The sequence below is a fragment of the Rattus rattus genome, chromosome 6 (assembly GCF_011064425.1).
Source record: "Rattus rattus isolate New Zealand chromosome 6, Rrattus_CSIRO_v1, whole genome shotgun sequence".
NCBI lineage: Eukaryota > Metazoa > Chordata > Mammalia > Rodentia > Muridae > Rattus > Rattus rattus.
Window position 1 is genome coordinate 47,209,810 of NC_046159.1, and position 72,089 is coordinate 47,281,898.

Genomic DNA, 72,089 nt, shown 5'->3' on the forward strand with positions numbered 1-72,089 from the left:
CACAACATGGGGAACTGTATTAAAGGGCTGCAGCACTGGGAAGGTTGAGAATCACTGCTTTAAATATATCTGTTGCAAATAGATGGCACTGTGATGGTTTGTATATGCTTGGCCCAGGGAGTGGCACTATTTGGAAGTGTGGCCTTGTTGGAATAGGTGTGTCACTGTGGGTATGGGCTATAAGACCCTCATCCTAGCTGCCTGGAAATGAGTCGCCTCATAGAAGCCTTCAGATAAAGATGTAGAACTCTCAGCTCCTCCTGCACCATGCCTGCCTGGACACTGCCATTCTCCTACCTTGATGATACTGGCCTAAATCTCTGACCCTGTAAGCCAGCCCCGATTAGACGTTTGGGTTTTTTGTTTGCTTGTGTTTTGTTCTGTAAGAGTTGCTTTGGTCATGGTGTCTGTTCACAGCAGTAAAGCTCTGAGACAGGCACTGTCCATTTTTTTTTTCTCACAAGGCCACTCCAGCTTGGCAGCTATGGCTGAATGACCTGCTCAGCTAAGGATTCTGAGGCTATTTCCAGGCTCCACTGGAACGTTAGTATCAGCCCTGAGTGCCAGATGACTGACTGCACAGGGGACGAGTGGCTGAGCAGGCCACCCACTTGCAAAGACAGATTTTTCTTGTCTCTTATTCATCAATAAAATAAAAACAATTGTGTTTGCACCTCTGTGTGTTTGTGTGTGTGAATGTGCACATAGGTAGATGCATCCCAGGATCCTGGGTGTCGGATGCCACAGGATGCTATGCCATCAGAGTGTCTTTCCTCAGGAAACTCTGAAGTTTCCTTTCCACTCCAGGAGCAGGTGGGAAGCATTTTGTAATATGTCAGACTCGCCTGTGACCCACAGGTAAGGTGGTAGGTAGGGAGGCACAGGCAGGAACTGTGTTTCCTGCAGAGCTCGGGGTTTAAAAGGGAATGGCTTGCTATGAGGCAGGTGGTGGGATATAAGGGACCTTGGGCTATACCAGGCTATAACCACACAGCCACTAACTGGGGTGACATAGGAGGAGGGGCTCCTCTTACGTAGGCTTCAGATTCTTCAGTTCGGAAAAGACAAAGAAGAAACTATAGCAAGCTCGGACACAGAGACACTGATGAAAAGGACAGTTACCTTGGGTTGGGTGCTTTGTTTGACAGACATTGCTTCATATGCCCCAACTTGCTCCATCTTCAAAGGACCCACCCAGGTGGCATGGGCAAGTCCCACACCTAGCAGACACCGATGGCTTGGAGGAATGAAGCAGTAGCGTTGTGCTCCCCCAGCTCTGGGACTGTCCAATTGTCACAAGTCACTGCCTTGGGATGGTGTCTGACCTTCTGATACAGGTTTCACTTCTATCTCTCGGGGATTTCCCACAAGTCACTGAACTTCTCTGGGGACTGGGTTTCCTTTGTAAGAAGAAAGGCTTTCATTATGGGAATGATCAAACACCTGGAGAATCTTTAAAAATCAATAGGTGGGCTCTGTTCCCAGAGGATTCTGAGTTGGTAAGTCTGAAGCTAGACCTGACAATCTGTATTGCCTTAAACTTGATCATGAAAATGTCCCCCCCAAAGCAGACTCAAAAACAGGGAGGACGACGCCCATCAACAGCTCCTGTCCTGATGTCAATAGCTGTGGTCTTCCATCCCCGGGCACACACAGCCCACGGCAGCCCCGGGCTTCTCTGCCTTTTTTCTGTGGTTGTTGGGGGATTTATTTATTTATTTATTTATTTATTTATTTATTTATTTATTTTTGAGTCAGCATCTCACTATATAGCTCCAGCTGACCTTAAATCAAGGTTCTCCTGCTGCCGTCTCCCAGGCCTGGGATTTCAGGTGTGTCCCTCCACGCCCAGCTTCCCGACAGTTCCCATCCATTTCCTCTCCCAGCCCTTCACGGTCAGCCGTCCATTCATTTGTTTTCCGCACAACCCTTTATGCGTTCTCTACACAGTTCCTGCATCTTTATTAACAACAGTTGCTCCCTCCTTCCCATGTGCTCCTATCTCCTGTGGGAACCAACTCATCTTTTTATTTTTATCTGAATAATTCTAAAGCAAGCCACTCTTGTGTCACAAATGCCACTATCCCATTCAGCAAGACAAACAATAATTCCTTAATCTCAAACACAAGCAGGCAGCTGTGTGTCTGAGATGCCCCTTGGGTCTGTGATCACTCAAGTTTGACAATCGCTGGAGTAGCCCACCTCCTGAGGGGCTTTCCAAATCAAACAAGCTGCCTCTTGAATCTGCAAAGAATCTCCCAGCTAATAGACTTGAGCCAGTCTCCACCTGCTGGTAGGAAAACTCACCTGGACTAGAAACTGGTAAATTAGAACCTGGTCCTATGGCGAGGTGGTGTTGCCATGGAAACTCTCCTGGAACATCTAGGAAGTGGTTAGGCTATTTAGGCCTGGTTCTTCCTCAATGAGAAGCACAGTCAGGAGGATATTGAAGCAAGCAAGCCCCACCCCACTGTCATCTTCCAGCCTCCAAGGAGGGGCGCTGCCAAGCATAGGGCCAAACCAGTCAATCAGGATGTAAGACAGGTTCAGACTGTTATCACAAACGCTTTCATCTCTGAACGTTTCCAGACCTCAGATCAAATCATCCATGAACAACCGCTTAAGATTTGCCAGGCCAGCTGTGGAGTCTGTCCAGTTGGAGAGGCCACAGGTTGACAAGATGAGACCAGTTCCGCACACCTGTGGCTGGGGCCCTGAGCCGCTCACTGCCTGTCTAGGATGAAGGCTGCAACCCTTCATTTATGATGGGGACTTTGCCATCTCTCCGAGTGTTTCAAAACCCATTTCAAGCTGGGTTGGTGCTTCAAAGCTTATAATCCTAGCTGCTCAGTAGGCTGAGGTAGGCAGATCTAAGTGTAAGGCCTGTCTGGGCTGGTGAGTGAGTTCAAGTTCAAGCCTGTGAATTTCTTTAAACTCCGTGGACTATCTAATCCAGGCTGTGAGGCCTGGAATTCGAAACAACACATTTTAAACATGTGAGTGTCAACCCCTTTTGAGAAGAGGTATGGTTCTTTTTTTTTTAATTGGATTTTTTTATTTACATTTCAAATGTTATCCCCTTTCTCAGTTTCCCATCCATAAACCTCCTACCCCTTCCCCCTCCCCCTACTTCTATGAGGGTGTTCCCCTACCCACCCACCCATCCCTTCCCACCTTCCCACCCGGACATTCCCCTACACTGGGCATCGAGCCTTGGCAGGACCTTGGCAAGGTTTCTTCCTTTAAGTATTTTTGTTCCCCTTCTAAGAAGGACTGAAGCATCTGCACTTTGGTTGTCCTTCTTGAGCTTCATGTGATCTGTGGATTGTATCTTGGGTAATTTGAGCTTTTGGGCTAATACCCACTTATCAGTGAGTGCATTTTTAATAGCTGAGTAGTACTCCATTATGTAAAAGTACCACATTTTCTGTATCCATTCCTCTGTGAGGGACATCTGTGTTCTTTCCAGCTTCTGGCTATTATAAATAAGGCTGCTATGAACACAGTGGAGCACGTGTCCTTGTTATATGTTGGGGCATCTTTTGCCCCGGAGTGGTATATCTGGGTCATTGGCACCTCTGTTTATTTCTGTGTGGGTGCATGCCTATTGTGTTTGTGAGTGTGAAAGTATGCACATTCATGTAGAAGTCAAAGGTTAACCCACAGGTGTTGTTCCTTAGGCCCCTTTCAGCTTTTGTTCTGCAACATCTTACTGGCCTGGGACTCAACAATTAGGCTAGCCAGCGAGGCCCAGGATCTGTCTGTCTCTGCCTCGCATCACTAGAATTAAAAGTGCTGCTTCCCTTACCCAGCCTTTTTATTTTTTTTTTTTAATTGTGGTTCCAAAGATCATATTCAAGTCTTCATTAGTGTGCACAGCAGGCCCTTTGAGCTGTCCCCCTAGCACCGCGACACTTACAAAGGGGAAATTTCACTTCTTAAAGGTAACTGTGAAGCCAGGGCTAGTCAAGGACTGCAGTCCTGGCTACTTGGGAGACTTAGGTAGGAGGATGGTGAGTTCAAAGCCAGCCTGGACAGCTTAGTGTTTGAAAAATAAAGAGTATAAAAGTAAAAAGGAGTTCCGGGGATATAGTTCGGTGGTACATCTCTTGCCTAGCGTATGATAGCTTCTGATTTTAATGTCCAGTACAGAAAGAAGGAGAAAGAATAAACTGTTTCATCCCTACTGAGCTAAATTACAGCCCTGAACCCCGAATAAAGAGTTCGCCCAGGAAAACTCTATCCATGCTTAGAGGAGCAGAAGTTGGCAAGGGATCAAAGCATCTCGTTACTTAAAGACGAGCCACCAGGGGCATATGCATATGGCCGGGTATTTGGTGGGCTGGTTCCAGGCAACTGTTTCCTCATTAGCTTCTACATGAAAGCATTTTCTGCTGAGGCCTGCAATTTATATTATTCCAGTTTTCAAAGAACATCCTTCAGTGGCCAGGCCACTGACACCTGACTGGTCCTCCAGCCGTCCCCAGCCATCCCCCATGCTGTTCCCACCAAGGAACAAGCTCACATGCCACAGAGCCAGATGTTTGCACCCGAGTGAGGAAACTGAGCCAGACTTAGCAGTGAAGTTCATCTTGGGGAGGGAGATCGTGTCACTTACTGGTCACAACAGAAACAACAATCTTTTGGATTAGCTCGCTCTTCTGAAGTCCTCTGTGGCTTCCACCTCGGTGACCACTTAATCCGGTGAATAACAGTAGCTCTGGGAGACAGACAGGCTGTGTAGCCAGCCCTGCAGGCAGGTAAGAGAGATCTGGACTTTGGACATGCAGGATCCAAGACTAGCTGTGAAGGCAGCCCACATATTTATATTTGTAGGTGACAATGTCATGCCTGTGTCAAAAGGTTGGCTAGACTTGCTGGGATTAAGGTGATCTTTGGAAGGAAGGTGATGACTCAGGAGATCCCCTCCTAAAGAGGTGGGCACTCAGGCTTTCCCTTGCAGTGGCTCACTGGGCAGGAAAAAAATGCAGAGCGTGGCTTCCCAGTAGTGACATGCGAAGGTCCCAGTCCAGTGACTTTCAGGGGACAGGGGATATCTGGGGATCTCCCTAATGATCCCCCTCTTTCCTGGGATTTGGGGCCTGGAGTAGCAGGAAATGGCTCAAGACCTTCAAAGTTGCCCTAATAACCTCACTGAGTTGGCAAGTGATAGCTTGATGGGACTAAAGCCTGTGGTACTTGCTTGGGCAAGTCTAAGGACCACAGGGACAGGTCGCTTCTCTACACTTGGCTTGTGCCCGTGCCGCAGAGCATCAGATAGCTGAATGAACTAGAAGTGTTTGCCTTCTCCAGCTGGGGTACAGCTCAGGTGGTAGGGTGCTTGCATGGAGCCCTGCATTCAGTCTCCAGCACTGCATAAGACAAGGGTGACGGCACAAATATGTAACCCCAGTATTTAGGCGGTGGAGACAGGAAACTCAGAAGTTTAAGTTAGGCCATGGAAGGGAATTCCTGGTCACTCTGAGCTACCTGAGGTCTTACCTTAAAAGAGAGAGAGAGAGAGAGAGAGAGAGAGAGAGAGAGAGAGAGAGAGAGAGAGAGAGAGAGAGATTTCCTTGTAAGTAGCAGAAGGCTCCCACTCTTGAGAATGCAGGTGGTTAATGACGCTTGTGGGCCCGTGCTGATTAGAAATGTGACACAAGCCAGAGTCCCTGGAGAAGAGAGGATTTCAGTTGGGAAAATCCCTGCATTAGATAGGTAAGACTCAGGGGCATTTTCATGACTAGTGATTGACATGGAAGGGCTTAGCCCATTGTGTATAGTTCCGTCCTGAGAAGGTGGTCCTGTGATGTAGAGTAAAATGAGGAGTGATCCACTAGGCAGTGTTTCTCCGTGGCTTCTGCTCCAGATCATGCTCCAGGTTCCTGCCTTGAATTCCTCAGTGATGGAGTATGACTTGACACTTATAAGCTAAAATAAACCCCTTTTCTCCCAAAGTCGCATTGGGTCATGTTGTTTCATCTCATCAATAGAAACCCTAAGCATGATAGGGATTTAGGAAATCATGAAGTCAAGAGCAGTAAGGACCACAAATCTAAGAGTTAAAGAGCACACACCCCTTGCCCAATGGGGTTTTGGGCTCTGTTCCTTACTTAGCTATGTGACCTCCACATAAGTTATTTAGCCTGAGTTACTCATTCATAACAGAGATAATATCAACAGCTTTATAAGGGGATAGCATGAGAACTAAATAAAAGATGATAGCTGCAAAGTACTTACCTTACAAGTATGTCCCAAGCTGTATCAAGGGTAAGATGGTGTCTATTCTTATCATGGAATATTGCCAAAGGAGGTCGAAGTGCTAGTCTGTTAGAAAATACTCCAGGTTACTCATTGACACCTCCATTTCTACAGAAACCCAGTCAACACGCCTTTCACACAAATGCATGCCAAAATTAATATCTCATCTCATTGCAGCATATGTTATAGTTCCTCAGTAGCCCTTACTACTCCCCTATCAAAATTCTATATGGTGTGTATGACTTAAGTAGCCTGGGGGTCCAACCTCAAGGCTTTATGTGCAGAAACTTAGCTCTCATTGTGAGGCACTGTGATGGTTTGTATATGCTTGGGCCAGGGAGTGGCACTATCAGGATGTGTAGCCTTGTTGAAGTAGGTGTGTCACTGTGGGTATGGGCTTTAATACCCTAGTCCTAACTGCCTGGAAGTGAGTCTTCCACTAGCAGCCTTCAGATGTAGATGTAGAACTCTCAGCTTCCCTTGCACCATGCCTGCCTGGATGCTGCCATGTTCCCACCTTGATGATAATGGACTGAACCTCTGAACCTGTAAGCCAGCCCCAATTAAATGGTGTCCTTTATAAGACTTGCCTTTGGTCATGGTGTCTGCTCACAGCAGTAAAACTCTAAGATAGACACTAAAAGAACAAGAGCTTAACTGTTAGCCCTTCGCAATAGTCATTAGTTGAATTTAGTGGATAAGGTCATTCGGTTAGAGACCTGATGATTAGATCCTGGGGAAGTGTTACAGGATGAGAGGCAGAAATCAGTCTCTCCTCTCCTCTCCCTCCCTCCCTCTCCCTCTCCCTCTCCCTCCTCCCTCTCCCTCTCCCTCTCCCCTCTCCTTCTCCCTCTCCCTCCCTCCCTTCTCTTTTCTCTTTCTTCCCCCTTTCTCCCTCCCTCCCTCCTCCCCCCACGTGTGTGTGTGTGTGTGTGTACACCTGGGTGTGCATGTTCCTGCTTTTTGTTCCGTGCCGTATGATGCTTGAAGCTGCCTTGAGACTGCCAGCAAGAGGGCATCATCACACAAGACCCCCACACACTCTAGAAATGGGGACCAGAGCAGACTCCTATCCTGATCAGAGTAGCCTGCCTCAAGCAACAAGGAGTAGGACATGATAATGTATGCCTGCTCTGGGGCCTCCTCACCTCTCCTATTAAAACCTCAGAAATAGTAATCTTCTGCTGTAGAGCTGTAGCCCACCTCTGTCCCATCACTTTCCTTCCTTCTTTGTCTTCTGTTCTTCCCTCCCTCCATCCATCCCTCTTCCCTCCAGGGTTACTTTATCCAACTCTTCTCCTTTGAGATAGTCAGTCCCCTCCTGCTGGAAGCTCCCTGGACCCCCGTCCTCCCCAGGCCTCTGTAGTCTCTCCTGGAGCACTCCCATGCTGTATTCTAACCACGTTAGCTTCACCGCGGCATCCAGGTTCTCAATTTTCCTGCTCGTTAGAATCAGCTGGAAGCTCCATCAAAGCCCCGATGCCCGGGCCTCACCTCAGACCAATTAAACCGTTTTGTAGGGATGAGACTCAGACATCAGGAATTCTCAACCCCCTGTAGGTGGCTCCAATGTACAGCAAAGGCTGAAGACCACTATTCCCAGACGAGAGAGAGATACTGAGGTGTACTGTGCGTGTGTGCAGTGATGTTTCTCTACTAGTGTTTAGTCTCATACATGTAGGAAGGCCGAGCAGTGAGTTTGGGAAATTCTCGAACTACATCATCATCTAGGAGGACAGAGGGTCATGTGTGCACGCAGGATAAAAGAAACTGCTGGGGATCTGCGCAGGAAGCTCGGGCAGGAGGGCTGAGACCTATCACTGAGGGTCCTCCTGGGGGTCATATAGGAGTGCACAGCACAAGGGAACTGATAAACTTGATTGTGAACTTGTGTAACCCATCCAGGCACACTTAGGCCTCACCAACCACCCAGGAGGACTTGAAGGTCCTATACGGTACTCAGGTTGCAGGCTGGCTGGCTTGTGGATGTGTCCCTGGGCCACGGAGAGGATTAAGGCTTCTTCCACATCCTGGCAGTACCCTGAGTCCCTTCCATGTCTCTCTGGACACTGAAAGAGAACACTGAGACCTTGACCCATCCAAAGCCTCCAGGAGTCCTGCCAGTCCCAAACTTGCCTTCTTCCGAGATCTCTAACTGGTGGGATCTTCCTGTCAAGCCCATATCAAAATAAGCTAAGAAATTTGGCACCTTCCTTTCATGGGTCCTCACTCCAGAAAAATAAGTGCTTCCTCTTACCCCACCCTTCCTGAAGAGGACAACTAGGTTTTTGAATATTGAAACCTCAAGACTCCTTTGTCTTGGGCCTTGTTTAGTAAACCTCAGAGCCCTGCATAGCTGGTAAGACAGGCTCTGGTTGTCAAAGACCTGGACCATTGAAATTAAAGAGAACCTAAGAGGTAAGGAAGTAGCTTGGAACATGGGGACCAGGGGCAGGAAAGTAAGCATCTATGTCTATCCACCTACAGCCTGGGAAGGACAAGGCCCTGGTCCTGTGGGGGAGGGGCAAATGTTTTCACTCACCAGCATGTGTTGCACAAGAGATGAATTTGAACCATTTTCATCCTGCTAGAAGTCATTCAGTAGTTGGTAAAGGACACTAATTGCGAGACCCCGCACAGTGAAGTGCAGGATAAGGCAAGAAAACCTAAAATGCTATTTGGGCTGAATTCATTAGCTACTTTAGAAGAGGTAGGGGGTCACCAACCCTGACTTTGTGCCTCTTGGTTGGTGCTTTACAGACAAGAAATCATTTCACCTACCCTAATCCTATGAGGCTGGTGCTTACCAACCTCATTTTAAGCACTCCAAATCACAGCACGATAGTCATTTAAGAGAACAAAGCTAACACATAACAAGCCACCATTGGGCTATCAGATGGAGGGTTCTTTTCTTCTTTTTAGAAGACTGATGATTGTGGTGTGGTGTGGAGGTGGTGGTGGTGGTGGTGGTGGTGGCAGTGATAGTTGGTAGGTGTGTGTGTGTGTTTGTGTGTATGTGTATTTGTGTGTATATGTATATGGTGTATGTATATGTGTATATATGTATATGTATATGTTGTGTGTGTATGGTGTGTATATATGTGTGGTATATGTGGTTATATTCTCTGTGTATATTATGTACATGTTGTGTTTTATGGTTTGTGTATATGTATGTGGTTTATGTATGAGTATGTGTGCACTATGTGTATGTGTGTATATGTATGTTTAGTGTGTGTTGTGTATATGTGGGGTGTGTATACATATATATGTATGTGCCTGTGCATGTCCTGTATATGTGTGTATATAAAGTGTGTGTAACGTCTTTATATGTATATGTGTGTGTTTATTAGTGTATAATTTTTTTATGCATGTGGGGCAGTATAATGTGTTCCATGTGTATATTGTGTGTGTCTTGTGTGTGTGTGATGAGTATGGGTGGTTTGTGTATGTGTATATTTTGTATGTATGACTATATGTTGTATGTGGGTTGTATCTATGTGTATATATGTACATCATATAAGTATGTGTCTGTGTGTTATGTGTGTGTGTGCATGTGCTATGTGTGTATGAATGTGTTGTGTATATCTTCGTATGTTGTATGTATACATGAATGGTATATATGTATGTGTATGTTGTATACATATGTATACATGTCTAGTGTGTATATATGTGTGTGGTATATAGTATGTGTGTATTTTGTGTACATGTTCATGTGTGTGTTGTGTATGTATTGTATATGTGTGTATATGTATTATGTATGGTGTGTTTATATGGGTGTGGTGTGTGTGTATGTGTGTGTTATATGTCTGTAATGTGTATATATGCATGTATTTTATATGTATGTATATGATATGTATACATGTGTATAGTATGTGTATATGATATGTGTATGGTATGTGTATACTATGTGTGTATGATGTGTTGTATATGATGTGTGTATATATGCATAGTATGTGTATGTGTTTATGATGTGTATATGTGTGAGGTGTGTGCAAGCACATATGTATATGTGTGTTTGTGTATGTGTATGTGTGTGTGTGTGTGTGTGTGTGTGTGTGTGTAAGTCAAAGGACAACTGTTGACAAGTTGACATCAGGTATGTTTCTCCTCATTAGGTCTCAAGGATCCAGCCTAAGTTTTCAAGCTTGTAGACAAGTTTTACAGTTGAGCCCTCTTCCAGACTCTTTCTTTTTGTTTGTTTTACTTCAGTTTGTGGTAGAAGACACAAAACAGAATATACAACTGGGGAATCAGCAACAGATAAAATTCATTTAACACTGTTATTTCCCCCAATATCTGTTCTTTTGTGGAGTCAAACTACCAGAAATAAGGTGAGGGTCTGGTCTAGGCCCCTTAGGCTCCCGGGTTCAGAGATTTGAAGATTCAGGCAGAGGTGCCCTTATGGGAACCTGAGAGAGGCCCACGAGGTAGCCTGAGGTTGGGGAACATCCTAGACACTGTACTTCATGGTAACTGAGAAATGCATGTGTCTCAAGAACATACAGTTGTACCTGAAGCTGCTGGCTGCCACATCAGGGACATTGCAGGAGTGTTTTGGTCTCCAGATGGGTACGGTGCCTCTGACAACACCTCTATAGAAAGAGAGTGACATACCAGCTGGGGTGAAAAAGAATCCTGTGGGAAGGTGATGGCCTTTTAGTGCAGACCCAATGACTGAGTGTGAATGCCCGCGTCACCTGGCATTCTCTCTACCCCTTACACAACAGCTCCCCTTTGTTTCCCTAGATGCTGAAGAGCATTTTCTTTGGTTCATAAAGAAGGTCAAATCCCATCTGGTCAATAAGTGTGACACAGCTGGAAGGAAGTACCGAGAGCAGTCTAACATAAAAAATAAGTAAAATGACAAAGAGTGGGGTCAGCGAGCAGCCTGGATCAATGAAGCCCAAACTCTGGGAAAATGTATCTGTGGGTGAACCCCAGGCTTCCAGGATCAATCAACAGCCCTTGAAAAATTGTGTCTTCCATAAAAATGTCACCTGAGCCTTCAGTGTCACAATGAAGGTGCCGATAGCCAGGCCGAAAATAAATGGCCCATTAATACTCATTGATGGCTTTATTGATTGGTATGTCCAGTATAATTAGCCCCGATGATCTTCAATCAATACAGAATGTGGAGGATCTGGAGCTAAGGAATCCTGAATAGGAATAGAAAGATGTGCTGTCCTGAGGGCCATGGGCTTGCTATGTAGGCTGGAAGCATCCTGAACTCATCCAGGCCTGGATTTCCTCACCTGTAAAATGAAAGCCTAGCAGGGCAGTGCTTCCCATGGTGATTTCAACAGACCTTAGAGCATTCTTTGAAATGTTAGCGTCTCACACAGCACACACACAAATGTGTTAAGTGGTCGGATTTGAGAAACACTGGTTTTAGACAAATTATTTAGACAGGACTTCCCAGAGGTGTCCTGGGGATTATGACAGTCCCTGACAGTTATTGTGACACTTGTCTATTCATTCCTTCTGTATTAAAGAGTGCCGGGCAGAAGCCAGGTACTATGCAAGGTGCTGAGGGGATAGAGCAGTGAAAACCTAAGTCTCTTCATCAAAATATTCAAATTCTAGTGCAGGATTACAAGCAAAGCTTCTGTCAGTCAACAAAGATAACCAGAAAAATGACAATTAGTCATATATATATATATAAAAACCCTCTCTAAACACATAAGACCACCACCAACACAGCCCGTGAAGCGGAAGGTGGTACTGTTTTGTTTGTAGGAAAGGTGAGACACTTCCTCTCTGATTAGGGGATGTTGGCCACCAAGGAGCTCCATGTCTAAAGGGTCATGGCCAGTGAAAGGGCCCTGGTGTAGGCACATTGGTCTTGATCATGAGACATCGAGAAGGAGACTTTGGTGATAAATGACTTTCCTCACAACCATGACAAAATCTCTGACATGAGCAACTTAAAGGGAGATGTGTGTCAGCTCACGGTTTCAGAGGGCTCCAGTCCATGGCCACTTAGCCCCATACTTTTGAGCTGAACATCACAGTAGCATGAGTAGCCCTTAACTCATGAGGATAGGAAATAGAGAGGGGAGGTTACTGGAGACCCCATGTAACCTTCAAAGACACATCTTGCCCCAGTGATCTATTTCCTTCAACTAGGCCCCACCTCCCAAAGTTTCTAGAACTTCCCAAAATAGTGCCCCCCATCCCCAGCACATAATTGTAGAGCTGGAGCATTTACATCAAGCCATACAAAGGGACAAGGTGTAGGGGACTTGGTCTTGATAGAAGGGGACTTTTCCTCTTGTATCTCTGAGCTCCAGAGCTAGAAGAGGACTGCCAGCTTCCACCATTCTTAGAATCTAACATCCCAGTGGAATAGGGGGTGGGGTTTCAGTGCAGACGTAATGATGTCACATGAGGTGGCAGCTTAACGTTCTAGGCTGGCCAGTGGGGGGAATGGATATCTGCATTACAACATGCTTTTGGAGAAATGACATCCTACAGCTTTTTCAAAAGTACAGAACAGTGGCTGGTTAATAGGCTCAGTGGTTAAGATTAGTTGTTAGTCTGGCAGAGGCCCTAGACTTGATTCCCAGCCCCACACGCAGCTCGCAACTGTGTGTCACCAATTCCAGGGGTTCGAGCACCATCTTCCTACCTCTGCGTTGTATTCAGACATCAGGTGCACAGGATACATTCTGACTGACATATAAATCTTCTGAATCAGAAAGAGCGCTGTGCTAGTACCAACCGCTCATTTGACTGTGTGTGTAATGTTGGGCCATTAGTTTGTCTTTCTCAGCCTCTGTTTACTTATCTGTAAAATGACAATTCCTATACCTTTACTGTGCAGGAAGGTATGAGAGTTCCTGGAATAATGCAAAGATTTTAGACCTGCCCCAGCTCTACCATAAGTGCCAGGAAATTTACCTGCTATGATAACCACTTTTGAGAAGCCAGAGAAATGGGCCCGGATGATGGCTTATTAGATCAGAGTGCCTGCTACCATCCCAGAGGACCTGAGTTCAATTCCCAGCACCCATGCCAGGCAGCTCACAACCAGCTTCAGTGGATCTACAGCTTCAGTGGATCATTTGCTCTCTCCTGATCTCTGTGGGGACCTATATGCATAGCATATGCTCACACACACGCATACACATGAATAAAAAGAAATAGTTTAAAACTACATAAATAAAAACCAGAGGGAGGGGCCTTTTTCTGGTTTTAACCCAAACCCCTCTTTAAGCTCAGATGACATGAAGATATAGTCACAGCTCTGTGACTGTACCGTAAGGATCTGTCATTGTCATCTATCCCTCTACTGTCACATAGAGCAGCAGGCTCCCCAGTCTCACTCACTTACTGGGGAGGGGCTGTGAATCCAGTAGAGGGCAGTTGAGGACTGGACTAGGTGGCTGGAGAAAGGAAGCTACTGAGAGGGAGCCGCCATGTGGTCTGGAAGTGTGGATCATCTCACTGCAGGAAGGCAGCCTGGCCACAGAAGAATCCAGAGACTCCCTGAGAACTGAAGCCCTGGCCAACCACTCACTGCTCCACCCAAATCTCGAAAATCCACCCCCTTTGCAGAGTTACCGAGACCTAGAGTCAATAAAATGCATTGTTTCTAAACCAGGGGAAGTCGAATTTTCCTTTCACATTATAGCCCGAGGCATCTTAACTGATAACCATCAGCTCAGTTATCCCTTCGCTATCAAATCTCCATGACAACCCTCCTTTAAGACGCATCTATCCCCACAGTTAGGAAAAGAGAAACAGGTGGGGAGGATTTACCGTTGGCCTCTGCAAGAACTAAATTTTGGGAGAGCGGAATTGGGAGTGGGGGCGGGTGGCTGGGGGGTGGGTAATCAAAGCCTCGGTTTGTTATGTACTAGATTCTTTTTTAGTTTTATGTTTCCATTTCCTTTCACTGTTAACACGGGAAACCAGATCACCTAGATTCCTTAGGTTCCTCATTCCTAAAGTGGGGCTTCTCCTTCCAAGTTCAGCCTTGCACATTCTGCATGCTGCTGGCTTGACAGGCCCACACTGTCCTTAGATATGGGTACATTTTTTCTGGCTTCTTGTTTATGCTGAGAATTCATTTAACAAACCCTTTCCAGCTAATAAGAATATAAAACAGTCCCTGCCCTCCCCACACTCCAACCTCAACTCCATAGCTGAATTACAAGTTGTAGGGCTTAACTCCTCTCAGCTACCCTGCTCCTGGCTCTGCATCTTGCATGTTTGAAGTTCCACTAGCTTCTTGGACCCCCAGGGCACACATCTTTGTGTGTGTGTGTGTGTGTGTGTGTGTGTGTGTGTGTGTTCATGGGCATATATATATATATATATATATATATATGCATGCTTGTGTTTTGTAAATATGCATCCTCAGGATGTTGTCTACCTTTCTGTTGTTAATTTTTTAAAATTACTTATGGAATTGGGGGAATGGTTCAGTGGTTCAGAACACTGGCTACTCTAACACAGGATCTGGATTCAGTTCCCAGCATCCACATGGCAACTCCCAACCATCTGCAACTCCGGATCTAGGGGCCCTGACAGAAAACCGACTTCTACAGGCACTGCATACATGTGGTTCTCTCTCTCTCTCTCTCTCTCTCTCTCTCTCTCTCTCTCTCTCATACACACACAATATAAACAAAACACTCTTATACGTAAAATAAAGGTAAATAATCTAAACCTTATTTATAGACTCAAGTTCACCAGTTTTGAATTAGGTGGAGTTTTAGCTATGCCGGTCTTTGTAGACAGGCTGGCCTTGAACTCCTGATCTTCCCACTTCAGTGTCCTAGGGTTCCCACCATTGGTTTTATGCAGTGCCTGAGGATCAAACTCAGAGCTTTGTGCTTGCTAGGCAAGCACTCTGAAGGCTGAATTACGTGCACAGTCGCCATCTTGGTTTTTGAGACAGGGTCTCTAGCTTGGCTCACCAGGTCCTCATAACTTGCAAAGTAACCATTACCAACAGAGCTGTCTCCCCACCCCAGCCTATGCCATTTTCCTTGGTTGGTTCATAAATTTTCCATGTTCTGCCAGCATCTCAACTGTATATTTTATATTTTCTGTCCTTGGGGATTAGAGACACAAACGTGTGTCACCATGCAATTTTCCCTTATTAAGAACAACCTCTAGGTAGAAGTCCCAGTGGTTATTTAGGGTAATGGAAGTGAAAGGCTGTTTGTCACTGAGATAAGAAGCGGAAAATCTGCCCTCACCATGAATATAGAAGGATGATTTGCCTAAATGATTCAGAGAAGATTTGTCTAATATATTAATCATGAGTAAGAAGAATTGTGTTCATCTTAGCACTGTTTATATTAGAACGCTGCGTTGTCATGCTGGCCTGAATTTTATAAGCACACTATACAAGGAGGAAACATGAAGTAGATTTATTCTTGTGTTAGAGGAGTTCGTGCTTTATCATACGCACTTGGCTTCTGGCTATGGACAAAGTCATTTATCTGCAAGTCTTCTCTTCCACTCATTTGCTACGGCTGTAAGATTAACCAATGGTGTAGCATCCTTGTTCAGTCCGTATTTATGAAGGGCGGCTGTTCTCACCCAAATAACTTCCAATATTTTTTTTTTTTAAATTGTAGCATCTTTCATGAAGATGTGGAAGTAAGCCCTTCAGGCATGAAAGCTGAGGTTCCCATCTCATGTTTACAACTTGGAAGGAATTTTTATTAATTTGCTTGAAAGGGGGAAAGCAACAGCAGCTGAGAGCTGGGAAAAATAAATAAAATGTTGTAATCGCGGTGACTCAACTTGAACCCTCGGGTGTTAGGCCGCGCATGCGCGCTGAGGGTGAGAGAATGATGTTGGACTAAAGCTCACCTCTAGTTTAGTGCAAGCGGTGCATTGAATATTAGTTGCCTGCTTGGATTTTCCCCTCTGATCAAGGGCCCTGATGACTACGACAGTGTTTAAAGGCTGGTAGTTATGTCCTCGGGGCAGAGTGCAGCCTATTTGAATTGTCCTCATTGGTTCGGGCTGTGGGGTTTTGCAGAGGAAGAAACGCTACTGCAGTTGAAGGCCCTTCGTTTCTATCCTCTCTGAAATGTTCTTGCCTCTGAGAGGAGAGCCAGCACATCTCCCTGTTCTGTTTATGAACCGCTTGCGTTTTAAACTCCAGTTTTCTACCAAACATACCCCTCAGCTGCTTTGACTTAGTCCAGGTTTTGACTGGCTTGGTTGTTTTATGTTTATTTTCTTTCTCGAATTTAAACAATTAATTCCGGCCAACAACCCAAGTTTTTACTTTGTTTCAAATTGAAAAGGATGGGCAGTCAGGCTGGCTGTAATCCTAGCTTGTGGACCTCAGAGCCCTAGCAATTCATTTTAGACGGTGTTGTGACTCCAAGAAGTCCCGGTTGGGAGGAAGACAAAGTCCTTAAAAACATTTTGCTACCACTGCTATGACTGGCTTTTATAAATGCTTCCAGGAATGCATGGCAAGCGAGACTACATTTCCAGAAACAGTGGATGGGAACGCCCTGCCCTGGGCTGCGGATTCTCACATCAGGACCTCATATCTGTGCACTGCGGACTTGTCCCAGTCTTTCCCATTCAGAAGTGAAGCCTCACTCTGCCTCCCCTAAGATCAAGCTGGGGTTGGCCAAGTGGAAGACTTCAGTGTTCCCTGTGTGTTCTTCATACAGGTAACCGCAGTTCCAGGCAGCAGGCTAGTGTGAAAGACACTTCGACCTGTCTCTGAAGGCTGATTGGATGATGATGCAGAGAACGTGATTTTCAAGGAGAAAATGACACCACTGCTGCTCCAAATGGTCACATCTCTCAAGAAACCAACTGCACAAACCCAGGGATCTTCAGAACTCTCATCTCTGCCTAACAGAGGTCTTCAATCTTCCTAACGTTACAACCCTTCTTCAGTACCGTTCCTGGTGCTGTGGTGACCTCTGACCATGAAATTATTTTGTTGCTACCTCATAACTGTAAATTTTCTGATTATGAATTGTAGTGAAAATATCTGATCTGCAGGATATCTGATATGTGAGTCCAAAGGGTTGAAACCCAGAGGTTGAGAACCACTGGCTTAACAGATATGGTTGCCTTAAATGGTCCAGGAGTTTTAGTTTGGACTGATCCTCCTTCTCTCCCTCTCTCCCTCTCTCCCTCTCTCCCTCCCTCCTTCCTTTGCTCCTCCCAGCTCTCCTTTTTCTTCTCTCTATCTCTCCTCTCTTTCTTTACTCCTCTTTTTTCTTCCTTCTTCTTCCACATGAAATAAATCTTCAGTTCTGACAGATGTCAGATGTCTGAAATGAGTCTGGTCTGATGAACAAACGTACTTGCAGGCTTTCTACTGGGCAGTCCTGGGTCTTTGTTATACTTCTACCCTGTTGCTACCTGAGTCCCCACAGCTCCCTGCCCTGCCACAGCAGTTCCAAATCAGATGTCCTTCCCACAGACTTTCTTCTGTCACCTTGACAGTCCAAGGTCACACCTCCCTCCTCTGAGTGTCCAGACTACCTGCAGTTCCTTATATGGCCGCTGCTGGGACTCTCTCTCTCTCTCAAAAGATTTCATTACCGAAATATTTAATAGCACACTTGTTGAATTATAGTGAAGTAATGCAAAAAAAAAAAAAAAAAAAGACTCCGCCAAACAATGCCCAAAGACCCCTTCTCCTGTGTCCTGCCTTAACTTTCTTTCAGGAGTGATGATTTCAAGACTCTTCAAACACTTGCCCAATCCTCTTTCTGGGTCAGTGCTTCTCAACCAGGGGGTCACAACCTCTTGGGGTGGGAGGGGTTTGAAGATCGTTTCACAGGTGTCACCTAAGACACAACTATTTACATTATGATTCTACGAGTAGTAAAATTACAATTATGAAGTAGCAACAAAAATAATGCTATGGTTGGGGGATCACCACAACATTAGGAACTGTATTAAAGGGTCAGCGTTAGGAAGGTTGAGAGCCACTGGTCTAGGTTTTTATACCACATGCACACATGTGGACACACGGTTTGTTTTAAACTTGAATGTGTGAAATCATACTCTGTGTTTATTGTGAAATAGAAGGTTGACACCTCACTCTTTGAAGGGTTGGTTTATTTTATATGAGTATTTTGCCTGTATGAATGTATGTATGCATGTATGTATGTATGTATGTATGTATGTGTATGTGTGCACATGCTGCATGCATTCATGCCTGTATGTATTATATATGTATGTGTGTGTGCTGCATGCATTCTATGCCTCTATGTATGTATGTATGTGTGCTGCATGCATTCATGCCTGTATGTATGTATATGTGTGTGTGTGTGTGTGTGTGTGTGTGTGTGTGTGTGTGTGTACTACATGCATTCATGGCTGGTGTCTGTAGAAACTAGAAAAGGGAGTCAAACCCACCAGAAATGGAGTTCAGGAGGGTTGTAAGCTGTCATGCGTTAGCACTGGGGACTGAACCTGGGTCCTCCGAAAGAACACTGAGTGCTCTTAATGCCAAGCCACCTCTCCAGCCTTCAGACGCCTTACCTCCATTGTCCTTTTTCTCACCATCTACCAGACATCCTGACCAACCCTTTATTTCTCATTTGCTCATAGCTGTCCTTGAGGACATGGCCTGTATCTCCCTGTGCTTTTACTGAGCATTGCACAGTGCCTAGTGACACTGAGATGCTGCATACCCCTCTTAAACCCTTTGCTTACTTAAGCTGGATGATTCGGGCTTTTACACCGACACAAGAGATTCCCTGTTTGTTCCAGCAATAAGGCCATTACCAGGTCTATGGCCTGCACATATTTTCTTGAGGTCTGCGAGTTATTCTTTGTACATCCTTCCTGTTTTAGTTCGCTTTCTCTTACTGTGATAAAGCACCAGGACCCAAAGCCACTTGGTGGGTGGGAGAGTGTATTGGCTTATATGTCCCCATCACTGAGGGAAGTGGAGGCGGGAACCTGGAATCAGGAACTGAAGCAGAGACCATGGAGGAACACAACTTACTCCCAATGGCTTGCTCAGCCTACTTTCTCATACAACTCGGATCCACCTGCCTAGGGGTGGTGCTGCCCACTGTGGACTGGGCCTCCTACATCAACCATTAATCAAGAAAACATCCTACAGTGTTGCCTGCAGGCCATGCTGATGGTATTTTTTTCCTCTATTGAGGCTCATTCTTTCCAGATGACTCCAACTTGTGTCAGGTTGACAAACCAACCAACCAGTGCAGAGCCCATTAAAGGTCCAAAGTGCTTAATCGTGTCCAAATTAGAGTCTCTGTTGCCAGGGTGACCTTGCCTTGCCTAAGTTCATGAAGATTTCCCCCATGTTTTCTTCTAAGAGGTTTAGAAGTCTGGATATTGCCTTTAAGTCTGTGATCCATTTGCAGTTAACGCCTACAAATGATGCAATGAAAACGTCCAACTCCATTCTCCTCACCATTTGTTGAAAACATTATTCTCTCCCCCATTTAATTCCCTTGGCGCCCTTGTCAGAAAAAAAAGCAGCAGTGGACCACAAATGTGCGAGTTTGCTCTGGACTCGTTTGTTCTGAGTTGGCCTATATGTCTGACCTTGGGCCTGTAGTGGATGGTCTTGATTAGCAGAGCTTCTGAGTGAGCTTTGCAATAGGACATGTGAGAACCTTCCCCATCTGTTGGTTCTCAATTGCTGCGAGCTCAGGCTATTCCTTGCGCCCAAGCGGTATATGTTGGGTGGATGTGGTCAGCAGGGAAAGGAAATCTCACTGCTAACAGATGAGGGGAGCTCAAGGTTAGATTTGATTTAAATGTTGATGTTTGGGCTAAACGTGTAAGCAGTAGTTAGTGTCTGTAGGGCTTTCCTCTGCTGGCAGTGGGTCTCCATAGACCTCCTCTAACAGCTCCAGGGAGACCCGTACAGGGGCCCAATCTGAGAAGTCACAGGAAGGAGGCTGCCCACACCAGCCCTGTGCTCACAACCTCGGGGCGTGGAGGGGTTTCATTAGCCAAAGTAAGGTAGACAAAAGGATGTGCCTACCTGGCTGGCTGTCTCTGACGAAGCTGAGAGGAAGCAGTTTTAATTTGAGGGCTGGTTCATTTGGAAACTCCGAGGCCCTTCCGATTTCTGACACTGTCCCTGCCATTGTTCCAGTCTGCAGTTACCCAGGTAGCCGGCGTCGAGCTTTGGTCTGAATTGACTTTCTGTTGTTTATCTTTTCTAAAATAATGTACTCTGGGGCTGGGAGAGTGGCTCAGTGGGTAAGCGTGCTTGCTGGGTAAGCATGAAGAAATGAGTTTAATCCCCAGTACTCATGTAAAAGTCGGGTGTGGCAGCACATACGTGTAATTCTGGTGCTGAGGAGGTGGAGACAGGGGGATCCCCGGGACTTGCTACCCAGCCAAGCTAACCAAATCAGGGAGCTGTAGGCTCAGTGAGGGACTCCTGTCTTAAATAATAAGAAGAGAAGTTGAGTGCTTTACACCGTCCTCCAGTCCTCGCTCGCAGTCTCTCCGCCACCATGCCAATGTTCATCATGAACACCAATGTTCCCCGCGCCTCAGTGCCAGAGGGATTGCTCTCCGAGCTCACCCTGCAGCTGGTGCAGGCCACTGGCAAGCCGGCACAGTACATCGCAGTGCACGTGGTCCCGGACCAGCTCATGACTTTTAGCAACACGAACGACCCCTGCACCCTCTGCAGCCTGCACAGCATCGGCAAGATCGGTGGCACCCAGAACCACAACTACAGCCAGCTACTGTGCGGCCTGCTGTCCGATCGCCTGCACATCAGCCCTGACCGGGTCTACATCAACTATTACGACATGAACGCAGCTAACGTGGGCTGGAACGGTTCCACCTTTGCTTGAGCCCGGGCCTCACTTACCTGCACCGCTGTTCTTCGAGCCTTGCCACACGCAGCGTTCTGTGTTTATCCACCCGTAATGATGGCCACCTTCCGGTCGGGAGACAAAAATGGTTTGGGACAAAAAAAAAAAAAAAAGAAGTTGAACAACCCACCTAATATTGAGCATCCCCCCCACACACACACACACACAAGCATGGCAATTCAGGGATACCGTATAATACTGTATAATCCATTTAAAGCTCTGAAGTAAATTTGAAACCAAGAAGAGCAATTAGTGACTTCATGAATCAAGGTCCGATTGACACTTTGCTTGTAAAGGAAGTCGTTTGTTAGTTTGAGACCTTATGAGTTAATTACTGCCTTCAGTTCTCCAAAACACAGGCTGGGCCTGGGTGTTTGTACTCCAAACAGTTAGAGCATGAAATCGGCACACTTAACTTCCATGTGGCTTTAATTTACCAAATACCTCAGTTGAAATAAATGATTGCCCTTGGCAGCTGAAGTGGAAACAGGACGCTCATCTGCTTGCTAATTGTTTTCTCCTTTCCTTTCTCTTGCTCTTGTCTCAAAACCAAGAGAAGGTCATGGCCTCACAGAGGGATGGGAGGCAACACTCCTCCAGTTCCACACTGTCCCAGACCCACGCTCAAGCGTGAGGGTGACATCAGCCATTTTGGCACTTGGGGTTGTGAGAGCCACTGTGGGCTTTCCAGAGCAGCTTAGATAGGACTCCCAGGATTCTCGACACCAGAAGACCACTCCCAGGGGTGTTGTGTTTTATAAAAAAGAAAGGAAAGCCAGGCATATGCAGAGGCAAGGTAGAAACGGGGTGCCTCTGCAGGCCCATGCTGAAGCATCCCTTCCCCCTGAGGTACCAGCCTGAGGTATAGTACAGAATAAAATTTATTTAGGGCATGGGAAGGGGAGTTGGGAAGGAGAGAGAGAGAGAGAGAGAGAGAGAGAGAGAGAGAGAGAGAGAGAGGAGAGGGAGAGAATAGAGAGTAGTAGAGGCCTGCCATGAACATAGCAGGAGGGAGGGAGACGGGAATGAGAAGGAAGAGCTAGAGAATGGACGAGGGTGCAAGCAGCCCCTTTTATAGTGAATCAGGCATTGCTGGCTGTTGCCAGGTAACTGTGGGGTGGAGCTTATTAGAAGCGCTAACAAGGGGTACTATCAAATATTGCTCATTCACAGAAATTCTGAGAGAAATTTCCAAAAGTTCAAAGATGGAGCCCAAACACTGCCAGAAACAGAACTGCACAAGTGGGTTTGAAATACGTGACCACCCACCTTCCCGCCCTCCCTCTCTCCCTACCCCCCCTTTTCTCTTTTTCTCCTCTCCCTCTCTCTTGCCCTATCCTCACCTCTCTCCCTCTCTTCTTTTCCCTCCCTCTGACTTCACATACAATATCTTGCTCTCCCTCTCTTTCTCGGTGCAAACCATTTCTCTCTTTCCACCACCAACATCCTCCTCCTGTCATGAGAACGTGTGTCTCTGTCTCTGTCACTCTCCCAGAATCTCCTGTCTGTGCCTGTCACACATAGGTGATCTTGGTTTCTCTAGTACGTGCATAGTCTCCTCGTCACGCAGTCTCTGTGCCTCTGTCGCTTACCCACAGAATTTCTTCTCTCTTCCTCTCCTCGTCCCCCTCTCTATCCTCATCCGCTGTGCTCTGAGCCTCTCCCTCGCTCTTTTACCTGCTTCCTTGCCCAGTGCAGGCTTCACTGCCACCTTGGTACTGACATCCTTCAAATCTCATGTTGTCAGTGTCCTCTGCCATCCCCAGCTGCCTCAGTTCCAATGCCACAATGGCTTCTTAGGACAGTGTTCTCAACCTGCGGGTATTGACCCCTTTGGGAGTCGCAGATCAGATATCCTACATATCATATTTATTTGCATAACGATTCATTACAATAGCAAAATTACAGTTATGAGGTACCAGTAAAATAATTTTATGGTGGAGGGGGTCACCGCAGCATGAGAAACTGCATTAAAGGGTCACAGCATTAGGAAGGTTGAGAGCCACTGTTTAGGATATGCATAGGTCACCAATCCTTCACCAACACCTCCTTTCCCTGCCACGCTCTCCCCAGGGGGTTCAACCACATCCTTTCCAGAGCTCTTCAAAGCTTCAGAGCTCCACCTTCCTAGCTGTATAGTGGGTGACTGATAGGCCAGTGGGCAGCAACTGCAGCCTGAGCAGAAGCTTGCTGCCTTGTCTGACTGCCTCAACCTCGTCCCTGACACATGGAAAGGGCTTGCAAAATATTTGCGAGGATAAATGAACACGTGCGGCCCCTCGGCTGAGAAATAGTTTAAATCTCTGTGCCAGACCACAGTGTCTGTGCGATTTTTAAAAATGTGGCTGGAATCGGTGCTATAAAATACTATCATCTGCCAGGTTTTGGCAGCTCCCCGCCGGAGGCTAAATAATGCTCAGTACAACGCTGACTTCCAAATCACCATTCTGGGACAGTCTCAGCTCCTCTTAGGCCCCTACCCGGGAAAGACACTTGGCCTGGAGAGCAGTATGCCGGCAGGGTTCCAGGACCAACGGTGCCTTAGCTGTGGCCTGGGTAATCAGCACCCTAATTCTCCAGTAGGCCGTTCACTGGAAGCCCTGCTGCTTGCCCAGGCTGTCTGCCCGCTCTGAGCACAGAGACTCATCGCTGGCCTCTGGCCCCTCTATCGGTTTGCTGTCAGCCTCCCCATTGATTTTAAATTTTATTATTGGCTTGTGGAATGCTCAAGGGCCTGAAGCATTCCCTCACCATCGATTCTCTGTTCTCAGCGAAAGGAGGCAGAGCTTCGCCATCTTCATCCTTGGCTGCTGACCAGCCCCTCTGTCTTGTATCTGGAGATCCTCAGTCTGCTGGAGGCTGAGTCTGAAGGACTGGGCTCATTTCCTCGGGCACCTGTGATGCCGAGACACGGGTCCAAGCCATGCTGAAGATTTTGTGCATTTGCCAGAACCAAGGGACAAGGGTACACACTTTGTGCCAGCTACCAAGTAACCACTTGACTTTTTTCCCTTATTAAGCCATCTGGGATTCTCAGGAAGTGGGTAATTGATCAGCAGTCTACAAACAGAAAACCCGAGACTCAGACATAGCAGCCCAGTGACTGTCCAGGCATAGGTATGACTGCTATAGTGGTTCCACTCATTGTCCCAGCCTATGTTGTAATGTATCAATATAGTAACACAGACGTGGACAACTGATCCATAGACTCAGGGTCAGTGGTCCATGATCCATGAGAAAAGTGCCCTAGTCATGACTTGTGTCATCCCAGCAGCATCAGGGCAGGCTAAAAGGGTCTGACCCAGGGGTGGGAGTGTGGCTCAATGAGAGAGTGCTTGCTTGCCTTGCAAGCTTGGAGCCCTGAATTTCATCTCCAAAGTGACTGAAGGAAAAGGACCTGGTTCTGTCCCCCTGTACTGTATTTCACCTGGCCACTGACTGGGGATCCAGCTTCTCGTGCTGCTCCAGCCCTCAGCCCAGCTGTGTGTAACACAGCCTGTATTGGTACATTGTCGAATGCTGTTTAAGCTCTTACTGAGAAGCTGGCTCTGAACCGAGGGCACCTCCTCCCCTTTGCTTTCAGGTGTCCTCCAAGGCCTTCTGCTGGAGGGGGGATGGGCTAGCCCCGGGCTCTGTAACAAGGAGGAGAAACAGCAACACAGCCTGAGAGAGCAAATACATGGTACCTTTACAACAAACAGATACTATTGTTTAATTCATGGTATAAATTCCCAATGGGAGCAAGGAGCTGGAGGCTCATCCATGGATAGACCCCAGTAAGAAACTCTGTCTGTGGGGTTAGAGAGATGATGGTTCAGTGGTTAAGAGCATTGACTGCTCTTCCAGATGGTCCTGAAGTTCAATTCCGAGCAACCACATGGTGGCTCACAACCATCTGTAATGGGATCTGGTGCCCTCTTCTGGCAGGTCTGAAACCAGCTACAGTGTACTCATATAAATAAAAGTAAATCTTAGAGAGAGAGAGAGAGAGAGAGAGAGAGAGAGAGAGAGAGAGAGAGAGAGAGAGACTAGAGAGAGAGACTCTGTGGGCTTCATGGGGGCATTCAGTTGGTTTCTTTTGGTTTCTTCTGGATGCTGTAAGCTGATTATGTTGTTTCCTCTCTCTCACCAGGCTACACAGGCAATCTCTGCTGGATGTCGTAAGCACCCCTTTCGATGATGTTGTGCCAGCTCTCTGCAGCTTCCTTCTGTCCACTACTTGCTATTCGTTCTTTTACTTTTGTTTCTTAACATACTTAAGAAACCCACTCATTTGAAACTGAAAGTACATCCATCAGAGATCACACACCAAGTGGAACACCTTGTGTGGTCTTATTCAATGGCTGCTGGATCAGCTGTGTAGCCACTAAGGGATTGTCTGTGCAATCCCTAAGGGTATTGTGGCTGTGGAATCCTGGCTTTTCCCCCTACCATATTGTCCATATTTACTTTTGTACCTGTCATAACTCTTATAAGGGTGAGGGTGTGTCTGCCAGCTCACAGCCTTCCGAACCTTAACCACAAAGGAGATGTCTGTCCAAACCCATGGCTTCCCGGAATAGATGAACTCACTTGCTCCCGAGTTTCAAGTCCCATCCGCACAGGGGACCTTTTTGAAATCTTCTGTTTTCTGATCTGCTTCTGCCCGCTTCCCCTTCCTCCCTCCCCTCTTCCCTCTTCTTTCTTTCTCTCCCTCTTCCCTTCTCTCTCCCTGTCTTCTCTCCCTCTGTGCTCTCCTTCCTGTTGTGTAGTAGACCACGTTTGTTCATGTATCCATTCAAGTTGGCACCTCGGGGCAGAGAGGAAGCAGATACTCCCAGGCGTGATAAATCCTGTGCCTGGGAATCTGGGTGGGCTGTGCATACCAGCAGCCTGGAGCTAGACCTAGAGCCAGCACTGTGGAGGGGTGGGCTTTTCTCATGCCAGACTGGGATACTGCTAATACCACTCCCCACCCCCAAGAGGTTTAGGAGCATTTTGGAGGAGGATTTGGGGGAAGCCCATTTACAGGGAGCAGCAATTGAAGGGAGATTGGCATTCCCCTTGGCAGGAAGCATGTATGAGCACATTTAATTCATAGAGCCATCTGTAGATTTTGTGCTAAGGTTGGATTTTCCCAGTCTATGTCGACTCTCCATGTAGCTCCTGGAGTTCTGAAGCACGGCCTAAGTATATGTTGCTCAGGCAGACATGGTAAGATGGGCCAGGCCCACATATGTGGAAAATGTCATGGCCTCCTCACTCACCACTGTCCCTTACTAGAAAGTAATTTAATGGACTGGGGGTTACTCAAGCTCCCAGTCCACCTCATCTACTCTAAAAACAGTGGCAGGCACCACACTAAGGCCACCTGTGACTGTAATTCTCACTTCCCTCATCAGAGGTTTATGCAGCTTTCTGAGTATCAAGGACAACATGTAGCATATCCAGTGTTAACTGAAGGGCCAAGCCTTCCCCTGCCCTCACACCCAGGAATCCAAGGCAGTCTGACCTCAAGCCCTTACTATGGGCTTCTCATAAACCACGTGAGATTGCTACTAGGTCTCTAATCCCAGACAAGTCTCACTTGGTGCTCTTTCCAGAACTCCTCACCTCACCCCTTACTCCAGACCCCTCCCACCCAAGGGCTGGGCTTCTACCTCTCTTCTCCCAAACTCATCCCTGTAACTTAGCCACAGTGGCTAGCTCTCCTGGTCTCTTGGCCTCCTGGCCTGGGCCAGGCAGCCCCTCTCTTGTCTCCGCTATCCCTCATACTCTCCTACCCTTACCCCCATTTCTCCTCTCAAAGGGCAGTTTAGCCTACAGCCTGTGCTCAGCTGGTACTCTTCCCTCTGCCCTCTTTCTTCCTTACATCTTCAGTAAAAATCTTCTCCACACTTTAGGAGTAGCCATGTCCTCCTTTATTTCATTTTTTTCTTTCCATTGCGACCCCCAGAAGACCTATAAAAGTGGGCCTCCACTGTGCCTCATGGGTCTCAACTCTCTTCAGGACTCTGTCATGTTGTCAACTTATGGTATTAATAAATCTCTTATCCAATAGACGTCTGCCTGAGTGTCCCTTATATATAAATAATATTTAATATTATCAATAATAGCATAAACATATATAAGTAGAGATAATGAAAGTAACAATATAGGGAACAGGGTCTTTGCATATAACAGATGCTTTTTTGCCTGAGGAGAGCATGATTTACAGAGTTAGGGTTCAGGATAACCAATGGTCACCAAAGCCACCCTGGACTGGTGACTTCCAGGTCTTGTGTCTTATGAACGTTAAGAAGGGATTTCACAGAGGGTAGAATTTTAGAAGCAACCTTTATTCCAGGAAATAGCATAAGAAAATAAAAAAGAGGAACAGCGCTCCCATAGAGGGGTCGCCACTGAAGGTTCTTGTGTCTGGACCAAGAAGGCTTTACTGTTAAGTCACAGAGTGGACACAAAATGGCAGTGTAGCTGACACTGTCCCAAGATGACTACCCTGGGCCAGACTCATGTAACCGGCTAAACAGAAACCTGGGCTTCCCCTTCCTCAGAGACCTTGTGATGCAAAACTTATCAGGAAAGTCCAGTTTCCTAGTCAGCTGCCTTAGACAAGGGCATCCAGTTTCCCTTTATGCTGAGCAGCCTGCACAGCTCCAAGCACCCCCATCCTGCTGACTGCCATAAATTCTGCTTGCTTTCCTGACAATCTGTTGCTCTCTACTCCATGAGACAGTCCCCTATTTGTTCCTCAATAAGCCGTTTTTAATCTACAGAATGGTCTAGTTCAAAGGTTTCACTGTATTTGCCTACATTTACTAGGTTAAGGTGTGTGTGTGCGTGTGTGTGTGTGTGGTGGGGCTTTAGGTACTTTTCTAATGCTGTAAGACAGCATAACCAAGGCAACTGATAAAAGAGTTTATTGGGGGCTTACAACTTCAAAGGGCTAGGAGCATGGTTCCAGTCAGGCAGTCATGGCAGTGAAGCAGTAGTAGCCAAGTGCTTATATCTTAAGACACAACCATGAGGGAGAGAGGGGAGAGGGGAGGGGAGACTGAGAATGGAATGGAATGGAATTTTGAAGCCTCAAAGCACAACCCCAGTGGCACACCTCCTCCAACAAGGCCACGCCTCCTAATCCTTCCCAAACAATTCCACCAACTAGGGAACAAGAATTCAAACATATGAGCCTATACGGGCCATTCTCATTCAAAGGGCAAACTAGTCAGTTCAGCTATTCCAGCCATAAGATGTTCCTGGACTTCTCCATCCTGGTGATATCTGGGCTAAAGTTTGAGGAAATAAAGTCTGAACAAATCTAGTGGAACCTTCAAGGGTTTGTGGAAGAAAACATAAAAACTATGGCTTCTAAAGAAAGTAACATGATGTGACTGATGGCAAAGGTTTGTAGTAGGTAGTCAAAAGGCATAGAGTTGCTGTGCCATCATTTCCATGCATAACCTCTGCCAAGACATCTGTCATCACGAAAGTTTCCGTTTCCCTCACACCATGTCCATCTTGCATTTTCAGGGCCTCCCGTGCAGACCTCAGGGTCTATCCATGACACAGGAACTACTGATTCCCACCAACCTCTGGACCAGCTGAGATGCTGCATGGAGCCAATGCCCTGTACCCAGGGTCTGAAGACACTGTCTTCTAAGGGCTTTGTCCCTCAGAAGTCAGCCCCGCTCTCTTCAGCCATAACAGCCCATATAACTCACACCTACCAGCCTACTTCGATGGAGTTTTTAATGACACACACGAGTCTCTTGATCATTGGTTCCCTTCCAAAAACATCAGCTCCCAAAGGGAGAGGATGGCGGGCGAGCCCACAGCATACTGGTTATGTTAGTTCCCAGGCTTGACAGAGGACCACATGCCAAGTGCCTTAAATAGCAGGAACCTACCTCTCAGAGATCTGGAGTCCCAGTGTGAGGGGACAGGAAAGACAAGGACACAGAGGATCTTCTACTGAGTTCTAGAGCCTCAGACATTCTTTGACTTGCACCCAATACATCCCACTCTATGCCTCCTCATAACTTTCCCTGACTCTGTCTTCACGTGATACTTCAGTTCTGGAGTAGGAGAAATGGTCACTAGAGGCAGAGGATGCAGAGAGGCAGACAGATCCAGAACTGCACAGTCTGTAATCTATGAGGGACTTAGAGACAGAAAGATCCCCACACCCCAAGGCAGGAGCAAGAAGCTTATACGCCAAACCAGGCAGAGACGGACCTTAGCCAGCCAGAGATGTATCAACAGTGATTGTGATATCAAACGTCAATTAAGAGTCAGTTAGCAGAGCACAAAAACCTCCACTGCCTACTTTCTTAAAAAAAAAAAATGTGTGCCTGTTTGTTTTGATGTGCATAAGTTCTGGTGTCTGTGGGGGATCAGAAGAGGATATAGGAGCCCCTGGAATAGGTGGGTTTGAGCTGCCTGACATATTGGCTGCCAAGAACCAGCCCAGTGTCCACTTCAAGAGCAACAAGTAGTCTTAACCACTGGGCTACCGCTCCAACCATACCCTTACCTACTTAACAATTGTTTCTTAGGGAGGGTTTGGAATATGTACCATGGCAAAATGGTAGTTAATGAAGATGGTTGAACTCAGGTTAGGCTGAATCCCTACACATGGCCGTTTTCCTTATGTCTTTCCTCTTATAAAGGAAGCAGTCATATTGGACTGTGAGCTCAGCGTGACTTCATCTTAGTTAATTTCAGCTGCACTCACCCTATGTATAGGTCAAATTACACCCCGAGGTTAGCATGTGGTGTGTGTGTGTGTGTGCGCGTGTGTGTGCGTGTGTTGGAATAGACAGCTCAGGTCATCACAGGTCTTGTTAATTTTGTAAGTCATGGTGTTCCAGCACTTTATTTATCAAACATTATTCTGGATGTTTCTGTATTTAAATCACTAAACTTCGAGTAAAGCAGATTTCCCTCTGTAACGTGAGTATGTCCCATCAGTTGAAGGTCTAAAAAGAACAAAGTTTGACTTCACCCTCCCCCGCCCCCAAGAAATTATCCTGCCGGCTGCCTTTGAACATGGGCTTCCATCTTCCTTGAGTCTTGTTCTAGTGTACTTTTCTGTTGCTATGATAAACATCACAACCCAAAGCCACTTGGAGAAGAAGTCAGAGAAGAACACTGCTTCCTGGCTTGCTCTCTGAAACAGTTTATTTTATTTTATTTTGGTTTTTTTTAGAAACAGGATTACTCTATGTAGCCCTGACCATCCTGGAACTCATGCCATAGACCAGGCTGGCCTCACAGATCCTTCTGCCTCTGCCTCCTGGGTGCTGGGATTAAAGACACGTGCCACCACTCCCTGGCTCAGCTTGCTTTCTGATTTACTGCTTTATACAGCCCAGGACTATAGACAGCTACTTGTTTAAAGATGGTGCCATACATAGAGGGCTGGGGCTTCTCACACCAATCACCAGCCAATAAAATCTCTCCCAGACATGGTCAGAGGACAAATTTATTGGGCCAGTTTTTTTTAGGTGAGATTCCCTCTGCCTAGGTATCTCTAAGGGTGTGTCATTAGATTATGGATTTGAGCTTCCACATCCACACAAACTCTTTCTCTCTCTCTCTCTCTCTCTCTCTCTCTCTCTCTCACACACACACACACACACACACACACACACACACAGATACAACACACACACACACACACACACACACACACACACACTACTCCCGAGTCTTTCTGTATCCATGGAGAACACCAATTAAAATACAGTAGTTAAGAACACAAACTCTGGCGTATATCATTGAAAGCCAACCTCCTCTTCATCCACTCACTGGCTTTGTGCCTCTGACTACTCAGAGCCTCTGTCTCCCCAATCACAGAGAGAGACTATTGCTACTTACCCATCCCCAGGGTTCCACGCACATTAAATGGAGTTAATATATGCACAGCGCTGAGAACAACGCCGTGAACCCAGCATCTGAAATTGGGCCTGTGAATGAAAGAAAAGACACAGGTGTTAGTTGATCGACTCTGCTCCTCCTCAAGTGCTTGGTGCTAGTGTGTGCTGATGGCGCTCAGCTCTAAAAGCTTAGGAATCACTAGCACCGCACTCCTGCCCTGCAGTTCCGCGGTGGACAGCTAATCCTGGAGCGATGTCTCATCTTTGGCACACCTCACAGAGATGCGTACAGTATAACCCCTCTCGGATCTGCTGTGGCTCTCATGATTTCTGCTTCCCTCTCCCCTCTGGTTCTCACCCCTCTCTGTTACAACTGTCAATAAGATGTCCAAAGCGTTGCCCTCACATGGGACAAGTGGGACAGAAGGAATTATTTTCCTAGGGCCTGGAGAGGCAGACTTCCTTTACCCTTGGAAAAGCTCCTGTGGTCCTCTAATTATTTCAAATAACACGATGTTGTCGTGGGGATAAGGGTCTCCAAAGATGCTCTATTAACGTTCAGTGGTGTACAGGAAACCTGTAAGTGATCAGCCCTTCCTGACATCAATCCAAAGGTTAAAAAAAAAAAAAAAGACCAAAAATCCAAATGTAGCCTAATCCTCCAGCTGTGGTGTGCAGTTCTTACCTCTATGGCGTTTCAGAGATAAGACAGCTTTAGAAAATAGAATAATAAGCAGCCACACAATAAGGTAGCTCAATTATATAAGTTATCTCCACGGGTGGCTTGCTTAGGAAGCTGCATATGAGTTTCCAATTAAAGGAATATTAGGAGAAAGCTTCCATAAATTTCAGAGCCAGCTTAATTTTCGTGTTTGAAAACTGCCAAGGAAGAGAGTCGATTGCAAATATATGAAATATGAGAAAATGAGGCCTAATGAATTCTAAGTTTATTCACCCAAGTATTTAACTATCCAGGCCATCAAGTGGGGATAATAAATTTGAGTGTGTCATAAGCCCGGGCCACTTTAATTCACATTTGTAAAATGAGCTATAAATAAAGGGCCTGATTCAGTGCTTAATTTTTAGAGATGCTTTAGCTCATAATGCCCATGCCTACAGGATGCCAGACTCTGACAGGAAGAGAAAAGGCCTCTTCTGATTAGCGGGGCGGAGGCTACCGTGATGCTTGGATCAAATAGCACTGCCTGTGACAATTCAGCACCTGTTGCCAGGACAGCCGCCACCTTCTAGTCTCAGAAGGCGAAACCTAAAAATATGGGTTGGGGGAGGGGCACAAGACAGCCCCGCAAAGGGGTGACTCAGAAGCAGAAGAGGACAAGCCCTAGTTTGTTTTATGGCACTATAACCTAAACATCTGAGGTTGGGGTGCTTACAAAGAGCAGACGTTTGTTTGGCCTGTGGTTTTGGAAGGGAGAAAGTTCAAGAGCATGCCACCATCGTCTGGTGAAGGCTTTCCCTGTTATACCACATCACAGCAAGACGCTAGCTCAAGCTAGCTCAGCCGAGCACCAAAATCAACACCAGGGCCGCCTTCACACTCTCATTTTGTCTTGTCTCCCAAAGACCCTCTCTCCAAAAGCGAATTTGGGGATCATGTTTCCTGGATGTGAACTTTGTGGAGACATATTCTAACCAGAGTGAGGACTCTTTCTAAAGGTACAGGCAGGACTGGGAGGAACCAGAAAAGGGCCATGAAATCTCAAGGCCCTAACCCCATCTAGGTCTGAAGAAAACCAGGGTGTCTGTAGGATGCCCCTACATCCTGCTGTCTCTCCACAATCTTCTCCCAGGGAGTTCAATAAGATGTTTTTGTGTTGGCAAACAGTCTGAAGAAAAGCAAAGCAGAGCTGGAGACGTGGCTCAGCAGTGAGGAAAACTTGATTCTCTTGGAGAGGACCCAAGTGCAGTTCCCAGCTCAACACCACAGGAAACTCTGACTCCAGAGGCTCCTGTATGCTTTCTTCTGTCTGTCTGTCTGTCTGCCTGCCTGCCTGCCTGCGCTGCCCCCCCTTCACACACACATGCACACACACCCTGGGATAGGAGGGAGGAAGAGAGGGAAGGAGGAAGGAAGGAAGGAAGGAAAGAAGGAAGGAAGGAAGGAAGGAAAGGAAGGAAGGAAGGAAGGAAAAGAGTGAAGAGGAAGTGAGTGGGGCGTTTCCTGAGCTCAGTGTCCAGGGTGGGTGTCTCCATGTGGTGATTCTGCTTCTGAGAGCTGTGTAGGAGAAGCCAGCCAGGCCTGAGGCTGCAGGAAAGTCCCAAGGGCTCTGGCAGTGAGTGGAGGAGGCAAAGGAGGAAGAAGTAAGGCCTTGTAGATGCTGTGATTTTTCTGGGCTACGTTCCAGGGAACACTGCCATTTGATTCACTTGCTACCCGAATGCTGGCTGCTGGGAAGACATCAGATAGCCACTGACTGGAGCCACACAGCGAGAGACAAATAATGGTGCTTGCCTCAGGACCAAGGCATGAAGAGAAGGCGCTGAACGAGGCTGAGATCTGTTCCACTTTCCCAGAATCCTCTTCTTCCTATAATTGGTAAACAGACACATTCAGTTTGATTAAGTCACTACCTGAGAAGACAAGTGATTAAAAATATTTTTACAGAGCATCCTACATTTTCTTCATGCTATATTTATTATGTTTGAAACTGAAACTAGAAAATAAACTTTAAAAAAATTAAGCTTTCATCAGGGACTGACGAGATGGCTCGGTGACTAAGAACTGTAAACACAAGAGGTCCTGAGTTCAGATCCCCAGCACCCACATAAAAGCCTGTCACAACTGCACTATGGAAGGTTCTAGATGACCCTATCTTTTCTAGGAACCTTGAGGTCCCTTTTCATAACAGAGGGGTAGATTAAGTGTGGTGCACACACCTGGGAGGGGCAGGCGAGAGAACCAGGAGTTCAAGGTCAGTCTCAGCTGAGTTTGAGGGTGGGCTGCACGCGACTCTGTCTTAAAAGCACAAAGGAGGGGTTAAGAGGCGCTCGTCCCTCACAGCTCTTTTGCAGATCTGCCCGTATAGACACTGAGCTCATGAGTTGTGTTGAGGATGAGCCAGTGTATCAGGTTGGGGGTTGATTTCAGTATGCTTCAAGCAGAATCTGTAGCTCTTCGGTCCTGAGGGAATGGCACTGGGAAACCAGACAGAAGGAAGTTAGGAGACTTCTACAGCCGTTTGTCCTGGGAGCACTCACCTGGAGAAACCACAAAAGCCAGGCCCATACCACTGTGCTATCATCTCTGGGGCCAGCCGTTGGCTATCTCTTTGTTAGCACGCAGACTCAGGCCATGGATGTGAAAAATAAAGTCCACACGGCTTTCCTCTGTGGCAGACAATTCTCCCTCAGAACTGTTACTATCAGATAACCAAGACAGGGGGTGGCTGGGTGCTTTTTCTTTCTCTCTGTGCATGGATGCTCTAGCCCCGACCTTAATTTACAAGAAAATAAAAATTTGGAAAGATGCAGGTGGTAAAACAAAGTGGAAATCCGCTGCTTTTCCTGAGTTATCCCTTCTTGGGTGACATGGTCAGTTCAGGTGTTGCTCCAGGCCCAGGAGGACAGACTATAGAGGTACTCCTTGTGAATATTAAAACAAAAACTCAGAGAGGGGGGGAACAAACAGGAAGTGCCTCCACCTAGAAGGCTGTCCTTCAGTTGTGAGCCGCCTGATGGGTGAAGAACTAAGGTTAGGGCAGTGACTGTCAATCATCAGGTGTGGGCTCTATCCACCCCACCCACCTCTCTGCACTCTAGGCTGTGTCCTTAGCAGATGGAACCAAGTGATCAACACAGAGGAAAAAGACACTGATGTTTCTCATCCTATCCTCAAAACACATGAGGACTTTAGCTAACATGCCTCTTCACCCTTGCAGCTCATTTTCAGACAGCGGAAGCTGACATTTCTCATAAGAGTTCATTGTCGTGAGCTATGTTGCTAGAGAGGTTAGCACAAGGACATAGTCCTCAAACCTCTCATCCCCAACTGGTGATCTTGTATTTGTGAGTGTGGGTGGGGGAGGGGGTATGTTTGTATGTTTGCACATGTATGCATACATGCTCTTGTCCATGCAGGCATGGCTGGAGGTAGGTCAGAGACTGGCCTTGGGAGGTCTTTCTCAATCTCTATTCATCCTAGTTTTTGAGTCAGGTCTAGAGTGGCTGACCGCCGAGGATCCATCTGTCTCCACTGCACAGTATTTTGACGTTCTTAGATGACCTTTCTAGTAAGAGTCTGAAGAAAAAGGCCATCTTCTAGTATTTCTTGGAATGGAGGCAATGACTTTGTGTTAAAGTTTTGTGAACAAAAAGTCTTGAGAAGAAGCTGTGTCTGCAGACACTGCAGACCGTGATTGGCTTGTCAAAATGGCAGTGCTGTGAGAAGGTGGAATGCTGCAAGTTCAGAGATGGATTACCTTACTTAGGGCTAGGTTCTAGCCCTCCAGAACAGCTATCCTTGCCAACCTCTGGGTCTGAACTAACATCCTGTGACTACTAGCTTTCAACAAGCCAATAGCTAGGAATGTAGTCAAATGGCATCTGGGCCCATAGACGAACTTTTGTGTCTTGCTGTAACCAGCTTTCTCATGTACCCACCAATGTATCTTACACTTCCTTGATTTATGACTTTCCTTGTTCCGTTACCTCATGAAACTGCTCCTATGTTGGAACATAGGATTTGGGGCAACCCAATGTGAGTCCCTAGCCTTGCTCACTCAAAATGGCTCCAGAATAAACATCTATTCCCTTTAAGGTGAGAGCTGTGGGGTTTGCACAACAGTTGGAATTTGAAATGTCCTCCTCATGTTCAATGCTCGCCTCAGGGTGGCTGTGTTTGAGAAACCATAGACACTTTAGGAAGAAGGCCTATGTAAAAATAGGTGATTGGAGATGGTCTACTGAAGGTTAGCTCCTGGCTCCTCTTGGCTCTTGGCTCTCTCTCTCTCTCTCTCTCTCTCTCTCTCTCTCTCTCTCTCTCTCTCTCCTCCCTCCTCTCTCTCTCTCTCTCTCTCTCTCTCTCTCTCTCTCCTCCCTCCCCTCTGTGTTTTCTGGTCTACAATGATATAAGGAACCTCTACCACACTCCTACTGCCAAGGTCTGGGACTGTACCTTCTCCTCCACAATGAACTAAAATTTCTCAAGCCACAAGTCAAAATGAACCCCACCTCTTGTGGGTTGTTTCCCTTGGGTATTGAGGCCACGGAAGTGGAAGAGCACACTAATAAGCCTTGTAAAAGAACTCAATAAAGAAGACCCTTCCTTCGGGGAAAGAGCTGCACACACAGTGTGCTGATGTCACGAAATCGGATCCCTCTGGGCTTTGGGCTTCCTCAAATTGACTGTTTAACCTGCAAAGTGAGTTTGGGAATTAGAAGGTTGTCACCATGATGTTGTAATCAGCACCTGTATCTGGGGTTTGGGCTTAGGTGCTTGTGGGAACAAATCCACTTTGTTCCTATAGGTACGCATCATCGAAGGCTCAGCACACTGTTAAAACTTTGCACCGTCTGACCTGTAAGTTATTAAGTAAAATGAAAAGCAGAGCTGTGACACTGGTCCCTCTGCAGGACAATTCTGTACAGAAGGAGTCACGCAGAAGTGTCAGGACTCCGGAGCTGGCTCCTATTACCCCCACATGGCTGACACACGCATGTCTTGCTCCACAGTATGAATCTTTTGTTAGTTGCCTCAGGAGCACATCTGGGACTATGGTAGGAGTGGGAGTGTGTTGGGGGGAGAGGGTACTGCAGAAAGCTTACATGGGAGAGTGGGAAAGTGAGTCAGAGGATGGAAAGAAGCCACTAATGAGGGGGTTGGCAAGTGGCCACCTTGGGTGATTCTGAATCCCCGGGGCATGTGGTACCAGTACAAGGCAGGCTCCCTCACTTGTGCGTTGAATGCAGCTCTCTGTATTCTTTCCACAACTAACAGGAATCCCCAGGCTACTAGAAAATGCAAATGGTGGTGGTGGGAAGCCTGTGGGGACAACAGTCAGGAGTTAGGAGGAATATGTGTTGGCCATGGCACTGGCTGCTTCCCGTTTGGTTGGAGGCCTGAAGTCTGCCCTCTCGCCTGCATTTCCTCTGACCATCTCCCAGGTCCCTTGCGGTCCTGCCACTTTGAACAGAGAGCAGCTTGCTTGAGCCCTGCATGCACGCTTGGAGAAGTTCTTCCTTCTAGCCTCACTGAAGAGAGACAATTAATTATTCACCAACAGCTTATTCTGCTGGTAACTGTCTCCTTGGCAACCCTCAGGCTCAGGGCAACAGAAATGAAGTTATACGAGTGTGTGTGTGTGTGTGTGTGTGTGTGTGTGTGTGTGTGTGTGTGTGTGTGTGTGTGTGATGCTGTGTGTATGTGAAAAACCTAAAGGCTCTTTGTACTTTTCCAAAAAAAATGTCTTAAAGGTAGTAGGGTTTGAAGTGCTTAAAGCCGGCTGATTTTGCAGCACCTTATCAGAGTCTTCCCCACACCCCCCTGCTGTGACGCTCTCACTGACGCGTGTTTCTAGGAGACAGCAAGAGTGCTTTCTCTCCACAGAGGCACCTGCTTCTTTAAATAGCACTTGACACATTGGCATCTAATGGCCCCCAAAGAGCACTACATTGCCAGTTACCAGCCTTGACCGGTTTGGGCAGCGGTTTTCATTTGGTCACTCCTTGAGTGACTGGATCTGTAAAAGCAGCAGGCAACACTGAGGTAGCAGCAGACATTCCTCTGTGCCAGCCTCGGGACAGCTGCACTGCCTGCCTCTGGTTCCACGCTTCTAAGAGCCTGAGCTCTGGATTATATTCTAAGGGCTTGAGCCAGTTGACACTTCCATTAGGGCCTCTGAGCTCCTGTGGTGGATTGAATATGCTTGGCCCATGGAAAGTGGCATTATTAGGAGGTATGGCCTTATGGAGGAGGTGTAGCCTTGTTAGAGGAAGTGTGTCGCTGTGGGTCTTGGCTTTGAGGTCTCATATGTGTGCTCAAGTCTGGCCAATGTGATTCAGAGCCTCCTTCTAGCTGCCTGCAGAGGTCAGTCTCCTTCTGTTTGACGTAGAACTCCTCCTGTCTGACGTAGAACTCTTGGCTCCTTCAACACCAAGTCTGCCTGCATAACGCCATGCTTCCCACCATGATGACAATGGACTGAACCTCTGAACCTGTAAGCCAGCCCCAATTAAAGGTTGTCCTTTGTAAGAGATGCCTCAGTCGTGGTACCTCACTTCGCAGCAGTGGAAGACTAGGACAACTCCACGTGTCTACTGGAGGAACACTACCATTCTATCTGCTTTAGGAGAAGCATGTTGGGAGATCCACACTGTGCCTCTCTCCTTAAGGTCCCAAGTGGAGAAGATAAGAAGTGGAAGGTCTCCCATGCTCCCTTCTGCTGTACTGCAGCTTGAAGAACAGGGTGCTGGGCCCAGTCCTAGCACCTTTCTGGTCTGTGACTTTTTATAAAGTCAGATGACCTCCATGAAGTCGGATGGTATAGTGCATGTCTATAATCTCGGCACTCAGAAGTCGGGTCATGAGTTGAGGCAAGCCTAGACTACATACATATTCAGTCCCATATAAATCTGTCTAGAAAAAAAAATGTTCAGAAAAAGAAACAGGTTTGGTTTCTGAAAGATTCTCTCTCTCTCTCTCTCTCTCTCTCTCTCTCTCTCTCTCTCTCTCTCTCTCTCCCTCCCTTTCTTCCTCCCTCCTCCTGTCCTACCTCCTTACACCAACTATTAGGACCTGCTTCCTGCTCTGATTGGATCTAGAATGTTCCCCAAAGGATCATTCTTCAGTATGGACATGCTTTGGAGTTAGAGGAACTGCTAAAAGTTGGGTCTGCTGGGAGATGTTAGGTATTCAGGGATGCATCCTAGAAGAGCCAGACACGAGTCTTGTGTCTTCTTTAGTTGTGTGAGTCTGTGTTGCATGGTATACTTTCCACCAGTAACAAGTCTCACCACTCAGGCCAACATCCAAAACTTGAGCCAACATAACCTTTCCTGATTATAAGGTGATTGTCTCAGGTAATTTGTTATAGCATTAGAGGTCGACAAATAGCCCTTACAATTCTGAGGATACTGTTATCAGTTTCTCCTCAAGTGATTCTTAAAAATTTGTAATTTTATTTTATGGATGATATTATTTATTTTATTTGTAAGTATCAAAGGAAGAAAGACATGGTTACTACATACAAAAAAAATAGATTCAAAAAGACATCAAGATATAAGAAAGAGGGAGATCAGAAAAGAGCATCAGACTCCCCAGAGCTAGAGTTACTGACATGGATGGGAACCAATGGTTGGACCTAGAATGTTCCCCAAAAGGTCATTCCTCAGGATGGCACATTTGGGAGCTTAGGGAATCATTAAGCGAGGAGCCTAAGGGGAGATCTTAGGTCACAGGGGATGACATGTCCTGGGAGGGATTTAGGACACCTGTGAAGCTAGAGGTACAGGTGCCAGTGCTAGAAACCTACCTTGGGCTCCCTGTGAGGGATCAATGACCCAAAATTAAGTTTCAGGCAATCTGGAAACCCTCACATGCCTATAAAAAATCTGCTTGACACGAAAGCCAACATGTCTGTATAGAACCTCCATTGACATTTGTTGGCATTTCATCTAGGCTCTGCCCCACAGTTGCCTGGCAACAGCCAGGTATGCCTGACTCACTATTAAAAAGGGCTGCTTGCCCCCTCCTCTCTCTCTTGCCCCTGCTCCTTCCGCTGCTCATGGCTAGCTTCTACTCCTCTGGTCTCTGACCCCCTGCCCCCGCTTTTCTCTCAACTCCCCTCTCCATGCGCTGAATAAACTCTATATTATACCATCCTGTGGCTGGTACCTCAGAGGGGGAAGGGATGCCTCGGCATGGGCCCATAGAGGCATCCTCTACCCCCACACAGTACCTTGCCTCCACCAAACGTATTCCTTCTTCCTTATCTTATTATAAAACACAACAGCATTAGTACCCTGAAACTGCAGGAAACACTTCTACACACAGAATTGTTCACTCTAAGGCTTTCCCACTTCTGCCCTGATGCCCACCGTGCCTTGGCGCAGTCTCCATCCTCTCAGAGAGGCTGCTGCCCTTCACTGTTCTACTAAAGGACAAGCTGCTTCTGTTCAGGTCTTCTTTCATTTTCAGATGCTCTATCAGTCCTGACCTAGCACTCTGAAGAGCCACGTGTGCTCTTAATCTCAGAGATTTGTCACCAGCCCCTGGCTGCCTCTCACTTTCAACATTACCCTGTACCTGTTCCACTCTGCTGTTAAGTCTCATGGTGACGGACTCTTGTGCATGCTGGCATCTGTTGTAATATGCAGAACCATGACCCCACTGTTGGATGCGTAGGTTCTTTTAATGTTTTTCTACTTGAGAGGTGACCCACAAGGCTCAGTCATATCTATCTCACAGTCTTCTCTGTTCTCAAGTCCCTTTCAAGCCATGCCACAGGGAGTCCTATGAGGAATTCCTTCCACAGCTCAGCAGATCTGTAAACGGCAAAATCACTGTATCTTCTCCCGACTGCCCCATACGGAGACTTGATGTGACCTCACTGTTCTGCCTCAGCTCCTGTGACCTTGTCATACAGACTCATAGCTCTTCTTTCTTCCTGTCTGGCAAATGTTAGCAACACCCCCTCCTCCCTGACAAGCCAAGAGTGATTCAGGCCTGACTGATCCTGTTACCTCATCTGACCAGCAGTAGCTATTGCTCCCACCTGGAATGGCAGGATCCAGGAGCGGCCCACATGAGTTCTTCTCTGAGGTCAACTACAGAAGCCACAAGCCAGAAGGGAAAGAACCAGCCAGGAATGGAGGTACCAGTGTCTCCAGATGGCCTGGGAAAACCTTCTGAAATGATAGCCTTAGGCAATGAGGACAGCACAGGCAGAGTGGACAAGAGACAGGAGGAGCCTAGAGCTGGGGACACCCTTCTCATTGTGAGATCTGCTCCTGAAGAGCTGCCTGGATTCCAAAGACACCTCAAGGAGCCTACTCTGCTACCTCAGCCAACCACTTCCTTTTTGCCCTCTGTCAATATGAATTGGAGTGTAGTTCCTTCCATGGAGAGCCCTGACCCACATACCCTTCACATTAGCCTTCCTAGGAGTCTGAAGGGCTGGCTCAATTGATGAAAGCATGAGGACCTGAGTTCAGATCCCCAGCACCCATACAGAAAGCCAGGCTTGGTGGACCATCCTGCAAACCTAGCACTGGGGAAATGGAAACAGGAGTCTTGCTAGGGCCAGACTGGCCATATAATCTTGATCAATGAGCTCCAGGTTCAGTGAGAGACACTGTCCCAAAAAGTTAGGAGGACAGTGATAGAAGAGGCACCTGACATTGACTACACACACACACACACACACACACACACACACACACACACACACACAAACAATTACATACAGACACATACACACATACATGCACACACACATACACATACATACACACATACAGGCACACATGTATATACATACATACACACTTGCACACATAAACACAAGTAGGTAGACACACATACAACACACACAAATTATTTAAATGAATGCAAAGAAGTTATCTTAGGGTTTTATTGCTATGAGCAGATACCATGACCAAGGCAAGTCTTATAAAGGGCAATATTTAATTGGGGCTGGCTTACAGGTTCAGAGGTTCAGTCCATTATCGTTAAGGTAAGAGCATGGCAACATCCAGGGAGGCATGGTGCAGGAGGAACTGAGAGTTTACATGTTCATCTGAAGGCTGCTAGCAGAATACTTACTGGCTTCTAGACAGCTAGGATGAGGATCTTATAGCCTACACCCACAGTCACACACCTACTCCAACAGGGCCACACCTTCCCTGGGCCAAGCATATACAAACCATCACAGTAGTCCTTCCTAGAAGTTTCCCAGTAGATGCTCCTGTTTTCCAGGTAAGCGTTTATGGAAGTTGACAACAGTGGTCAATTCACCTATCTACTCTTTCTCAGAAAGAAAAGAGAGGGGTCCACACTAATGAGCCCCTGTGTCTCCTGCACCAAGCTGAAACACCAAATTCTCTATCACAGTCACAGAACTCTACAGCCTTACTAGAGGTTAATACCCCAGGAAAAGGCCAAGGCAAGTCCAGAAAAGGTGAACTTGCCTCAAGCAACCACACTGAGGAAACAATTAGAAGCAGAAGATGCTTCTCCTCTGTCCAGCACACTCCTCTGTCACTCCCCACCTATTCCTTTGCAGCAAGGTCTCTCTCTGAACCTGGGCATCACTTGCCTCATCAAGGCTGGAAACCAACAAGCCGCTGCAGTCCTTCTGACCCCTCAGAGCTGGGGTTACGAACTTGCGCTGGACACAAAACTTGTTCTGTGGGTGCTGGACTCTGGGCTTTCTTTGTTCCTCATGATTATGGATTCTGCATTAAGCATTCTTAACTGCCAATCCATCTCCCTGGCCCTCTAAAACACCTTGTGCAGTGGTTTGAATGAGAAAAACCCCCATAGGCTCATGTATTTAACACTTAGTCCCAAGTTGGAGGCACAGTTTGAGGGAGGTTTAGGAGGTACGGACATCCTCGAGGCAGGCTCTGAGAACTCAAGCCCTGGCCATATTTCCAGTTTGCTCTCTCAGCCTCTTGCTTGTCACTGGAGGTGTAAGCTCTGAATGTATTGCGCCAGTCGCCTGCCATGCCTGGTACTTTCTCCCATGCCTCCCCACTGTGATGGATTCTTATCCCTCTGGAAAAGCAAACCCAGATTAACTCATTCTTCTGTAAATTGCTTTGATCGTACTGCTTTATCACAGCAACAGATAAGTAACTGTTTTGATTAGTGATAAAGTCTTCAAGTGAGATCTGAAGTGCTGGAAGTTACTGTATGTTAATTCCCTAATGTACGATACTCAGTCAGCAGCCATTTGGGTCCAACCCTCACAATAGGGCCTAAAAGTCACAGTGGCAAAAATTCTTTATATTCAGTGGTACAGGATTTAGGTAGAACTTGCATGTGAATACACATTGTACATGTATACTTTCAATCATTTCTAATGCCTTTATTGTGCATATGACACTGTCGATGACATGTAAATGCTGGTAGAGTCTGTGTTGTATCAGGAATAATCATAAGAAGATATAACTGTCCATGAGCAGCACAGACAAGTTCTTCCTTCACATTCCAACCCTCAGGTGGTTCCATGTGTGGATTCAGAGCCCGCAGACATGTGGGAACAACTATGTTCAGGCCACTTGGCCCTCTCCTCTGCTTTGTATTTTCTATGTTAGTAACTTTCCTTGTTGTGGTGGTAGAACACCTGATGAGGAACAACTTAAGGGGGAAGGCACCTATCCTGTGAGGGGATACAGTCCATGCTAGAGGCAGGAGCCTGAGCCAGATGACCACATTCAAACTGCAGGTAAAGAGAGACGAGTATTAGTGCTCCATTCCATTTCTACTTTTCATTCAGTCCATGCACACAGCCAGGCTGGGTCTCCCTACCCAAATACATCCATAGTCCTAGTCTAGAAGGTCCCTCACAGAGATCTGTCTCCCCAACGATGGTAGACCAGCAGTACACAAACCTTCCTAACGCTGTGACCCTTTAACTCAGTTCTTCATGTTGTGGTGTGACCCCCCCCCCCCCAAAACCATAAAATTATTTTCATTGCTACTTCATAACTGTAATCTTGCTACTGTTATGAATCATAATGTAAATATCTGATCTGCAGGATATCTGCTATTCGACTCCTGGGAGAGGGGTCGTGACCCAGAGGTTGAGAATTGCTGTACTAGCTCCTGTCATTTTGTCAGTCAGTATTCACCCTCACATTCCCCGTGGAGTAAGTAGAATAGATCCTCCTTGCCGCTGTGCAGACATAAGATGCACTTACCGCATCCCAGACCCTGCCTGGTTTGCTGGACCATTTGGCCCGGCTCCAGCTCTGGCTTTGTTTTTCTAGTGACTGTAGATACTTGGCTCATCCTGCTTTCCAGCTTTTACCTCTGGAAAGTGCCAGAGGGCTAATGTGTTCGTTACTTTCCTGCCTCTGGGACTAGATTCCGGCCAGAAGCAACATAAGGCAGGAAGGACTTATTCTGGTTCACAGTTTTACAGCATTTAGACCCCGTCATAGGAGGAGGCACAGCAGTGAACCAGGTCTGTGCCTGCAGCTGCTGTTTCTATGCTGCCAGCCGGGACACAGAGAGCCAGCCAGGAAGCAAGCCCAGCCTGTAACCTTCCTATGACCCCAGCCCTCTGGGCTGCCAGCTCAAGACCAAGTATCCACGCACTTCAGCCTGCGGAGACACTTAACATTCAGACCATAACAGCCGGGAAGACTGATAGGTGAGCTTGTCTCTGTCCAGTCTCCTTGTTCTGTTGAATATCATGTGCAAGGCTTCAACTGTACCTAATGCTAACACTAACAACTCCATAGGACTGTTAGCTGTTGCTGGGCAGCTAATCACCTCGAAACTTTGTGGTTTTAAACTCCAGCTGTAGGTAGTATCCTAAGCCTCTGGGAATTTCCTGGGCTCCTGCCTCGCGTCTCATGGGCAGCTGTTCTCAGGTGACACTCGGTTTAAAATCAGCTCTCAGGACAGGGATGGGGTTCAGCTAGCACACATCAAGCAGGCTGTCTGCCTGATCTTTCCATATAGCCTGTGCATCCTCCTGACGAGGACCCCGAGTTCCAAAAATCAAATACAACAGAGAGCCAGGTAGAGGCTTCACAGCCTGCAGTCACAGGATTAGGGGTCGAATGAGCATGACGTTCATCACTGTTAGAGTCAGAAGTGGGATCATAGACACCACCTCTCTGGAGGAGAGTAGTCATGGAGTTTGCAGACTATGGCTCTGCCCGCCCCACAAAGTTACAGCGGGCAACTCAAAAATGATACCAAATGTCGAAAACACTAATAGTTGCTAGGTTCTAGGCTTCAACTGCCAGAGGGAAGGTCTCTCTCTCTTTTTCTGGCTAGCTGATCTGGTTAAGTTCTGGAATTAGTCTGTTCTTCAGCTGCTTGTTCCAAAAAGGAATAGGATAGGGTAGCACTGACCTCATGATAGCCAGTGGTGAGTGGAGTCCAGTGTTCCCGGCTGGTGTCAAGGACCGGTCAGTGAGTGACAGCATTACATTGCTTATCCTGTCAACCAGATCCTGGGATTTCCTAATGGACTTCAGACTAGACCTCCACCGACGGACCCTAGAGCACCTTTGACAGGAATTTGAGGTTGTTGCCCGAATTGCTTGCATTCAAGGACACGGGGAAGCCTGGGTGACGTCCGTGGCTCTGCTGCTGTGGCTACTGCAGTCAGAGAAGAAATCGTGCTGATTTGGTCTTGCAAGGTCACTGCGGCTGTAGTCTTTCTTTTCTTTCCATTCACTGGACTTCCTCTTTGTTCCTCAATCACTGTCCCCAGATGTTCTAGACTGTGCTGGGGAATGTGAGGGCAAAGCTGGCCAGAGACCTGAAATAGCTTTCACTCATCAATATTGCACAAAGGGAAGAGGAACAAGGGAACGTCTCTTCACATCAGTCTGCGGGCACCATGAATTCATGTTAAGCCTCAGTTGCAGGGCAGCCTAGGACCAGCTGCCTTTCCTTGAGCATCAACCTACTGTAGCCTCCTAGTTAATATTTAATTAGGCCAACAGCTCAGGAACGCATTTACATAAACTAGAAGATGTACAGACTCAGTTGCTGTCTCTTGCATACATTCTATGCCCACCCTTCCCATACCCACACCAACTCTGAGAGACACCATCTCTTTCATCCGCATCTTTTAGACTCTTAAAAACAATAAACTTCTGTGTGTGCACACAGTTGTATGCGAGCACTTGTCTGTGCAAATGTGAATCCACACACGGGGGCATGAATGTGGAAGCCCGAGGATAGTCGGCTATTGTTCCTCCCATGCCGTTCACCTTGGCTTTTGACACAGGTTCCCTCATTGGCCTGGAACTCACCAAAGCTACCTGACCAGCGAGCCCCAGGGACCCATGTGTCTCTGCCTCCCCAGCTTTGGGGTCACTAGCTAATGCCACCAGATTGGACTTTTTGAGTGTGGATTTGTGGAGACTGAACTTGGACCTCCATGCTTCAGAAAAGCACTTTGCTGACTGAGCCTTTATCTCAGCCCAACTGCAAACCCTTGCTAAGAAGCTCTGTGTTGGGGTGACCCACAAATATTGTATTTTCTGGCTATGAAAAATAATGTGTTTGTGTTTTCGAGTAATTATGGAGCCAGCAACACCCATTAGCAGGATGTATAACTCTCCACCTCCCTTTAAAAAAGTAGGGCCAGCTGTTTTGGGGAAGGTGACCTTCCCACAGCCTACCAGTTATGTAAGAAATGTGGCTTTTTGCATAATAAGGAACTGGCTGCAAGTGCTGGGTGGTTGGAACTTGCCTGTGGGAGAGAAACAGACGCGAGGCTGGACAGAGCCGGAAGCAGGCAGTGAGAAGCCTGAGGAGAGAAGTAATGGTGGAGAAGTTGGGATGAGCTAGTCGCTAGCTGAGAGGCTGCCCTAGCAAAAGGCCAACAGCTTTAAATTATATAAATGCTTCTGTTTCTTAGTTAACCTCAAGGAGGATCCACTGGAGCCCTGTTCTCAGCGCCTCTCCATGGGCTGCCTCGGGAGGGGGAAAAAAGAATCGGGTTCTCCCAGGGTAAGAGAGCTCAGAGAGCTTTGGGGAGCATCCGCCCCACCTTTTCTCACCCAAGCCCACAGTTGTATCTTGTTACTTTCCACATGGTTGTGTTCACCAAGCGAATCAAAGAGGGGCCTCTCCTCGAGAGGAGGCATTAGGTGAGGATCACTCCAGGGTATTTCAGAGGCTGCTGACATCGTGTTTACATTGAAGTCGTTATACTGTACCTGATCTCCACATCTTTTTTCAACCAACAGTGTGTCTTAGAGTGCGGCCTCGTTAGCATGCATGTATATTTTGACTCCTTTTACGTTTAAGTGCAGTATGTAGTACTCCATAGACTGGATCGATGTTTCTCAATACATATCTGCTCTTGTCTTTTTCCTTTCCTTTTTTTTTCCCCCTTTATTTTATTTTCCTACTTTTGCAACAATTTCTCTCTGTGTACATTCTGTAGCTCAGGATAGCCCAACTTAGCCTCAAACTCACAAGAATCTGCCTGTTTGTACTTGCCACATTTTGGGATTTTAGGCATGAACCATCACAACCCACTTGCCTGCCTGCCATCTTCCCTACCTCCCTCTGTCCCTCCCTCCATCCCTCCCTCCATCCCTCCCTCCGTCCCTCCTTCAACTCCATCCTTCCCTCTGTCCCTCTGTCCACTCCTCCCTCCCTCCCTCTATTCCTGCCTGCCTCTCCTTCTGTCCTTTCTCCTATGCTCTGCCCACATCCTGCATCCTGCATCCTTCATCCTCCTCTCCTCTCTCCTTTCACCGCTACACACATTGCATTAGTTCCTTCCATGTTGAGGGTCGCCAAAGTCTCTGCACACATTTGTCTTGTGCAGTCAGGTCTGACAGCTCCTTGCAAGGATATCAAATCATCTATTCAGTGATTTTCCCCTTCCTCAACATTGCTACGCCATCTCTTTCTCTACTACCAGTTATGCTGAGGAATGAGTGAGGGTAACCGTAGACTCGTCAAAGAGCCATGTCTTCCCGTGGAGTTTTATCTGCCAAGCAGCAGCGTATATATTTCATCTCGTGGAGGGGCCAAATGGCCTCCAAGTGCCACTGTCAACAACGCTTCTTTTTCCCTCAGTTTCGTCAACATTTAGCTTCATCAAACTTTGGGCCAGTCTGATGTTTGAAAATGGCTCCTCTTCCTATGTCCCTATTTTCAGAGCCATCTAGTTGATCTCACGGTCACTGCAGAAACTGTCATGGAGAACTGACTTTAGCTGCTGAGTAAGATAGGTCTGAGGTGACCTGTGGCCTCTGAGCTGATGTCCATAATTCAGAATTCAGCTCCCTTTTCTTTTGATAAAGTTAAAAGACTAAATATTTAATCCTTTTACTTTGATGAAACTAAATGCTTTTTAATATTAAACGTTTCTTAATATTTAACTATTGATCAAGCTCCTTAATATTAAAGCCAGTTAGTTATTGATTAATTAATCAATCAATAAATTTGCCTCCTAATTTTTGGGTCTTGCACTTCCTCTGACCCCCAAGGATACCCACGTTGCTCTCCTAACCATTTCAGTCAGTTCGGGAGAGCTCTGAAGGTCAATCTGGCCTCCAGGGTCATGCCAAGAAATCCTGGTTTACAAGCTGGCCAGGGTTTTGGGAGTTATGCTCTTCTTACAACATTGCTTTGAGTTTTCTGGAAGAAAAGGGCGCCACACATACAAAACGATTATTATAATTACACATCTGTTAAGCTAATTCTAAACAGCCCTCCACAGGGTTCTTTTCAGAAGGCTCAGGAGAAGGGAGGAGCTGCTTCAAGGAAGAAGGCAGAGGAGGCCGTCCTTCAGCACCATCCCTCTGAAAGCCATGACACCCGCGGCCCCAGTTCCCTCTGTGACCCGCTGATCTGTCCTCCAGTGAAAAGAGGGAGTTGAACATGCTTTGTGAAAATAGTCCATGCTTTTATTATGTCTCTTTGGGGGTCACACCACAAATAGAAAGTTCTAATAACACCCTCTGCTCCCTGCAACCAAGGCAGCTTGGGTTCCCCTCACCCAGCAGGACCTCACCCAGCCACTCAGTCTTACATTCCCTAAGTTCACCACACAGTGCTCATAAACCACGCAGACTAAATATCAACACCTAAGTCACAGGAGGAAATACAAGCAGCAGCCCCTCACAGAAAGCCTTGGAAGGGAAGGAAAAGTCATACTCAAAAGAACATTTCAGTCTTCTGTCAAGTCGTGAAGTTAGTCTCCAGGGCGCTTTGTCAATACCAACCCTTCCATAAAAATGTAAGTTGGAATATTCCTTAATGGGATGTCACCACAGGAAGCTGGCTGAGGTCTTGACTGGAAGACACGTGCTTCCTTTGGAATTTACAGTACTGTCTTGTTGAATCTAATTTGATGCTCTAACCAATGGAGCGTTTTATTAGGCACAGTGAAGCAGAAAATTCACCCCGTCCCACTTCCCCACCATCTTCCTTCGACCTTGTCTCTTCATCCCACCAAATAATGTCGCACCTAATTCAATCACCATGTATAGCAGGCTCTTGATATCTAGAACAAACCTTTTGTTTATCCAGCAAATAGTTCTATCTGGAGGTAGCAGGAGGGTTTAAAATATGCACTGCTAACTTACCACAACTACCTCTGAGTAACGTTGTATCACACATTTACATCAAATTTTACACATTTGCTTTCTGATTCCAATCCCCTGGGTTATTGTTATCTTACACTTTATTTATACATATGTTCTGATATATACAATATATTGTTACTTTTGCCTTAAGCAGTAAATTGGCTTTCTTGGGAGCTGTATATGAATCAAAAAGTTTTTATATTCAGTAGAGCTTTCTATTTAAGTCATTCTTCTAACTATTTATTATGTGCATATGGATGTGTGCCTAATGTGTGTGGTCACGTGCACCACAGCATCCTTGTAGAGGTCAGAGGACAGCTTTTGGGAGTAAGTTCTCTCCCTACAGCTTTGTGTGGGTTCCAGGGATCAGATGCGGGGGCAGGCTCTCACGGTAAGTACTTTTGTACCTGCTGAGCCACCGTACTGCTCCATCTAAGGTGTTCTTCGTTTCTTGTATAGATTTGGATCTCACTTGTTACATTTCCATTCTTTAAAACATTTCTATTAATAGTTTCTGTGAAGTTCCACTAGTGATGTATTTCATTAGCTTTTATGACAAGATAATGAATTAACTTTCCATTCGATTTTATTAACATTAATTTTTTTAACCTTTAAGGAAGTCATATATGCATACAATGAAACATGAACTTCTCTTTCGAATATGGTTCTCTCCCAGCTTCATGTTGTCGTCTTTTTTAAATCCTTTGAGTAACCCTCTCAGCCATATTAATGATACCTGTCCACATGAGTATACATGTTGGGGCATCCGCTGGGGCAGGAGAAACCTAGAAGTGGAGTGGCCACAGGTTCAACAACAAGCAAAAGCAAACCGGAATCCCCAACTCTCAGTAGTTCCTCAGTGACAGGACGTGGGTAAGACATTCCCTGTCTATGCCAGAATTTCAGATGGATTGATCTTGTACATATAACCGTAGCTGGTACGGGAAGTCTGCATCTCACAGCACTCCTTCTTACTACCCAACTTTGACATTCTCTCCATTTGGACTTCCTCGGTCTTCACTGGTCTTGGTGGAGGAGGTGATGTCCCACTTAGGGCTGAACACTCCGTCTGTTCTCAGCACTGGAACTCCCTCTGCCTCTCAGCAATGACTGCCGCTGCTGCAAAAAGGACGCTTCTCTGTCTCAGGCTGAGAGCAGCCAAGGTCTACGGTGTAAACATAAATATTCAGAAGGCAATTTGGAAACAAACATTTGGCAAAATAACAATAGTGGATTCTAACCCTAGGGCCTATGACCACCTTGCCATGGGCATTTGGCCATTATTATAGTAGCAGGCATGACATTCCCTCCTGGGAAACAGGCCTCAAATCCAATCAGACAGCCATCAGTTCCCCAGGCAGCCATGGGACTATTGCCCCAGTGGGTGTATCCTGCCTGGCAGGTCATATTGTAGCACGAAGGGTCTATCTCTGGCTAAGGCAGAGCAGCCTGCACAGCACCTTCTGGCACTGAGAAAGCTAGCCAGCAGGGCCAGTTTGAGGCTGGTTTCTCTATGTCCTGCAGAAATGTCTCCCATTTCAAATAATATTGTCATTAGACACAGAATTCTAAGTAGACAATGTTTGCTGTCTATTGGACCACACTATTTCTGCAAAGAGTCAGCTGCAATTCATGATTGTTTTCTGTTGTGACATGTGCTGGTCTCTTTGGTTCTAAACTCTTATTTGCACCAGTCATTTTTCAGCCATTTTCTCAGTGTGTGTGTGTGTGTGTGTGTGTGTGTGTGTGTGTGTGTGTGTGTGTGTGTGTGTGAGAGAGAGAGAGAGAGAGAGAGAGAGAGAGAGAGAGAGAGTCTGTTTGTCTGTGTGCCCCTGCCATGTGCACTAGAAGTTTCTGGACTTCTTGCATTTGGGGGCTTAAATTTTCCTTCAAATATGGGGAGATTTTGGTTAACAGTTCTTCACTTATTTTTTTCTGCCTGTCTCTCACACTTCTCACCCCCAGTTACAAGGTACACATTAGACACGTACTAGGTCCCTCCATGTCAGTAAAGTACTGCTAATTTTCCTCTGATGCTCAGGGCTGCTGTTACAGCAACTGTTTAGAAGCTGAGTCCCCTAACACCATCACCTGTGTCTTTTCGTCTCTGAGTCAGTTATTGATATGTTGCTTTCGTTCCTGCATATTACTTTACGTCCTGTCTCTAATAATACCTCACACTGTGCTTGACATTCTCAGGGAGAGGGTGCATTGTTGGGTGTCTGAATATTGTGTTCTTTAAAAAGCACTGGGTTTTGTCCTGCAGACAGTTGCTTTCCTTGTGGATCTACTTGATCCTGTGAGGACAATCTTTGACGTTCATTAGAGTCTAGTCCACCCTTAACTCCAAGACAGTGTAAACTATGTTTTAGCAGCTTTTTTGCACATCAGCTGAACACCTTCTGTGTGACAAGAATCCCTGGGGAGACACAATACACACGTCTGCTCACCCCAGAAAGGGAATCCACAGCAGACCAAAGTTACAATTGCACCAAAGTCCAGTTTAGTGAGCCAACGAGTCCTCAGTGAGATTACGAGCAGGAATGCAGGTGAGGGGTTAGTCCCAAGGAGCAGGGATGAATTAAAAGCAGCTGCATCACTGAGAAGCCCACCTCAACACAGGCAAAAAGTCAGAAAAGCTGCTGGCCCGGAGCTCTGCATAGCTTGCTACTGTTCTCTCTCTCCCTCCCTCTCTCTTTCTCTCTCTGAAATTCTACTGGTCAGAGTCTCCTCTCCAGCAGTTTGTTGGGAAACCCTGTTGCTTGGGTCAAAGTCTGACAACCCTGAGCACAGTGCAAAATGATAGATTCCCTTTGTCAGTGGCGCTCCCTCTTCTCTGGGATATCCTGGACCCCACACCTGAGGATGTCATGCAGTCCTGCACCTTAGATTCCTGGAATGCCTCCCCATGCTAATGAGGCATCTCTGTGCCTTAGCCTTTAGCCAATGGATATTCTCACCTGCTTCCCTAAACCTATATAACTCTTGGCCCACCCCGAACAAAGTATATGCGTATAACCCCACTCTAAAGAAACATTCACAAGCTAAGATTGTCTCAGAAAGCTGTTTCATTGAAGATGGTTGGAGAAGGCCTTAGCCTAAAGGAGCTGTGACACCAAGATCCTTGGAGAAGCCCGCACCCCTACCCCCCAGGCACTGGCTCCCAGCTGGACCAGGAGCCTGTCTGTTCTGGACTATGCTCCTCCTTCCAGCCCAGTGTGCAGCCGAGTGGAGAAAGCGGAGGATGAGGAACCACTGCAGCGTTTATACTGCTGGGGAGGGGCCCTGTATTAGTGGCTTCTCTATTGCCGTGATACGAAGCCATCTTTTAAGTCCAAAGTTCAAGTCTGTTCTAAAACTCAAGGCAGTATCTACACGGTAACATCTTGTGAAACCAGGAAGCAAATTTCATACTTCCCACATACAGAGGCACAGAATGTCTGCTGCCCTTCCAAAAGGGAGGAGAAACCAGGCCACAGGGAGGAAATATTGGTATAAAAGAAGACAGAAACCCAGCAAGGCAAAATGCAAACCTTGTGACTCCCTTATCTCCTGTCAAAACACTTGGATGGCCCCGCCCTTCTGGCACTGCTCCTGCAACACTCCTCTCTCGGCCTGGTTCCACTCCCTTTCTTTGGCAGAGACCTCACAGCTCTGGCACATCCAACATCGTGGAGTCACCAGAGAAACACAGGCTTCACGCCCACATCTTCATGAAATGGTCTCCCAGGGCCGCCAGGAGGGGACTCTCTTACCACATGCCTGGCCTCAGGAGCTCTCAGGCAAGTCCCGGACATGTGACCTCCTGCTTCCTGTGAGGTGCACAAGTCTCCCCATGTATCCTGGAGGGGAATGCTCCAACTTGTCACGCGACAATTTTCATTCTTCTTTTTTTTAACGATTTATTTATTTCATGTATATGAGTACACTGTTGCTCTTTTCAGACACACCAGAAGAGGGCATCGGATCCCATTACAGATGGCTGTGAGCCACCATGTGGTTGCTGGGAATTGAACTCAGGACCTCTGGAAGAGCAGACAGTGCTCTTAACCGCTGAGCCATCTCTCCAGCCCCAGAACTTTCATTCTTTCATTGAGGCTTTGTATTTACACGTATTAGCCCCGACCCCACCCACCATTGTGTGTGTGTGTGTGTGTGTGTGTGTGTGTGTGTGTGTGTGTGTGTGTGTGTATGTGTCTATGTTCTATTTAAGATACTATATACTTTTGAGTTCCTAAAACAATGCCTTCCTGTTTTGTGGACTCTCAGTTCAGCTCCCAGCTCCCTTGCCCCTTCCTTGCCCTGGATTCCTGGCCTGTACATATGTCGTTGGCATTCAGGTAGCGACTCTATGGTTTCTTTCTCAAGTGCCTACAGCCTTTTGAAGTTCTGTCTCTGTATGATTTCGGAGTCTTCAGAACTAGCGCCCATATATTCCAGTCACATCATCAGACCTAACTCCAGGTTCATTCCACGACACGGTCTGCTTCAGTTTGCCCTCACCAAGCCGTGATCTGAAAAGACCTGCAGGCAGAACCCCAGGGCAATTAGGGGGGGTCGATTTGTACACCTGAAAGCCAAGGTGCAAAGCAAGGAGGTGGTGCCCCACTCAGTGGGGACAGTCTTTGCGAGCATTGTAACAGTCATTCCTTGTTGCCACAACCAAACGCCTGCCAAAAGCAGCTTACAGAAGGAAGGGTTGATTTCAGTTCATAGGTCAAGGAGATTTGCGTCGTCATGGCTCCAGGAGCTTGAGGGACCGATCTGCATTGTACCCACGGTCTCGGCGTTTAGCCCAAGACCACAGTCCAAGGGATGGACTCCCGCACTGAAGTCTTCCTACCTCAACTAATCCAGTCTAGAAACTTCCTCGCAGATGTGCCCAGTGGTTTGTCTCCTAGGTGACAGTCAATACCAACCACCACCCATATTTTCAAGCTAAATGGGGTCTTCTCTGCTCTTCAACCTTAGCTTCCCGGGAAGTTCACATGAGGCCAGTGTCACAGAAAAGGAAAGCTAGGACTTTAAGTCCGAAAGCAGAGGCTGTTAGTCTCAGGAGACTTCCTCTCTGTCCTTGGAAGGCAGGGGGCGGGCTCTTCAGTGTTCAGGCCAAGCCCCATGTCTGGAAGGTCCCTGCTTCATTCATCGCTCAGTGCTCTTAGAGGACTTAACGTGGTGTTTTAAAAATCCCCATTTTTACCAGGAGAAAACACACTCTAGCATTCATTTTGCTAATGACCAAAGACTCTGGATTTCACTGAAGGATTATCTGTGCTTTGGGGATCAATGCTTCCAGAATCCTTTCTGATTAAAAAAAAAAGAGCTGAGTGCCCCTGGCGTATCCACTCCTCATCTGAGTAGAGGCCACTCCTAGCCTGTAGCTTAAGCTAACACACACAAAATACCACACTGCTAAACTTCCTTCCATTGGCTCCTTGCAAGGAGCTGAAATGAAAATCATCTAAAACCTGTGTTCTCGGCAGACACACCATCTCCAGGGAGATAAGACTGTGCGTTCTTCCACAGTGCCACGAGCCTCTCTTTTCTGCTCTCCTTTCAAAGCAGCTTTTTAAGAACATCGAACATGTCGTTGAGTAAGTGACCATTTCAGCATGTGCATCAGTGTAATGCCCTTTAAAATTAACCACGGCTAAACAACCCAGCAAATTATATATATAAGAAAGATATAGGTATAGGTATAGATTGATATAGATAGATAGATAGATAGATAGATAGATAGATAGATAGATAGATAGATAGCCTGGAACACACACACACACACACACACACACACACACACACACACACATGTAATGTCCTGTGGGGTCAGGAGCTGGCATAGGATGGGAAACAGCAGCTTCTTCCCTCAAGGTGAGGAGACTCCAGACCTCATTCTCTTTCATAGCTGACTTGTGCTGACCTGAGTTGGCCACCAGCACCCTCTCAGTTCTGCTTCCCTTCCCCACTTCTCCTGAGCGTGAGGTCCACGGCAGCCTTCCAGAAAGACAAACTCTTGGTTGGCTCAGAGCCTTACAAGACCAATCCAAAGACAAGGGGTTTGATGGGAGAGAAAAAGAAAAGTCACAGATGTGCTGCATCTAACACACCCCAGTCTGAATCCATAATGGTCACTAAGGTGAGTGGGCTGACCGGAGGGAACTGTGAGTGTCCTCAAGGATCTAAGAGAAATCAGAGGACGCTCAGAGACCTAAAGGATGTGGCTTGGCTGCAGGCTCAGGTCCCATTCAAAAAGGGGATCTGGAGGCTTAATATGGTGGAGGGGAGTTGTGGGGGGGAAAGAGGGAGATGGGGGTGCTTAGTCAACAGGAATATCATTGCAGAAACTCCCCTTGACATGGCTCTGTTTTGTTTTGGTTTTTTTTTTTTTTTTACCTAATACTGAATGAAATAAATACAAAAGGAAGGACATGACTGCATCCAGGTAAAGCGGAGGAGACAGTTTATTGTGGATGAAAGGGAGAGCATAGCCACAGGCAGACACATCCGGGAGAGTCCAGAGTGGTCATGACCCTGGTCTTCCCAGGAGAGGGAGAGGAGGAGGGGGCGGGGAGAAGGGAGAGGTAGCCCAAGAGGCCAGTTAGGTAAAGGGTAGATGAAAGGGCCAAGTAACCAAATTGGTTGGATTAAGTAGGGAAGGGCAGCTTTGGGCAGGGAAGCCCAGTCCAAGCCCCTGGGTTGGAGAACCGCAGTATTCACCAGCCAGCAGGACCCTGTAACAGGTAGGGACTGAGGGATGCTGGGAGAACCTGTGGCCAGGTCCACGTTGGTATGTTAAGTACACAGCTCAGCCATTCGGGTTTCAGATTAACAAATCTCAGCTGGTAAAGCACTTGAGAATTGTGTTCCTCAGAACCCACAGGAAACGAATCTAAGTGTGGTGGTCCACGCGCAATCCCAGCGCTGGGGGCAGTGATAGGCATATACCTGGGGCTGGCTGGCTAGCATAGCACATTGGCAGCAAATGAGACATCTTGGTTTGTTTTATTTAAAAACAAACAAACAAACAAACAAACAAACAAGCTCAGGTGGCCAGTGTGGTGGCACATGCTTTTAATCCCAGCACTTGGGATGCGGAGGCAGGGGGATCTCTCTCAAGGCCAGCTTAGTTTACATAGTAAATTCTACACCAGCCAGAGCTACACAGTGACACCCCATCTCAAAACCAAAAATAACCAATGTAGGAACAGAGGAAGCCTAATGACGAGCGAGGAGAGGATGAAGTCCTTAGTGAGTGTGCTTCTGGCATAGCACAGTCATAGCAAGGAACCAGTGTCCCCGCCCCATGGGGCCTTCCACCTGAGGTGGGGCTCCAAGGGATGGCAAAGCCTTCCTGTGCTGAGTGTGAAGGCCAACAGGATGTTATTGGGCAGGGATAGGAATAAGAAGCACTGTGCTGTTTGGAATGGTAGTTCAGCAAGAGGGACCCAATAGATGTGAATAACCTCATGTAGGTTCCAGGGACCAAACTCACGTGATACCTGGCTTGACAGCGAACACCTTTACTCCACTGAGCCGGCTCACTGCCATGTGCAGCTTGATTTCTGCTACAGGCTTTTGTCTTTATTTAAGGCTTGAAAAAAAGGGGCCCAAATACAAATCAGACTTTGGAGGGTGTAGTGGTTTGAATCAGAATGGCCCTCATAGGCTCATATGTTTGAATGTAGTTGTGGAACTGTTTGGTAAGGATTGGGAGATGTGGCTTTGTTGTGAGTCATTGCGGGGGTGGGCTTGAGGTTTCCAAAGTCAAAGACAGTCTCTCTCCCTCTCTCCCTTTCTCTAACCCCCTCCCTCTCTCCTCTTCCCCTTCCCTCACTCCCTCTCCCCTCTTCCTCTCTCCCCTTCTCTCCTTCTCCCCCTCCCTCTCTCCCCTCTTCCCCTTCCCTCTTGCTCTCTCTCTCCCTCTCCTCTCTCCCTCTCTACTCTTCCTCCTCTCCCTCCTTCCTCTCCCTCTCCCCTTCCCCCTTCTTTCTTCCCTTTCCCTCTCCTCCCTCCCTCTCCCTCTCCTCTTCCCCCTCTCCCTGTCCCTTTCCTCCCTCCCTCTCCTTCTCTCCCCTCCCTCCTCTCTGCCTTGTACTTGTGGATGACTTAAGCCCTGAGCTACTGTCCCAATACCATGTCTACCTGTCTCATGGTGCCTCACCATGATGATCATGGACTATAACCCTCTGGGACTCTGAATCCCCAAATTAAATGCTTTCTTGTATACATTTCTTTGGTCCTGGTATTTTGTCATGGCGATAGAAAGTAGCAAAGACAGAGGAGATCACATGAAGCCACTGACTTCCATTGAAACCTTTTCTGTGAAATCATTTTCCAGAGTATTTTTTTTTGACTGAACCAAGGATTTTGTTGTTGTTTGAAGAGAAGAGGAGGCTAAGGTCCTGAACCCAAAAAGTACAGCAGCAGTCACTAATGTGGTTTGCCATGGTCAGCACCCAGACATTGCACTGTACCATCCCTAAGGAGCAGCAAGGCCTTGTCTCTAAGGAGCATCAAGGCCAGGTCTCTGTAGAGTATCAGGGCCATATGTGGTGAGATAAATTTTATTAACCCCATTTTACAAAAGGGTAGCTTGGGAGAGGATGTTAAAAGACTCAAATGAGTATTAAGCTGGTAAATGCCCAGAAGGGAGAACCAGGACTCAGTCTACAGCTCTAAGGGCTTTGACAAGCTTGAAGACACCAGAAAGCCATTTGATATTCCTGTGTGCAGGGAGGAAAGTGACTGTAGGAAGGTGGTACTCAAGAAATATGTGCAGAGGATGATGGGAAGGGTTGGGCTCATTTCCCATCATGCTCCACATCCACAGGCATTGGCCAGGTCTTGCTCTTGCAGAAGGTTTTGAAGCACTACCTCATCGAGGTCCCTGGGGCTTCAACAAGATCAGTCTTTTGGGGAGGCCACAGCCATTTTCCTTTCCTATGCTATTATGCTACCCACCCTGTAATGGTACCTGAGGATGCAGCCAGGTGATGAATCGTCACACCACTGGACTTGCAGGGGAGGCCACGGTGATGCCTTCATGGGCGGGTGACTATGAGGAGTGAAGGAATTCATGGGGTGTTGCTCTGTGCATGATGACTGTCCCTAAGAACGTAGGTTGCAGCCTTCTGTGCAGTCTGCAGGCTTTTAGTCCTGCCTGCCCTCCCACACCCCTCCCACAGCAGGATGTAGGTAGCTTTCCAGGCTGAGCCTGCAGAGAACTCGCCTCACCAAGTGACCTTGGACAAGACACTGTTCCTCCAGAAGCTGTCACAGAACTTGTCCCTTATCTGGAAATTGTTGAACTGAACTGCTATGGCATGACCCAGAGACTCGGACCAAATCCAGGTGGCAGACAAAGTCGAGGGGTGGGGTTGGGGTTGTGATTTGAAAATGGGGAGGTGTCACATGAGAATCCAGATGCCTGGCTTCTCCCAGGGACCCCAGTGACCTGTACCACCCACCCGGTCATGGCCAAGAAGCACTTTCAGAGGTGTCCTGACCCTTCCTGACAGCTCCTTCCTCTGCTTCTGAACTGAGAGCCTCTGAACTCTTGAGTTCTGTCATGTTCTCTCTGCCGGTCAGCCTGGGGATCTCAGGTCTGTTTTGTGAAGCAGGGGACAGATGGAAGGATTTGTCTCCCTGCTCCAGGGGGTTAAGTGGCTGCTTTTGAAAGGACAAAGCAGGAGATGCTCCGATAAGATAAGGAGCACTGTTTTCCCAGACACTCCTCAGCGAGAACAGGCTTTTGTTGTGATCCAGGAGGATAAGAGGCTGAGCCTCCCATTCATCAGCCCAGCCCTCCCCTCCTCAGTCTGAAGCACGGAGATACGCAGGCATGAGTCTGCCGCTGCTGCCATCTGCTGGCAAGTGGATGCACTGCAGTCACTCCTGCCCTCCTGCCAGCCATCTGCTTACAGTGATCGCAGCCTCCTTTGGCTGAGGAGGCAATGGGCTCTGTCCTGCAGTTGCTGGTATTTATGGGACTCCTACTGTGGGTCCGCTCAGTCTCAGAATGAAGAAATTTATCACAGAATGCTTCCACTCAGACTGAAGTCCCACATACAGGAGTTTAGCAGTGCGCCAATGCCCGGACTCTGCTGGGTGTTTTGTAGAAGCTGGTAAGTGGGGTTGCACGAGGACAGAGTGGAGACAGATGGTGTGGTTACCTTCACTGTGAGGATGCTAAAGATGTCTCTCAGAGACACAAATTTTAAGGCTCTGTGGTTAAACCTGGGAGGGAAGCTTGCAGCATTTTTGACAGACGAAAGATGCCTGAGTGAGGCCACGAGTAGTAGTGCACACCTCAGACAGGCAGAAGCCTCAAGAGTTCAAAGAATCCAGGCCTGTGAGCCATTGCAGAGGTTAAGCCAAACAGGTGCAGGAACTGGGTGTCAATGTACAGCTTTGGCCAGGGCAGGACGCCCCTGACAGACTTTCTCTGATATATGTTTATGTTTTCTTTGATAAACTTTATTTTTGAGCAAGTTTAGGTTTGAAGAGGAATTGAAAGGACAGCGTCAGGGGGATAAAGTGCCACTGAGAGCAGCCCAGGGACGCCCCTTCATCCCTTAGGGACCTCCACTCAGGTGAAGCCAGATTCTTGAGTGTGCTGCAGAAAAGCATGCCAAGATGAGCTGGTGTGGAGTAGATCTGGTGTTCATTATAAGAAGATATCTCACACACACACACACACACACACACACACATTCACATGCATTCACACACACAAACACACAAACATACACATACACATACAAACACACATTCACACACACACACAAACACACACACTGCACACACACATTGACACACACAAACACACACACGCACACACACACACGCACATTCACACACATTCACACACACACACACACACACTCACACACACACACACTCACACACACACTCACACACACACTCACTCACACACACATACACACACATTCATACACACAAACATGCAACATACACACACCACACATATACACACACAAACACGCACATTCACACACATTTACACACAAACACACACACTCACTCACATACACACACACTCACACACTCACAAACATACACACAAACACACATACTCACACACATGCACACACACAAACACACACAATCACACACATACATATACAAACATATACACAAACACACATACACACAAACATACATACAAACACACATACACACATATATGAATATACACACACATATACACAAATACACACACACATAAGCACACACACACACAAATTTAGGTTAGGGGTTAAGAGAAAGAGAGGCTCTTGGAGGAAAAACTGTACAGGAAGGCACAGCAGGGACGTGTGGGTAAGCTCTCAGAGGTGGACCTGCACTGCTCTGTCCTCATGATCATATAAGGATTTTGGTGAGCTCTGAAGCTATTTTCAAAGGGTTGTTAAGAAATCTAAATGTGATCACAAAATGGTTCCTGAGATAGGTAGAACAGGGCTACAGTTAATAATGTAAGATTTCAGGTGACAGAGGTACAGGGGTGCAGGACATCGTCACTCTACACTGGGGCTAATAGTAGTTTCCTGTGTGTGCATCTCAGAAAATGCCTTGAAGGGGAATAAACCCGGACTCAAGATTATGTCCTCTGGTAATCTGAATGGAAGTGGCCCCTTGGGCTCAAAGGATCTGGTCTATCAGGAGGTGTGGCCCTGTTGGAGTAGGTGTGGTGTCATTGGAGAAAATGTGTCATTGGGAGCAGGCTTTGAGGTTTAAGATGCTCAAGCCAGGCCCACTGTCACTCTCTCTTCCTGCTGCCCTTGATCCAGATATAGAACTCTCCTCCGTCCCCAGCACCACGTCTGCCACGTCTGCCTGCATGCCAACATGCTTCCCACCGTGACAGCAATAATGCACTAAGCCTCTGGACCTGTAAACCAGCTCCAAGTAAATGTTTTCCTTTATACAAGTTGCCCATGGTCGTCGTGTCAATTCAAAGCAATAAAGCCCCAACTTCCACAGGTATACCTAGGCTTGCTTTGATATTATCTTAACCACCCTATTTGAAAATATTTCCACATAAAAGAATTGTTCTCTCTGTGGCGGCAGTCTTCACAGCAAATGGTATTAATTGTGCTGGATTTCCTGATTCTCATCAGTGAGAGACTGCAGTCAGACTCCTTTCCCCTCCCATGTCCCCATAATTTTCATGACTTGCTGTTTGCTTCAGAAAGTATAAAAAGTTCCTCCATCCTTATACACACATATACACACACGTACATACATGTGCACATGTACACACACATACATGTGCATACACCACATACATGCATGCACATAAACATGCATGCACACATATGCAAACTTCCTCTCTTTAATTCCTTGCGTTAGTGTGACATCTGCAACAATTGGTAAGCAATATTGCTACGCTGTGACTAGCCAGAGTCTCTCCAGTCAGCAGTGGAATCACTATTGATACCGACCATTCCTGATTTTGACCAACACTTGATGTTGAGTGTCCACTAGAACAGTATCGTATAGAATAGCATCCTTTGACACCCCCCCCAACCTATTTGTTATTTTGTCCCTTATCCACTACGTATTACCATTTTCACTGTCTCCAAAGTTTTGCTTTTTCTAGAATGTCCATTACTTGGAATCATAGAATGCTAACCTTTGGGGACACTTTCCAGGGCTGGTTTGTTTCTTGGTTGGTTTGTGCTGCTAGAGATGAGCCCCAGGAAGTCATGTATACCAGACAACAGCTTGCCTCTGAGCCCCACCCTCAACCTTGTTTTTTTTTTTAATCATTGAATAACAATCCCAGGAAGGAGTATGCCAATGTATCCACTCACCCTCTGAAGGGCATTGTCATTGTTGCCAAAGTTGGAGAAAGCCGGTTTAAAAAAAAAACAAAAACAAAAACAAAAACCCCCGCTGGTAAATACCAAGGCAAGCAGTGGCAGATGTGTGGTAAGGTTGGTGGGAAACTGCATTCCAGGTCAAAGCTGTTTTTCAAAGTGTGCTCATTTTGTGCTTTTAGACATGACTCTTTAATAACAGGCCTGTCGGCTTGGGGTTTCTCGCTCCCACAGATGGGAAGGTGGGAGAAGATGGACCTGTGACATGTCCTGTCTCCTTAGCGCACTGCAGTCCTTAAGCCAAATCTATTTCCTGTGCTGAGGAGTGAGAGCAGGGACTTCTGTTTCCCCCTGAGGAGGATGAGGCTGTGGCTGAGCTCTGTGCAGGGGGGTCCAGGGGCACGTGGAATCCACAGGCAGATCTGTAGGTGGAAGGAGCCTCTGCCTCAGGATTTCCGGTTTGAGCGCTAGCTAACTGTTGAAAATGGCTTACATATGGATCAGTTCCGTGACACCCCTGTGTCTTCTGATCATGAAGTTGGCATCATCGAGACCAAAGCACCCTGTTCTCGACACTTTTCAGTTTGTACTTGGCAAGCTGGGCAACAACTTAACTGGCAACATCCCAGAAGTCAAACTGGAATGTTCTGGAGAATGAGACTTGATAAGCAAACTAAGTGGTTGCTTTCTTTTTCTTAAGCCATGAAAAAAAGTCATACACAACCCCCTCAGAGCTGCTTTAAAAACACAGTAGCAAAGTTTGGCTAACATCTAGCCGCATCTGTAAGAAGGAAAAGGTCGCTGTTGTTTGGGTTGTGTTTTTGATAGTAGTTTCCAGATTCAAAAACGTCCATGTGTGGCTACTTTTCTGCAGTCCTGCCCTCCTCTGTGCTTTCAGAAAAACATCTAAAAAATTAAATGTTCCACCAATCACTTGGAGCGGGTCAGCCAGCTCGGAGCTTATTTCTGACGACTCATGTTCTTTGTCGATGGCCCTGGAAGACCCAGAGAAGTTCAGCGGAACTATTTCAGTGTGTGGTGAGAGAAAGATAAAATAGCTTTGGTCCACTAGCAGGCGGTGGCTGTATTTACGTTCGCAGCAGGCCTATAAGCACTGCAAATGAACTCTCCCAAGGAAAATTAAGTCCTAACCACGTAAGCGATTCCAGAGTGCCGCTTTGATTTGCTGGACACAGTCCATTCCCCAGTGAGCTGACGTGATGAAGCACACATCTATACCTGAGTTGCCAAGGTAACCGGAGAGCTATTGCCTTCCCTGCTCCAACCACATGTGTTTTGAGAGTGGAGCCGGGTGACGCCCCAGAAATAAAATGGTAACAGATCCTTCTGATGATTCTTAGGAATATCAAGTTTTGTGAATCTCTTCTTAAGGTAATATTTTCTTTTTCTCTTTGTTTTATTCCTTCCCATTTTTTTTTTAAGCTTTGTCTACAAAATTACACATCGTAGGCAACTTTCTTCTTCATGGCATGTTTGTCATATTGCAAACATTTTTCAATTGTTTTTCTTATTTTTACTTTTCGAAGGCATGTATTAGTTAGACTGCTCTCTCTGTTGCAAAAGGCCCAAGATCAACACCAGAAAGGGAAGAAAGCTGATTTGGGTACAAGGTTTGAGGGATTTCAGCCTGTTTTCCTTGGCCCTGCTTAAGGGCTGAATAAAGCTGAGGCGAGGGCTCGTGCCACGGCTGGTTATACCCTGGTGGCCAGGAAGAAAAGGTAGAGGGAGGGGCTGGTATCTCAGATCCCCCTGGGAGGGATGTCCCTCAGTGACTCAACTTCCTTCCCTGAGAAAGGTTATTTCCTCCAAAACTCCTGCCCTCTTCCGACATTACCACAGACTTGGTGACCAAGTCTTTAGAACATTAGCCTTGGTGAATGAATGTTTCAGATCCCAGCTCTCGTAACAATCAGCTAACGAGCTGTGAGGCTAGGGCAATGGCTCAGCAGGAAGGCCACTTGCTGTACAATCTCAAGCACCGCTCTCTAGCACTCGCTTAGATGTTGGACAGACAGGCCAAAGTGTGTCTGCAGTCCCAGCCCTGGGAAGGTAGAAACAGGAGACTCCCTGAGGCTTGTTGGCTAGTAAGGCTAGCCAAAGCAGTGAGTATAGCTTTAGTGAGAGACTTATCAAAAATAATGAGGGTTGGGGATATAGCTCAGTGGTAGAGTGCTTGCCTAGGAAGCACAAGGCCCTGGGTTCGGTCCCCAGCTCCGGAAAAAAAAAAATAATGACATAGCAGAGGAATTGAGGAAGACACCCAACATTGACCTTTGGCCTCTACACACACACACACACACACACACACACACTCAAACTCACACACACTCAGACACACACACACACACACACTCAAACTCATACACACACACACTCAAACCCACACACACACACTCAAACTCACACACACACACACTCAAACACACTCAGACACACACACACACACTCAAACTGACAAACAGTTGCATGAATTTTTAAAGATTATTTTAAATTTATGTGTGTATGTGCACACGTGAGTCTGTGTACATGACATGAATGCAAGATGCCCACAGAGTCCAGAAGGGAGAGAACATCAGATCTTCTGGAGCTGGAGTTACAGAGCTGTCCAACAAGGGTTCTGGGGACCAAATTTAGGTCTCCTACAAGGGCAATGTAAAGTTTTAACTACTGAGCTGTGTCTCTCCAGCCTCCAGTGAATCAGTTTTAACTCACATGCAGGTTTGTGTAACCACCACAGTGGGATCACAAAATAGCGTATCACCCTAGAGAAGTCCATGGTGTTATTTTAGTGTTTCCAACCCCCCTCAGCAGCCTGTCTATCATCCATGCTCAAACTTTTGTCTCTCCCAGAAAGTCACATGTATTGATCATCCAGACGATTGCCTTTCGAGCCTGGTTTCTTTCGCTCAGAGCAGTGGCTTTGAGATTTATGCAAGGCACTGCATGTGCAGGGTTCTACTCTTCCTTCTCTTTAGTCGTTGTGCAGAATCTCACAGTATGGACATAACCCAGTTTTGGTAGAAACTCATGGTAGAAATGCTTTCCATTTGGTTTCCAATTTGGGACAGTGCTGGTTGGTTCACTTCAGTGCAGATTTGGGGGTGAAGATGAGCTCTTGAGGAGGAGGTAGGGGTAGTAGCTAGATAACTGTTCTGAGTTGGAACAAGGAGTCAACTGGTCCATGAGCCTTCTTGTTATGATAACTTGGCACTGTGCCAGATTTCGTTTGTAATTCAGATTTCCTAATCAGGAACTCATGGCTTCTTTTGGTTTTCCCATGGTGGCTAATGACGTTGCAGCACTTGCCCCGTGCTTGTCTGTCAACTTATATCCTCCTTGCTGAGATGTCTACGTCTTCTGCTCATTCAAGACCTCAAGTTACTTGTTGTCTTCCTGTTGAATCTTCAGGAGTCTTAATAGATCCTGGGTACCAGCATTTGCTTGTTGGAAGTAGAGTCCTGCTTGTAGCCTGCTATCCTTGAATGCACTATGCTGCCCAGGCTGGCTTTGAAGTTGAAGCAAACCTCCTAGTACAAGCCACTCAAGTACTATAATTACAGGCACATGCCACCACATGCAGGCTCTGGGGGAAAGTGTGTCAACAGATATTGTTGTTGTAAAAATATAAAAAATTAAAAAAGTAAGGCTGTCTTTTATCCCCACTAGGTCCGGCATCGCAGTGCCCCAAGGTATCTGCTAGATATCTTAAGTCTCAGTCAGCAAATTGTCTCTCCTGCTTTGCTCTATCCTATATCACACTGCCGAAGGCCTCTCTCTGAGCCTTCAGCAATCCTTCTACCTATCTAGTTCCCAAGGCAGGGTTCCATGCCGAAACACACATCCCAACTCTGTGACGGACCAGACCAGCCGCTCCACACTCCATTACACTTAAATCCACACATGAATGAACACACAACACAATAACCTTTGATCCAATTGATAAGATGTAATTGCCCACCTAAACATACAAAGCCCTGTACACATCCATCCCTTAAGAACATTCATAACAACCCGTGAAGGTACAGCGTGAAATCCTAACATCACCTGCCATATTGTCCTGCCACGGCTTCTCTCCCTCTCCCTCCTGTCTCTTCCTCTTTTTGTTCCAGTCTCCTCCTCTTCCTTTAAACTTTTCTCCTGCCCATCCTTCCTTCTCGTCCAATGACAGGCCTCCTTCTATTCTGTACCTGCCTTGACCTGTACTTTACAAATTAAATGGGGAGAAGGTTCTGGTGAAGTCATCTGAGTCCTGAGTACCTGACTAGCCAACTGTCCTTGAGTCAACAGAATTAGCATCAAAATACAGATGACTCCAGGGCAAACCACAACATTTCCCCATTTTTTGTCCAGTTAGATATCTTGGGCCACCGCGGTGCCGGACCTAGTGGGGATAAAAGACAGCCTACATTTTTTATTGTTTATATTTTTACAACAACAAGATATAGGTAAGTAAGTTTTCTGTAGGTCTCCAGCCTGATTGTCATTCTTCCCACAATCCCTCCAAGGATCCGTTCTGAGTTCTGGTGCAGTCTTATTTATCAAATGTTTTTGTTATATAACAAAATAGAGGGTTCTGAGTCTGGGTCTAAAGTTCCACAGTTTTGTTCCTTACATCCAAATGTATAACTTCTTGGTATTCATTTCAGTGTAGGATATGAAATGTACAAGTTTTCAGTGTCTCTGTTTGCTCAAGCCTTTTCAAACATCAGGAAGTCTGACTCTCCAGAACCCTGGGCACGTGGACAAGGCTGTCCTTTCTGTCTTTCTAGGCTCTTTTCAGATCTGAGGAAAACAGCCTCTACCCACAAGAGCAGTTGCCTACCAGAGTACAAGTCAAGAGTGCTAGAGTAACAGGGATATCTGTTGTAGCTTGCAGAGTAACTGGGTCTAGACACTTGCTGCAACTCACCAACTTTACATACCTCAAGTCTATGCGTTACATGTATGTAAATTGTACTTCGTTTGAACAGACATAAATTTGAGTAGGACAATTTACAGAGTCCTCTCTGTTCCATAAGATCTACACGTAACTTGCTGTATTGATTTCCATGACTCTAGGTTGACAGAAGATTTGAGTTCTCTACCATGATCCCTTTCCAGCCTTGTTTTGATCATCCTTACTTTTTTGCATTTCCACACAGCTTATTCTTGTCTACAAAGAATCTTCTCGGGATTCTGATTGAGTTTATTTTTTGACTTACTTGTGAGCTGAGTATATATATATATATATATATATATATATATATATATATTGCAGTTTTATCTTCCATTTTGTGAATATGGTATGCCTTTCTGTTTATTTAGGCGTTGAAGTAGAACTTACAATCCTTCTTTGGAGCTTGGTATAAGTATGTTTTGTAGTCATGGATTGGTGTTGGTCACATGAGATGTCATTACCCCATTAGTTGACACGTCCGTGTGGCTTTTTCCTTTGGACTACGGACATTACACTGATTATTTGTATCCTGAGCTAATCTGATACAGTCCAGGAGAAGCCCACCGGTGTGATCTTTTTACTATCATTATATATTTATACAAGTTCCCAGAATAATGGTACAGACCTCTGCATTTGTCCTCATGATGCAGTCTGATCTATAGCGCTCTTTAACTCTTTCTTTTGAGAATCAAGGTTGGGCTGGGCAGCGGTGGTGCAGGCCTTTAATGCCAGCACTCAGGAGGCAGAGGCAGGCAGATCTCTCCTCAGTTCAAGCCCAGCCTGGTCTGCAGAATGAGTTTCAGGAGAGGCCAAGGCTACAAAGGAAACTCTGTCTCAAAAGAGCAAAACAAAACAAAACAAAACAAAAAAGACTGCAAGAAAAGAGAATCACGATGAATGAATTAAGAATGCCTCAGTTTCTTAGAAAATATTCCATAGAATTGTCGTTATTCAATCAAACGGAATGTTTTAGTACAAACTTAAAACTGATCATTTCTCGTTATTGGAAAAATTTAAATTATGAATTCAAATTTTGATAGTTAAAACAGTTACTCGGATCTCTTCCTCATACTGGGTGCCTATGCCATGTTCTGTGGGATCCGAATCAGCCCTTCCCCTCTCTTTCTCATTAGTATCTTGTTTTCTTTTTTGACCAATCTTTTCAGAAAATTAGGAATTTTATTGGTATTTTGAGGAAAAAAAATAACAATATTCTTTCCTTTCTCTTTCTTTGTATTTTCACCGTGAATTTTTAACATTTTGCTTTGTTCCTGTTCTCTGAGACAAGGTCCCACTCTGTAGCCCAGACTTTCTAGAACTTGATGTGCAACCCAGGCTGACTTTGAACTCATGGTTACCCTCCTATCTCAGCCTCCTGTGTGCTGCGATTACAGGCTACGCATGCACCTTCGTGCCCAGCTTTAGCTTGGTATTTGCCACCTCCTTGATTTGGGCTCCCATGTTCACGTTTTGAGTTTCTCTCTAAGTGTGGCTTTAGTTACAGTTTATAGTTTGTCTGTCCTTCTTTCACTCTGAGTACAGTCTCTCACTGCTCTGGAAGCTTCCATTAATAAGCGTACATTAATTAGCAACAGTTAGTGATTCCCAGTGCTTCCCAGGGATTGGTCTCATTGAATTTTAAACGTATGTGGTTGTCAGAGAAAATATTTCATATAATTGTAATTCTTCCAAGGTTGTTAAGATCCATCTTCTTTCCCAGGTTGTGTCCTGGTTGGTGTTTCTCAAGTCCTCAGAAGACTAAGCATTTGGTGTCTTGGGCAGAGAATTATATAAATTCAAGGCAGTGTCTTGAGGATGTCACTCAGCTCTTTGGATGGGTCCTTGGCTTTCTACCGATTATCTCTGTGGATACTAGAAGAATGTTGAATTGTCTGTTCTTAAGTGTGGGTTCATCCATTTTGACTTTCATTCCCTTGGCTTTCTTTCGCCTTATGTGTTCCTAACATCTGTCATGTAGAATATTTAAGGTTGTAATCTCCTCTTGCTGTAGTAATCCATTTGTCATGCTTTGCCCATATTTTCTTCTCTGAATATTATGTGCTTTCCATCCTTTTCGAGCTGAGTCACAGAGATGCCGAACCCTGAGGTTCTGCCTCCTATCTGTTCTGTCAATCCTTACCTTTCAATTGATATACCTGCATTATTTCCATTTTAGCATAGTTATGAATATTTCTGGATGGGAACGAACCATTTTCTTACTTGTTTCTTATTTGTTCTGCTTCACATTTTTAGTGTCTTTTTTTTCTACATTTTTGAGCCTTATTTAAATTAGCTTTCACTCTCCTGTTTTCAGTACCTGTTTCATTTTTCTCTGAGTGCTTGGGGTTTCTCGCCTTTCTTACTATTACCAATTTTGAGTTGAATTCTACTGTGTTTTGAGGGAATACTTTGCCTGTATGTTTGCATAGTACAATTGCATCTCTTTGTGTGGGACCGTTAGGTTTATGTGCAAGAACAGCAACGTATGTAACTCTTCAATTCTCATTTTCAAATACTGCAGCTCCTCAAGGTGAACAGAAACACCTTGCCAGGACGCGAGTGTTTCACACTCACCCTTTCCCATGCTACGGCTGCCTACAGAGAAGGCCGTTTAAACGGTGTCCTAATTGTCTCTCTCCAGCAATCGTATTTTAAGAAACTCAGTAAAACAGGCTGCTATAGACCCAAAAATGTACAATTTCTGTTCTTTTCTCTAAGCATCATTTCCTTCCACCCGAAGAAGCTCCTGGGAAATTCTTTCAGGGTGGATCTGCCAGCGATAAACTCAGTTTCCATTCACCAGTAAATGTTCTCATGTCATTTTTTTTTTGTCTTATTTATTGGAGTAGCCAAGTAATCCTGTTCAAATCAACCTGGCGGTGGTGGCACACATTTCTCATTACCCACCCCGAATGAAAGACACACACATATGCAGCCCCTCTATTTTAATAACCTTTAACAGCTTAATGACGGGGCCACTTCTTAAGCTCTACATGGCTAACACCTCCCCTCTGATATCCCTGAGTTCTGACTTACTAAAATCTATATTCCATCTTCGTTGCCTTGGTCCAGCTGTGGGGAGGGGCTGGGGCCACTCTTCTGTGATTGGTAAGCTTCCTCTTCTGCACCTCTAAGGCCTGGTCTTTACTCCTCTCCCAGCATGACAGTTCTATCCCTGTCTTGGTCCCCTAACCTGGGAGAGCTAAAGTGTAGCCTCTGTCTCACTGTTCAGTCATTGGCCCCTAGCAACCCTATTTACCAATCAGAACCAACTGGAGGCAGGGACCCTCAACATCTTACATGTAGACATGTGGATTCCCGTGTAATTTTGGGAACATAATATAAGCATTAGACCAAATCCATGACACATTTCCTAGAGAGACTCCTTGCTAGGATAGACTTCAGCCCAGTGTCCTTCTGTTAGCATTTTGTGTGTTTACAGCCCGTCGTCCCGGAACCTGCTCCTTTTGCAGAAGTGTAGCCATTCCAGCTGCTAGTTTCCAGTGAGGCGTGCAGCCATGGCCCCCTGGCTGCTTTCAGAGTTTCTTTGTTCTCCTTCTTCAGTTTTCAGAAATTTCATGCGGATACAGCTGGGTATGATGAACTTAGTGACTCTAAAGGATTATTCATTTTTATCAAATATGGAGGAAATTTCTAACCATTGCTCCTTCACTAGTATTTTATATTTTAGGCCTTTTCCTCCTCTTTAGACCCCAGTAAGAAAATTAAACTTTAGTTTTGCTACTGTCCCACAAGCCACTAGGCCCCATTTTAAAAAAACAAGCAACAACAGCAAAACCCCCTTTAAATCGCTCCTTGCATTGACATAATCCAAAGTCGGGAGCACTGCCTTCATCCACACCCCACCCCACACCTTTTGATGAATAGATCCAGTTTTCCTCAAATGTCAGTGACTTTATTCTTTAGTTCTAAACATACTGTTGCTTCTACTTTCCCCCTCACGGCTGAGGTTTCCTGTAGCTACACTTATTTCAAGAACTTTCTGGAATTCCGGGGCAGCATGTCACCAGCAGCTGCCTTAACCTCTCTGTGGAAGGATTCTGACATCTGTGTTAGCTCAGCAGCAGCGTCTTTCCCCACATGCGCTGGGAGCTCCATTGAGAGCTGCCGGCCTCTCCACATGCTGCCGAGCACCCGTTTATATGTTGGACATTCTAAACATTATGTTAAGAGCTGCCGGATCCTGTGGAGAGAGCTGACACACTCTTTCAGCTGGTCATCAACCCAGTTGGGTTCCGACCTGTTTTCACACAGCTCTCTGTGGGCTGTGGTCTCTGGGTCAGCTTTTGAGGCCTTTGCTGTTCAGATCGGTCCCAGATGCTTAGCCCTCAGTCCAGCCTGCAGCCAAAGCAGCAGTCTGCTTCACAAGTTTACTCCAATACCTTCATGTATTGCTCAATCGAGAACTGTATGTATTCTTCCAGGTCACATACAGGCATCCATACCCTGCACGGCTGGGTGAGGAGCCCAGAGCAGCCTTCTGCTCTGCCTCCAGCTCTCTTTGACCCTTCTAATTGCCAGAACTCAGTCCTTTGTTCACTTAGACAGAAACCCAGGGTTCTATCTTCCCCCATACACATTCTACAACTGTGCCCACAGCGGGAATCAGAGAGCAGAAGAATCACAGGTGTTTGCCTCTCCCTCATGAGACTACAATTCCCCCTCTTCCTCAGAGCTACTTCTGCTGCTACCCATGGTCATAGGTATCCCCCCAAGACCAACTGCTGAATGCAGGAGTCAGGCCAAGAGAAAAAGAAAAAGGAAGTCATTTGTCTTTGGCCTCCCTCAGTCGGAGACCCAGCACTCCCTCCCCCAACACCCCCACCCTGTCTCTCATTGTCTACTCCTAGCCTGTCTTGCAATCAGCTCATCAGACAGTGGAGAGATGAGGGACACACTCATCACTGCTTTGATGACCCATCAAATCCTGGTTTTCTTCCCCGAAGTGGGAGTTATTGTGAACCCTTACTTTGCAGAGTTCTCTGCAGCTGATGTGCACCCTCTGTCCAGGTCGTGTATCTCCATCCAGATGGAGAGTGTATTAACACGTTTGTTTGCTTGTTTT

General features: G+C 46.5%; 1 protein-coding gene across 1 annotated transcript; it reads left to right on the forward strand.

Annotated features, from left to right (window-relative positions):
- Positions 1–20,717: 20,717 nt before the first annotated feature.
- Positions 20,718–21,065, forward strand: LOC116902760 (macrophage migration inhibitory factor-like). Its single transcript, XM_032905108.1, has one exon. It carries the CDS (start codon positions 20,718–20,720, stop codon positions 21,063–21,065), a length of 348 nt encoding a protein of 115 aa, XP_032760999.1.
- Positions 21,066–72,089: the final 51,024 nt, after the last annotated feature.

Excerpts from the sequence above, each read along its gene's own strand:
- LOC116902760 (XM_032905108.1), top strand. The coding sequence starts at position 20,718 with ATGCCAATGTTCATCATGAACACCAATGTTCCCCGCGCCTCAGTGCCA.